The sequence below is a fragment of the Anas platyrhynchos genome, chromosome 31 (genome assembly GCF_047663525.1).
Source record: "Anas platyrhynchos isolate ZD024472 breed Pekin duck chromosome 31, IASCAAS_PekinDuck_T2T, whole genome shotgun sequence".
NCBI classification, from domain to species: Eukaryota; Metazoa; Chordata; class Aves; order Anseriformes; family Anatidae; genus Anas; species Anas platyrhynchos.
In genome coordinates, this window is record NC_092617.1 from 3,921,116 (window position 1) to 3,991,727 (window position 70,612).

At 49.7% G+C, this 70,612-nt stretch overlaps 4 protein-coding genes across 4 annotated transcripts; 1 reads left to right on the forward strand and 3 right to left on the reverse strand.

Moving 5' to 3' along the window:
• Nucleotides 1-2,423: 2,423 nt before the first annotated feature.
• Nucleotides 2,424-3,356, reverse strand: LOC119716200 (olfactory receptor 14J1-like). The gene has a single exon (XM_038175701.2). The coding sequence runs from the start codon at nt 3,354-3,356 to the stop codon at nt 2,424-2,426; it is 933 nt and encodes a 310-aa protein (XP_038031629.2).
• Nucleotides 3,357-16,601: 13,245 nt separating this feature from the next.
• LOC139999988 (olfactory receptor 14J1-like) lies at nt 16,602-17,216 on the reverse strand. The gene has a single exon (XM_072029668.1). The coding sequence runs from the start codon at nt 17,214-17,216 to the stop codon at nt 16,602-16,604; it is 615 nt and encodes a 204-aa protein (XP_071885769.1).
• Nucleotides 17,217-40,636: 23,420 nt separating this feature from the next.
• Nucleotides 40,637-51,942, forward strand: LOC119718053 (olfactory receptor 14C36-like). The gene is made up of 3 exons (XM_072029669.1): nt 40,637-41,541; nt 47,900-48,096; nt 51,818-51,942. The coding sequence occupies exons 1-3, from the start codon at nt 40,637-40,639 to the stop codon at nt 51,940-51,942; spliced, it is 1,227 nt and encodes a 408-aa protein (XP_071885770.1).
• Nucleotides 51,943-67,446: 15,504 nt separating this feature from the next.
• Nucleotides 67,447-68,382, reverse strand: LOC119718049 (olfactory receptor 14C36-like). The gene has a single exon (XM_038185134.2). The coding sequence runs from the start codon at nt 68,380-68,382 to the stop codon at nt 67,447-67,449; it is 936 nt and encodes a 311-aa protein (XP_038041062.2).
• Nucleotides 68,383-70,612: the final 2,230 nt, after the last annotated feature.

A 70,612-nucleotide genomic window follows, 5' to 3' on the forward strand; every position in this document is an offset into this window, starting at 1 on the left:
CTGGAGACCCCCTGACATCTCCTGGCAGCTCCAGATTCCTCTCCAGGTTGGCATTGGCTGTCAACCCCGCTGCAGGGGGTGTAGTCCCATGCAGATAAGTTTAAGATCAGCTGTCATGTCCTTAGGCAAGTTCTGCCATAACAGGAGCTCTGAGTGCTGCCCTTGGTTCCTCAGGGACCACCCTGGGACTTTCACCCTGTGTCCTTCACTCTATGACGAACCCCTAGAATACAGAAGAGCAGGGAGAAAACCCTTGGCTGTGTTCCTGATAGCACTTTTGGAAGAGGTGTCCAGGGTCCTGAGTTTGCCCTGAGCAAGACCCTCCTGTTACTGTGGTGCTAGCAGGGAGGCAGCTGTGACCCAGGGCTGCACAGTGCCTGCTGCTGCCTGCAGCCACAGGGATGCCACTGCAGAGACAACAGGACTGTCACCAAGGTACACGAGATATCAGGGCTTACCCAGAAAAAAAGAAGCACAATGTGGAAGCCAAAAGAGAGCAGCAGTGAAAAGGCCACGTCCTGCTGCTGGCCATGGCCATGGCTCCAGGGAAGCAGCAGCCCCAGCCCGAAGGCAGCAGAGAGGCAGAGCCCAGCGGGCAGTGGGGGGCAGCCCCAAGGACCAGTGGGGCTGCTCCTGCATGTGGCAGCTGGGCTCTTGGCCCCAAGCCCCTCCTGTGTGCTGGGGCTGCTCCCCTAAATCCAGAGGAGACGGGAAGAGGCGGCAGCTGACACCCACAAAGTTCACAGCTTCTTTATTCTATTTATCTACAGAGAACCCAGTTCTGTAGGTATATTAAATACTTGGGTGACAGATAATAATTAATCGGCAGGATGACACAAGTAGAATTCAGTCAAAATGACAAGTTTAAGAAATAATTTTAAAAATAATAGAAGAATTACAAGCTGTTGTATGCAGAGGTTTTTCAGAAAACCTGTCCGTCCTGTTTGTTTTATAGGCACATTATTGATGCCGAAGTAGCATGTGTCCAAAGAGTTTCCACAAGGCTTCCTTGAGCTCCTGGTTCCTCATGCTGTAGATGAGGGGGTTCAGTGCTATAGGCACCACCATGTACAGAAATGTCACGGAATATTCTCTGCAGGGGCTACTTGCACTGCTGCAGCTCCTTTCTCTGACCCAGCCACAGGAGCCGGAGCAGCTGCAGAAGCAGGAGCTGGAGTGGCTGCAGGGTCCATCATAGTGGTCGGAGTGGCCGTTGGGTCTGTCACAGGACTTGGAGTGGCTGCAGGGTCTGTCACTAAGTTGGTAGTAGTATCAGCTGCAGCTCGATAGGCATGGGCCAGACCCCAGCACACTCCAGTGATTTGTGTCACTTTGGAACTGCCAGAGTCATGACACCCTTTTTTCAAGCATTCTACCCATTTTTTAGGATTTTGCAGTTGTTCAGGGGAGAATTTCCAAAACACTGGAGGTGCCCACTGCTCTAGAAACCTGCCCGTATCCTCCCACACTCCCTGCCACTCACAAGTGTCCCGCCTCAGGACAGATCTCTGGATAAAATTCCTAAGTGGTTGTTTAACCTTAAACAAAACCTGAAGCACATTCAGGAGACATAACAACACGAACATGCTAGTCTGGGTGTCCCAAGGATATTCAACATCTTGGAGAACTATCGTACCAAGCTCGGAGGATAAGAGGGAGGTGAAGGAGAAAGGAAGGTTGAATGAGTAGGAAAAAATGTCTCCTTCTTCCCCCTCCACAGATTGGTTCCCTGACAACAACAAAAATAAATAAATAAATAAATAAAAATAAAGGCAATAGGTGTAATTGCTAATAGTTTCTGAGATATGGTTTCCAAAGTATAGAGTCGATGACAGTGCTGAGTACAAATACCAGGTTAGGGTCATGACCAGAAATTTCATCGTCTCATAAGCCACTGTTACACCTCACAATACCATAACAATCTTAAACCAGGGCCCAGAAAGGATAAACAGCATGACAGGGAACACATACAAAAAGTAACGTGTTATAAAACTCAGTTTGGAAAACAGGTGCAGCAGACTTGATATTAAAGCAATCAGCATTGTGACTAGCAACTATTAAGGAGGTCTAATAGTTATATTAATTTTAGCTTAACACACTCTGGTGAGATCTGTCGTTATCTCAACCCTTCGTGCCCCAAGTTGGTTGCTAAAAAGGATCGTTGTGGTTTAACCCGGCCGGCAGCTAAATACCACACAACCATTAGCTCTAATTAGCTGTAAGCACTGCTCTGCAACAAGTAAAACATCAGCATGTCATCAGCACTCTTCTCATCCTAAGCCAAAACATAACACCCTACCAGCTACTAGGAGGAAAATTAACACTCTCCGAGCTGAAACAAGGACAAATGTTATACCTAGAGGTCATATATTGCCTGATATTAACTTGAGGTAAACTAGAAAAGTGAGATAGCCAAATTATTGCTAAGTAAATATTACCACTAGAATCAGTTTCTTCAGTGTGGCTTTCAGCTCCTGGTTCCTCATGCTATAGATGAGCGGGTTCACTGCTGGAGGCAGCACTGAGTACAGAAATGAAACCATCAGGTCCAAGTAAGAAGAGGAGATTGAGGGGGGCTTCAAGTAGGCAAGTATGGCAGTGCTGACAAAGAGGGAGACCATGGCCAGGTGAGGGAGGCACGTGGAAAAGGCTTTGTGCCGGCCCTGCTCAGAAGGCATCCTCAGCACTGCCCTGAGGATCTGCACATAGGAAAGCACAATGAAAACAAAACAAACTAATGCTAAACATGCACTAACCACCAGAAGTCCAACTTCCTTTAGGTAGTCTGAACCTGAACAAGAGAGCTTGAGGATGTGGGGGATCTCACAGAAGAACTGGTCCACAGCATTGCCGTGGCAGAGGGGCAGGGAAAATGTATTAGTAGTCTGCAGAAGAGCATCAAGAAAGCCACTGCCCCAGGCAGCCGCTGCCATCTGGGCACAAGCTCTGCTGCCCAGGAGGCTCCCGTAGTGCAGGGGCTTGCAGATGGCAACATAGCGGTCGTAGGCCATGGCAGTGAGAATAAAATATTCTGCTGATATAAAGAACAGAAAGAAAAAGACCTGTGCAGCACAGCCTTGATAGGAGATGGCCCTGGTATTCCAGAGGAAATTGGCCATGGCTTTCGGCACAGTGGTGGAGATGCAGCCCAGGTCAAGGAGGGCGAGGTTGAGGAGGAAGAAGTACATGGGGGTGTGGAGGCGGTGGTCGCAGGCTATGGCGCTGAGGATGAGGCCGTTGCCCAGGAGGGCAGCCAGGTAGATGCCCAGGAAGAGCGCAAAGTGCAGGAGCTGCAGCTCGCGTGTGTCTGCAAATGCCAACACGAGGAACTCACTCACAGAGCTGTTGTTGGACATCCGTTATTTCTGTGAAGTGGTCCTGCACAAAGAGAAAGAATAGTAATAATGTACAGTGGACATATCATAGGAAAATTCAATTTTTTAAAACCATCAAAAAGATTTTCCACTTGCAGGCAGTTATTTTGAAGGTCCCTTTAATGACTTCCAGCTGATACTGAGTCTCTCTAGGAGAAGAGTGCTCTTCTGTGGGCAATGGAAGAATCAGTCCTGCACTACAGCTCAAGGTAGCAACATGGTAGGAACATGGGGCAGTCTCAGATTCACTTCAGTTCATATCAGATTTCCCCAGTTTTGCTCAAAGTTCATCACAGAGCAGACACATGGAGATTTATGTCTTTATTTGTTTATTTGTTTGATTTGTTTGATTTGTACTCTTTGTTCAGCTGCTCCACCACATCTGAGGAGTCCTAAGGCATAAATGCTGGGCATTCAGCTGCACTCCAAGCGAAACCTTGTAGATCTTCAGAGTCACAGATACTGCATTTTAGAGCAGAGTGCCCTTCAGAGAGGAGAGCCAGTCAATCCATCAGTTCTGGTCTCAGTTGCCCTGTGTTGGCCGGTCTTTGAGCTACAGGACAATTCTCCTCCTATGTTCCTGGAGCACAAGGATCATCAGATCCCACCCCTGAATCTGTACATGACCACCCAAAAATCAGTCCATATGCCTGAGGGGGTTGCCCAAATGTTTGAATTCTGACAGCCTCAGTGCTGTGACCACTTTCCTGTGATGCCTGTTCCAGTGCCTACAGAATCTGGACACTGCTGAGTTTTTCTAAAACAGAAATCCTGGGCATTCCCCCTGCACTTGAAGGGAAACTTTGTGTCTGCTCAGAGAAAAAGGGACTGTCCCTACAGTGCAGAGTGTCCTTTAGTGAGGACAGACAATCTGTCCATCAGTGCTGGTCTCAGCCACCGTGTGAGTGTTGCAGGAAAGTTGGACTTAGACATTGATCTGAGAAGAACCTGCACACTGCTGAGAGCAAAGGAATCCAGGCACAAACTGCACATCTCCACACCCCTCACCCTGTCCCCATACTCCACGTCCCACAAGCACACCGAAGGCTCACTCCATGGGCATGTGAAACCCCCATCCCCAACCAGCCTGGGAACAAGACCAGCAGCAGCATGGCCAGCTGGAGAAGCCAGGAGGAATGCCAGCGTGCTGCTGCCAGGGGAGGCAAGGCCAGGGAGGGACAGACGGACACTCAGCAGACCCTCCTGTGCTGCAGCTCTGCCTGCAGACGAGGCAGCTCCTCCTCATTGCAAATGATCTGTGATCATCTCAAACTGTCAGAGACCTCCCAAAGACAGAGCACTGGTCATTGGAGGCAGCTTCTAATGATCAGCTAGGATAAAACCTGAGAGGACCACAATGATGATGTTGGTGGAGTCTGTGGGCTGAGGTGTGGGAAGGGACTTCATGAAGTTCATTGATGAAATATCGATCCCTCACTTCAATACTCTAGCAGTCTCAGTCTGCAGTACAAACCTGACCACCTATTACCATGAAACCAGCCTCCACTCTACCACAGGTATCTGCAAGCACAGGCTACAGTAAAAGTCTTGCCTTTCAGGTATCCCCTGCCTTGGTCTTCCTTTTGAAAAATCCAGTCATATATACCATTCTTTAAAATATCTTCTACTCCTACCTGGAGAAACAGAGAGACCCACCCTGACAGATGCTATCAGCTGTCGGATGTGCCATCTGCGGAAGACCCCTCTGGCAACCCCACCTGCAGTGCCCTGCTGCCAGAGCCTCACGGTGCCAAGAGCCTGCAGATGTGTCCTGCCACACGCTGCCCTCTGTTGTTGTGCTCCTCAGTGCCTCCAAGCCCTCTCTCCTTCTGTCCTCTCTGTGTGCCAGCTGCGGTCAGAGCCCCCAGCCCTGCTGCGCTGTGCAGAGGAGCTGCTCCTGGGCACATCTGGCTCTCTGCACCAGGACCTCTTGCCACGAGCTCTCTCTGTCCCATGAGCCCAGCCCAGCTCAGCAGCACAGCATCCGACCATGGCATCGCTTGCTCTGTGCCTTTGGGCTCCCTTGAGGTGTCCCCAAGGCCTCAGGGCTGACAGCTCCCCAAGGCAGCAGGGTCTCTGCTGGGGTGTGGTGGTTGAAGCAGACTGAAGGCATCACCAACTGCTTCTCTCTGTAGATGTCCGAGACTAATTTTTTAAAGTGTGATTTGTGCTGTTGGACTGTGGTTGTCAAATATGTGTACAAATGTTTCCCTCCCTTAACCCCTATTCTGTTCCCACTGCATGGCAGGACACTTCAGCCATGACTGGCAGGGATCATTTCACCCCTCTGAATGTGTCCTAACAAGAGAGGGGGGAACTGAATGCTCTAAAAGGTTGTCCAAGAAGGGAATTGGACACTAAGACACCATTTGTTGAGTTTTCCCTGTAATCCACATGGAAGATCCTCCACCCATATACAAATCTCTTCTTCCTCTCTCACATGACCAGCATGGAGACTTGGATGTGGAACACACTCAACACTGTGCTGATGCCTGCAACCTGCAGATGCCGAGCTTCCTTCTGGGGACCATGTCCTACGGTCAGCCCTGGGCTGTATGCCATCCCTGTTCTCTGCAAGGCTCGAGAAGTGGAAGGTCTGACTCCAGAAGGCAGCTGTACCTGAACCAGGGGAATTTCTCTAAGGAACAGGAATTATATCTTCTCCTCCCAGCAATCCTTCTGTGGCCCCAGTGTCATACATAGCTTCTGTGGTTTTGTCCCATTGGTGGAGCTGTCCTGCAGTGTCAAGGTGATACTCACAGTCTTTGATTTCATAATCTAGATTTTTGGATCCAATCTTCCTCTTCACTCTCATGCAGTTTTCAGGTGTGTGTGTGTCCTGTATTGGCAGGCCAAGGCCTTATCCACCTGCTCTTCCGTCCTCACGAGTGTCACTGTTTTCTATGATACCATTTCTATGATATCATTATCTAATTGAACGAAGAGTCACTCTCCATCTTTTTATAAGCTCCCTTTAAGTACTGAAAGTCCACAAAGAGGTCACCCCGGAGCCTTCTTTTCTCCAGGCTGAACAGCCTCAGCTCTCTCAGCCTTTCTTCATAGGAGACATGCTCCAGCCCCTTGATCATCTTTGTGGCCCTCCTCTGGACCCGTTCTAACAGACCCACACCCTTCTCATGCTGGGGGCACAAGTCCTGGATGCAGGACTCCAAGTGGGACCTCACAAGGGCAGAGTACAAGGAGTAGAAGTAGAAGTGACCTCCCTCTACCTGCTGGTCACTCCTCTGCTTATGGAGCCCAGGATGCAGTTGGCCTTCTGGGTTACAAGCGCAGAATGTACTGTCTCACTGATGATCTCATTGTCTGTCATAGATAAAGATATTAAACAGTACCAGTCCCAGGACAGACCCCTGAGGTACAACACTTGTCACCAGCCTCCACTTGGACATAGAGCCATTGAGCACCACTCTCTGGGTGTGACCTTTAGGCCAACTCCTTACCCACTGAATTGTGCACCCATCAAATGCATATCTCTCCAATTTGGAGACAAAGATGTCATATGGGACAGTGTCAATGGTCTTACAGAAGTCCAAGTGGATGACATAGGTCGGTCTTCTCTTGTTGTCTGATGTGGTCACTCCATTGTAGAAAGCCAGCACATTGGTCAGGCACAATTTACCCTTTGGAGAAGCCATGCTGGCTGTCTGAGATCACCTCTTTGTCTTGCAGGGGCCTTGACATCGATTCCAGGAGGATCATTTCCATGATCTTGCCAGCCACAGAGGTGAGGCTCACTATTCGGTAGTTCCATGGATTCTCCTTTCTACCCTTTTTAAAAATGGGAGTGATGTTTCCTTTTTCCAGTCAGCAGGGACTTCACCTGACTGTCAGGACTCTTCAAATATGATGGAGAGAGGCTTGCCAACTGCATCAGGCAGTTCCCTCAGGACCCTGGGATGCAAGTCAGCAAGCCCCATAGACTTGTACTTGTTGAGTTCCATCAGGTTATCTCAAACCTCCTCTTCACTTAGAGCAGGAGGGACTTTGCTCCCCAGCCTCCATCTATGGCTTCAGGGAATGAAAGACTTGGGAAGCCTGACTGGCAGGGAAGACTGAGGCAAAGATGTTGTTGAGTCCCTCAGGCTTCTCCATGTCTGTCATTACCAGTTCACCCTTCTCATCCCTCAGAGGGGGCACACTCTCCTTGGCCTTACTTTCCTGAGCAATATACCTATAGGATCTCTTCCTATTATTCCTTGCATCCCTTGAAAAGAGCAGTTCCATCCATGCCTTGGCTTTCCTTATCCCATCCCTGCACATATGAAACTGAAACATGTGAGAGGTCCTGGGAAAAGTAACCCCGGATGCACAGAACCCACTTGGGAAAAAAAAAAACTTTGTAGGAAGCATGATTTTGTGGAAGTGCAGAGCTGATGGGCACATTGCGCAGGATGCTGCTAAAGACCTTTGTGTCCTTTTCTCTCCTGAGTACAATTCGACTTCCTTCTCAGGAATGGAGGAGCCAACAGAGGTGAGATAGATACTCTGCGATCATGGATGTCATCAGAGAGCTGATTCCAGGAAGATACGCAGAGGTCAGGAGCAGCCTGAACAAGAGACATGTGAGATTTTGGGGTGGGAAGAGGAGCATGGCCAGCAGAAATTAGTGGTTTCATAGAGGTAAAAGCATTCCTGCAATGCCCATACTGCAGTAACAATGACTTAAAAAATTCACATATGGCCCTTACCTAACTGGAAACAGTAATTTTAATCCCTAAACCTAAATGCTACTACAACACTCTGAAAGGAATCAATTTTCTCTCTTGATAACCATAATCCCTTCCCTTAAAACTAACATTAAAATGCTCTATTTAACCCTAGACTCCCTGGAAGACGTAAAACACCTGTAAACCACAGAGCTTGTCCATACCTGAAACACAGACATGACAGCACAAGCAGAACACCAAACAATCCCACTAAAACTTTGCTTACTCTAACCCAGAAAGTGAAAAAGAGATACCAAGGGGCCTAGAGAAAGCTCAGCTTTACCTCAGGATCTCCTGCCCCAGCAGGAGCAATGTGACTGTGGCAGGGACTATGAGGTCACTTCTGTCTCTGCACTTGATAGGGCAGCAGCGAGAATGTGTCACAGAAAGGGACTGTGAGGTCACTTCTGTCTGGAGGTGGCAGGTCACACTTGACTTCTCCCTGGGATGTGGACTTTTGGGCTGACATCTGGCAGTGGCCCTGCTAGGCCAGCAGAAGGCACCTGCTTGGCATGCTGACTGGGGGATACCCTCTGCCTCCAGAGCCAGGAGGACCCAGGCAGGAAGAAGATCCCAAGATGGGTCTTCATGGGCCCGCATAAGTACCTCAGCCTCTACCTTATCTCCAGACCAGCACCAGATTTTCCCAACATCTAACAAGAATGATGATTCTCCTTAATCCTCCTTTATTTAAAGTGTTTATATAAACAGTTTTTTATTGTCTTTGACAGTAATAGACAGATTTAGCACCAGCTGGGCTTTGGTCCTTCTAATTTTGACCTGCACAACCCCAGAACATTCAGGACACAGCTCCAGACAAACTGACAGCATGCATGAGAAGGAAGCAGGGAAGAGGTGGAACCTGGCAGCCTACCATCCCGTACCCTTCTGTGACTCTGTGCAGCAATTCCAATTAACTGGTTACTCCTGTGTTATCCAAAATTTCCTGCAACTCCTGATGCTGCTGTCTTGTCAGAAATAGCACAATCACACGAAAGTTGAACCATCTGCCTGCAGCCATGAATGGCTGACAGAATGGAGCATCAGTGCGGGGGGAGCTTGAGAAACTGCAGGATTTTGCCTAAAGGAACACCTTGACATTTACAAAGAGAAGAGCTTCGTCCTACACCAGAGGAAGAGGAACCCCACACATCAGGGCAGACTGGGACCCTGCTGAGTGAGCAGTGCCCAGGAGGAGGAGGGTCTGGGCCCCACGAGGGATCTCGTATGAGCTACTCAGCTAAGACCTGATGTGACATCACACAAATAGATGTCTACAGGAAACAGGGAAAGAGGTGCAGGTCTGGAAGACACTAAGATACTCTGGTCATCAGAGGAGCAAGGACATAGGCAAGGCTGAAAGTCCCAACAAACTGAGATTTTTGTGTCCATGCCTGTGGTTGTTGTCTCTGTCACTGAGGCCTATGAGGAGACAGCTCATTGCTAAAGTACCAGGGCCTCCTTATTCCCCTGAAGAACCAGGCAGGGGTCGTACCATTCTCCTGCACATCTCCTACTGCCCCAGGAAGAGCCCGGAGCAAGGTGGGAAGGGAAAGGTTCTCCCTTCCCAGGGGCTGGAGGTCAAGTCCTGGCCCTTGTGCTTGGTGCCCCAAGAACACGACACCTACGTGCTAAGGCCCTGTCTGTGCTGCTGGATGGCTGTCTGTGAGCAGCATAGTGTGAAGTGAAGCAGGAAGAGCCGAGGTCCTGCTCAGTACCCCAGAGACAAGCTGAGTTTTCTATCCAGCTGCACTTGGACTTGGGGTTCTCTGCCCTCAGATTTCTCCAGTTTCTTCTCAGGGAAAAAACGGAGTGGGATGGTCCTGCATCTCAAAGACGGGAGATACAGGGCAGCTTAGAACAAGAGTAGTGGGTAATGGCTTCTTGAACTCTGGACACAGATGAGTTGTTTCCAACAACACTGCAAATCTCATTGACCTGAGAAGTGGACTGAATTTGAATTTCCCACATGTTCCTGCTTCCTTCCTGCTGCACAGCAGGAAGGATTCATCTACAGCCCACAGCAGCCTGTGCTCCCAGTGCCACTCTCAACCAGCACCAGCCAGAGCCCAAGCAAGAGAGCTGCAGAGACGTTCTCCTGCAAAGAGAGAGGCACAGGTGGAGTGGTGCTTTAAGGCTTGTAGTAGGTTTTCCTTTGCTTTGTTGTAAATTGTTGTAAATTGTTGTAAATTTGTTCTGCCTTCTCCTCTTCAGCAGACAACTGTGTCCAGAGCCAGCAAATGCCCAACATCAGCTCTGTCAGTGAGTTCCTGCTGCTGGCATTCGCAGACACGCGCGAGCTGCAGCTCCTGCACTTCGCGCTCTTCCTGGGCATCTACCTGGCTGCCCTCCTGGGCAACGGCCTCATCCTCACCGCCGTAGCCTGCCACCACCGCCTCCACACCCCCATGTACTTCTTCCTCCTCAACCTCGCCCTCCTCGACCTGGGCTGCATCTCCACCACTCTGCCCAAAGCCATGGTCAACTCCCTGTGGGACACCAGGGCCATCTCCTATCAAGGCTGTGCTGCACAGGTCTTCTTTATAGCCTTCTTCATTGGAGCAGAGTATTCCCTTCTCACTGTCATGGCCTACGACCGCTACGTTGCCATCTGCAAGCCCCTGCACTACGGGAGCCTCCTGGGCAGCAGAGCTTGTGCCCAGATGGCAGCAGCTGCCTGGGGCAGTGGCTTTCTCAATGCTGTCCTGCACACGGCCAACACATTTTCCCTTCCCCTTTGCCAAGGCAATGCTGTGGACCAGTTCTTCTGTGAAATCCCCCACATCCTCAAGCTCTCCTGCTCAGATGCCTACCTCAGGGAAGTTTTGTCTCTTGTGTTTAGTGTTTCTTTAGGCTTTGGTTGTTTTATTTATATTGTGGTGTCCTACGTGCAGGTCTTCTGGGCCGTGCTGAGGATGCCCTCTTCTCAGGGCCGGCACAAAGCCTTTTCCACGTGCCTCCCTCACCTGGCTGTGGTCTTTCTAATGGTTGTCACTGCAACAGTTGCCTACCTAAAGCCCCCTTCCATTGCTTCCCCATCCCTGGACCTGGTGGTGTCATTTCTGTACTCAGTTCTGCCTCCAGCAGTGAACCCCCCCATTTACAGCATGAGAAACAAGGAGCTCAAGGGTGCAGTGAGTAAACTCTTTCTCTACGTGCCTCTTAAGTATCAAGAATGTCTTCAATATCTTTGATTTTGGTTTAATATTATTCTTGGCCTTCTTCCTGTTAATTCATTTACTTACTTTGACGGTGTCATCTAAACTACTTATAGAACTAGGCTTCTAGTGTACATATAGGGAATAAAGAAGCCATGAGAACTTTACTGATCTCAACTTTCCTTTCTTCCCATCACCTCTCTAGGCGGGGGAGCAGTCCCAGCTCAGGGCCAAGAACCCAGCTGCCACTGGGAGGGGCAGCCCCGGTGGCCCTCAGGGCTGCCCTCCACTGCCCGCTGGGCTCTGACCTCTCTGCTGCCTTGATAGAATCATAGAAAAAGACCTCCAAGTTCGTCCCATCCAATGACTGTCCTTCTAATCATGTCACACAAACCCACATTGCTAAACACCATGAGGTGGGTTTCCTTCTCAGCCCCTTACCTTTACACTTGTTCTCTTGATGAACCTGTTCCCTTCCCTTTACAATACCATTAATATGCTCTATTTAATCCTAGATAACTTTTTACCAATGTAAAGAAAACCCTAAAGCGCAAAGTTTGCCCATAGCCTAACCACAGACCTGACACCCCAAGCAGAACACCAAACCCTCCCACCAAGCATTTGTTTAATCTCTAACCCAAAGCCCCTGTTCTTGTGCATTAACCTCCTCATGTTAAACCCTCTCCTAAACCTTAACTCTGAGATCATGAAAGCCATCAGAAAGCTGATCCCAGTGAGATGACTGATATGGGAGGTCAGGAGAAGCATGGACAGGAGAGATGTGAGATTTGGGGGAGGGAACAGGGGCTTGACCAGCAGAAATTTGGGATTTTGTAGAGGTAAGAGGATTCAGGTTATGCTGATGCTGCTGTAATACTGACTTAAAAGAGTCATATTAGGCCCTTCCCCACTTTCAACCAGTAACCTTAATTCATAAATATAAATGCTACCCCACACCCTGAAAAGAATCTACTACTCTTATGCCTGACTTCAAAGTATGCACTGAAGCCAAAACTCAGCCCATAGCCTCTTGCCCTTACCTTTACTCTGTTGCTTACCTTGACCCCTGCCCTTAACACAAGCTTGTAATTGCTCTATTTAACCCTAGATTTCTAGGCAGACCTAAACAAAACCTTGAAACACCAAACCTACCCATCCCCTAACCACAGACCTGACACCCCAAGCAGAACATCAAACCTGCCCACAAAACAACGGATTAATCTCTGTTAATCACTCAGAAAGGTGAATCCTAGTCCCTAATCCCAAAAGTAAACATAAACCAGACAAAGCCTTCATTCCTCTGCATTAACCTCCTCACCTTCAGACCTTCTCCTAACCCTTAACTTTGGTCGTTTCGCCCCTTGGGGCAAGACAGGAATTGTGACACTTCTCTGAAGTCACATGGCATTCAAACATGGATGTGAGCAGCAGCAGGAACTGCGAGGTCACTTCTGTCTGTAGGTGGCAGGTCACCCTTGGCTTCTCCCTGGGAGCTGCACTTTTGGGCTGACATCTGGCAGTGGCCCTGCTAGGCCAGCAGAAGGCACCTGCTTGGCATGCTAACTGGGGGATCCCCTCTGCCTCCAGAGCCAGGAGAACCCAGGCAGACAGAAGGCCCCTAGATGGGTTGTCCTGTCCCTTCTGCTTGAGTCCTTGACTGGGCAGCAGCAGGCACAAGGCTTGGCTGTGTCTCCACAAGAAGCTGCAAGGCCAGCAGCAGGCCAATGGCTTGGGAGATGTTGGTGAGTATCTATGATCAGACCCTAGCTTTGTGTTTCAAGGAACAGCTGGTGAGGGCTGATGAGACACTGGTGAAATGATGGAAATGCTGGGATGAGAGCAAGGTGGTGAACAGAGATGGGTGTCTGCACACTTCTAGGAAATAGGAAAAAGCGTGGGACAGCATAGGAAAGCATGCAGAGGAAAAGACAGAGGTTGCTGGTAAAAAAGGTAGGCCCCAACAGTCCTGACGCTTTGGCTAGAGCTTATGAGAAGATGACATATAGTTATTGCAGTGCAGCCTCCTTGCTTCCTTGCAACCCTGTGCAGAGGCAGGGTGGTGTCATACTAGTGTTCTTCTCATGGCATCACACTGACCACCACATTCCTCAGACCCCCAAGAAAAGTCCTGAGCCAGACAGGGGGGTGCAGGATCTCTCCTCGCAGTGACTGGGGTCAGGCCTTGGCCCTTTTGCTTCACCAAAACCAACCAAGACTTTTCTCAGCACAGTGCTTTGCCTCTCTGTAACCATGGCCTCCAATTAGCTGCCCTAACAAGTCCCTGGGGAGGCTTTGTTAGCAACAGCCCTCAGTGGGGCCCATTAAGACTCCAAGTCACTTCAGCTTTTCCTTTTGCATTTGCTTTTTCGCACAGTTGCATCATTCTCCTCTCAGTACCCAAGTTTCATTGACTCAGCACCAAAATACTCCATGGAACTCATTAAAACACAGAAACTCCTAAGGAGCCATATCTCTCCCACCATTTTCTTCAAGTCTTCAAGACTTGATCTGCTAATTGGAGAGCTTTCATGTTGTAGTTAAGGGGGAAGATTTCAAAGAGCATCTAATAAAAGTCTTTCTTCATTTTAAAGGCTGAATTTTGTTGTGTTTCAGTTTAGAGCATCATTCTCCTGATCTAGGGTTTCTCCTTTGAAACCCTGTTTGGGTGGGAAAAGCAGGGTTTTAAACCACAGTTCAAGTTCCTTATTTTATTGCCTCCAGTGATGTTTACCTTCCCAAAAGGATGACTGTACATGATGTATTTTACAGTGATTTAAATAATTGTGTTAATATTAATCCATATCATACTAATTCAATGATAAATGATGAGGGTCTTACTAAGGAAACCATTAGAAAGACTGCTGAGAGATGGGTGAGCTTGAACTCACTGAAACTCAAAATAGCAACTGGGTTGGTGAGAGCTGTCTGAAGGATTAAACGGTAAGAGGAGGGCAAACCAGGAGAATGATGGGAAGTGCATAGGTCCAGACAGGCAGCTGGAAAGGGGACATTCAGCAGGGTCTGTGTAATCAGGATGAGTTTTGTGCCTGGAAGATGAGGGAGGGAGCACAGCATGATAGAAAAGCAATGACAATGCAACTACAGGTGAACACCAGTATTTCTTCTCCTGGGATGAATACGCATCCTGAAAAATCACATTTCTTCATGATAGAAATTACACTTCACATGAGACATTTTACAGAAAGGATTGAGTCTTTTGAGCTGATGAGTTGTTGCTTTATTATTCAAGTACTGAAAAAAATACTGGGTATTCTGGCAGAGCGTTGCTGTCTGAACATAAGCATAACCAGGGAAAACCTCCAGTGGCCCTGTTGTGTTTGAGGCACTTCCCTGGACCAGCAGATGTCAGAAAAGACCTGCAGGATGCCAGAGCCCTTTGGGAAAATCAGGTGGAGCCAGGTGGAGTTCCCAGGGCACCTCCACTGCTAGCAGTGGTCTTTGTCCCTGTAACTGCAGCCCAGCCCAGCACAGGAACACCCCTTCAAAGAAAAACCTCTTCTTCAGTGGGTTCCTTGGATTGACCTAGATTTGAAATGGCCACTGGAAATCTGAGATACTCTCCCTTACTTAAACTAGACACTTGAACATCTGTTGATGACCTTCCTGGGTCATCTTTAGCAAACTCAGGCTGATAAACTCAAGTATAGCATGCTTCAAATGGCTGAGGCAGAACCCATCAGCTTGCCCCACTTTTGAAATGGCTCCCAGCCAAGTAAGGATTTGAAAGCAACAAATACAGAATGACCCGTGAGGACAATGTGCAGAGTAAGGGAAAGTCACACATATTGTGCCTGAGTAGCAGAAGGCAAAAAGCATTGCATTGTGCCTCAGAGTAGTCAAGGAGACCTAATCCAGTTCATCCATGAGGAAAAGCAGAGAGAGAAAGACGTTGATTTTGGCCTAGCGTGAAGAAGGATGTGCATCACTGGTGAAGGAACCGGCATTCGTGCCATCACCAATGTGAATTACACAAGCACCAGCACACCTAATGGTAACCTGTCCTCCCCGGCTTGGTATTCCCACAGGGCAGGGGAAAGGGAGCGGACAGCCAAGGGACACATCTGAGTGTGAAAGTTGGGGCCCAGCAGAGCCAAGGAGTTAAACCCGGGGCCAGGCGGGTGGCAGAGCCCCATGCCCCAGAGGGCAGGCAGGGCTCATGGCCCTGGGACTCAGCCTGGCCCTGGGCTCTTTCTGACATCCCTGCAGCTCCTGGCAGGCTGCAGTGAGGTGCCCCTCAAGCCTTCCCTCCTGTGTTCCCAGGGCACATGGCTGCCTCCTGCCCAGCTCACTGCCCACCATGTCCGACAGGGCTGCTTTCAAAGCTGGGCCTTGCCTAGGGTCAGTCCCCCACAGGGGCAGAAAATGGCCCTTGTCCTGGTGGCTTTCCGTGGCCTTCCTCTCAATACATGCACTTCTCGTCCTTGAAATTGTTTCCCAAAAGTGGGCTAGTCCCCACCACTGGAGATACCAAAGCCCAACTGGAAATGGGCCTGGGCTGCCTGGTGTAGGTGTCTATGTGTGGCTAGTGGGGGTGGCTAGATGGGCTGTGGAGGTCCCCTCCAGTCTCAGTGAATCTGTCACTTTGCAATGCCTGGCAGGGATTACAAATGTCAGAAATACTTCAACCCACAGCAATATTCCCTACCCATGCTTCCCTCTCCCGCCTCTTCTTTCCTTTAGGATTAAAGTCAGAAGGGACCTCTGGAGGTTTCCAGTACCAAGATCTGCTCTGAACAGGGAGAACTTTCACATCAGATCAGGCTGCTTCCTCAGTGCTTCCTTCACCTCACTTTTGAAAGCCGTACTCCTAGGGGTGTTAGCTGGAAGGCCAGTTCTGATTCAGTGGTGCAACAAGACAGCAGTGTGGAAGAGAAGGGTGACCAGCACAAAAACAACCATGTCCTGCTGCTGCCAGTGTTTGTGGTTCCAAGAAAGTGGCGACCCTGACTCAAAGGCTGCAGGGAGGGCGTGCCTGCCAGGGCAGAAAGGGCAGACCCAAACAACACCAGGGCTTTCCACCACGTTGCAGCAGGGATCTTCATCCCACAACCACTGCTGTACCTGAGAAGAGTGTATGAGAAATGAGATGCACAGAAACTGACTACCTGCTGGTTCCTTTATTTAGTTAGTTACAAAGAGCTTAGCAGCACCTCTACATGAGGACTTTGGGTAAAAAGAAAATGTAGAAGAGGAGTAGAAATATCTTAAATTTATAAAATAAAAAGATAAAAAATAATATAGCATATTGGAATAATATTGAAAAGAATGAATAATTTTTGAAATATATGAACAAAGATGTTTCTGCCTTTTCCACATATATTTCAGGGAATCAGATGCAGAAGATGGGTTCCTCTCTGAAATACTGAATATTGCAATAACATCCTCAGTGCCTCCTTGAGATCTTTATTCCTCATGCTGTATATAAGGAGGTTCACTGATGGAGGCAGAACTGAGTACAGAAATGATACCACCAGGTCCAGGGATGGGGAGGAGATGGAGGGGGGCTTCAGGTAGGCAAACATGACAGCGCTGACAAAGAGGGAGACCACAGTGAGGTGAGGGAGGCACGTGGAAAAGGCTTTGTGCCGACCCTGCTCAGAGGGCATCCTCAGCACTGCCCTGAAGATCTGCACATAGGACAGCACAATGAAAGCAAACCAAACAAATGTTAAAGAAACACTAAACACAAGTGCCCCAACTTCCCTGTGGTAGGCATCTGAGCAGGAGAGCTTGAGGATCTGGGGGATCTCACAGAAGAACTGGTCCACAGTATTGCCATGGCAGAGGGGCAGGGAAAATGTGTTGGCCGTGTGCAGGACAGCGTTGAGAAAGCCACTGCCCCAGGCAGCTGCTGCCATCTGGGCACAAGCTCTGCTGCCCACGAGGCTCCCGTAGTGCAGGGGCTTGCAGATGGCAACGTAGCGGTCATAGGCCATGACGGTGAGAAGGGAAAACTCTGCTCCAATGAAGAATACGAAAAAGAGGACTTGTGCAACACATCCTTGATAGGAGATGGCCCTGGTGTCCCACAGGGCATTGGCCATGGCTTTGGGCAGAGTGGTGGAGATGCAGCCCACGTCGAGGAGGGCGAGGTTGAGGAGGAAGAAGTACATGGGGGTGTGGAGGCGGTGGTGGCAGGCTACGGCGGTGAGGATGAGGCCGTTACCCAGGAGGGCAGCCAGGTAGATGCCCAGGAAGAGCGCGAAGTACAGGAGCTGCAGCTCGCGCGTGTCTGCAAATGCCAGCAGGAGGAACTCACTCACAGAGCTGATGTTGGGCATTTGCTGACTCTGGACACAGTTGTCTTCTGAAGATGAGATGGCAGAGAAATGTTATAACAGACTTCTCTCAGGAAAAGCCATTGCAAGTCTTAAAACATGCCCTAGCCTGACCCTCTCTTTTTGAAGAGGAACTTCCTCCAGGTTTCTTTCTTGCTTGAGCAAGGTAGAGTTTTCTTTTGTTATCTGGTAGTTATCCCTGTTATGGTTAGCATGATGAACATGGTCAGCGCTTTCTTTGAGAAGAAAGTTGAGAGAGCTGGGAGCACAGAAGCTGCAGTAGAAGTGCAGATGGACAGAATATTCACCTTGACACTTACCTTGTCAAGGGCTGTGCACATTTCTCCTGCAGGCAGCTCTCAGCATCCTCCCACTCCCTTATGCCTCCAAGCCCCCTCTCCTTCTCCCCTCTCCCCATGCCAGCTGCAGTCACAGCCCCCTGCCTTGCGGTGCTGTGCAGAGGAGCTGCTCCTGGGCACAGCGCTCTCTCTGCTTCCTGGGACTTTCTGAAATGTGTTTTCTCTGTCTCACGAGCATGGCACAGCTCAGCAGCACAGCAACAGCCCAAGGCACTGCAATCACCCCTCTGGGGGCTTGGCTGATGAGCCCACGAACCTCAGGCCCTCAGAGACAATTGAAGACATCTCTCCAGAAGTGCAAGTCAGAGGCAAGTTTCCTGCAGTGTCCCCCTGAGGGCCAGCACTGACACAGCCTCCCTTGGAGCTCGTTAGAGCAGAACCCTGGAGGCAGTGAGGACAAGGAGAGAAAGGCTGTGTGAAGGTGACACTGATGTGTGGACAAACTGAATGTGTGTCACCAAGAACAAGGGCCAGGCCTTGACCATTGTCCTTTAGGAAGGGAGATCCTTTCCCTTGACAGGTTGCTCAGGGCTCTTTGTGGGGCAGTAGGAGATGGGGATGTGCATGGCCAAGTGCAGGAGAACCCTGCCTGGTTCATGGTTGGGGGCGAGGAGGCAATGAGGCCCTGGTGCTTTAACAGTAATCTGTCTGCTCATAGACCTCAGTGGCAGAGACAACAGCCATAGCCATAGACACAAAGACCTGGGTCCTGCTGGGTCTCTCAGTCTTGTCACAGCCCTTAATCCTTTCCACAGCAGCCTTACCTAAGGACTCTCATACCTGTACCTCTTACCCTGCTGGCTGCAGACCCTTCTGTTGGTGGTCTCTTACACAGATGAGCTGAGTCTGATAACTCATATCATCTTGGTGGCCATGCTCCTCGTAAGGCAACTCTGTAGGAAGCTGGCCTGGTTCCTAGTGAGCAGGCACCACTGCTTGTATGACATCCCTCGTGGTGCCCAGTCCCTCCTCCTCCTGGGCACTGCTCACTCAGCAGCGTCCCATGCTGTCCTGATGTGTGGGGTTACTCTTCATCAGTGCAGGACAGGGCTCTTCTTCTTGTAAAGGGCACGATGTTCCTTTAGACAAATCTTGAGGTTTCTCAAGGTTCCCGTGGACTGACTCTCCATTCTGTCAGGCGTTAAGGTCTGCAGGCAGACAGTTCTAATTCCATGTGATTGTACTATCTCTGACAAGACAGCAGCATCAGGACTTGAGGAAAGTCTTTTGTGCTTTCCTCCCATGCATGCTTTCAGTTTGTCTGGAGCTGTGTCCTGAATGTTATGGGGCTGTGCAGGTCAAAATTAGAAGGGCCAAAGCCCAGCTGGAGCTCCATCGGTATATTACTGTCAAAGAAAATAAAAACTGCTTATATAAATACTTCACATAAAGGAAGATTAGGGAGAATCATCATCATTTGTTGGATGTGAGGGGAAACTTGGTAACAAGAAAGGAGGTAAAGCAAAGGCTCTTAACATGTTCTTTGCCTCTAACTCTAGCAGACGGACCAGTTGTTCCCCTGGACATTTCTTCCTCCTCACGGCTGGTGGCAACATTCCAGGGTGCACTTTTTGGCAGTTTTTCTCTCCTGCTCTTTCATATTACAAATGTAAACTCCGTCAGGGTGGAAACCCCTCCTGAAGTAGGCATCCCAACCCAGCAGGCTATTTCTGGCCTGTCAGCAAACCAGACACAAGTCACCTCAGCAGCAGCTTCCAAGCCAGGGGCCTGCTGCTGGCCTTGCAGCTTCTTGGCTAGACAAAGCCAAGCCTTGTGCCTGCTGCTGCCTAGTCATGGACTCAAGCAGAAGGGACAGGACAACCCATCTGGGGGCCTTCTTTCTGCCTGGGTCCTCCTGGCTCTGGAGGCAGAGGGGATCCCCCAGTCAGCATGCCAAGCAGGTGCCTTCTGCTGGCCTAGCAGGGCCACTGCCAGATGTCAGCCCAAAAGTGCAGATCCCAGGTCTATGTCAAGGGTGACCTGCCACCTCCAGACACAAGTGACCTCACAGCCCCTTTCTGTGACACGTTCCTGCTGCTGCCCTATCAAGTGCAGAGACAGAAGTGACCTCACAGTCCCTGCCACAGTCACATTCCTGCTGCTGGGTCATGAGATCCTGAGGCAGAGCTGACCTCTCTAGTCATTAGAGCATCTACACAGAATAATCACAGCATTATCATAGTGTCATTGCAGAGTCGTAACAGCATAATCATAGCATCATCACAGCATCTTTGCAGTGTAATCGCAGCGTCATCACAGCATCATCACAGAATAATCACAGCATCAGCACAGAATCATCACAGTGTCATCGCAGTAATTGCAGCATTATTGCAGCGTAATACCAGCATCATCAGAACGTCATCATAGTGTCATCACAGAGCCATAACAGCATCATCATAACATCATCAGAGCGTCATAACAGTGTAAGCACAGAATCAGCACAGCGTCATCACAGCGTCATCCCAGCGTCATCACAGCATCATTAAAGCGTCATAACAGCATCATCACAGCATCACAAGAGCATCATCACAACATCATCACAGCATCATCACAGCATAATCATAATGTCATCACAGCATCATCACAGCATCGTCCCAGCGTTATCACAGCATTATCATAGCGTCACCACAGCATCCTCACAGCGTCATAACAGCGTCATCACAGTATAATCACAGCGTCATCACAGCGGCATCGCAGCGTCATCACAGAACCATAACAGCGTCATGAAAGCATCATCACAGTGTAATCATAGCATCATAACAGCATCGTCATAGTGTCATCATAGCATCATCATAGCGTCATCACAGTATCATTACAGTGTCCTAACAGCACAATCAGAGTCATCACAGCATTATCACAGCATCATAACAGCGTAATCACAGCGTCATCGCAGCGACATCACAGCATCATCACTGCATCATATCAGCATCATCATAGCATCATCATGGCATCATCACAGAGTGATCACAGCACCATCACAGCGTCATCACAGTGTCATCATTATTTCATCGCGGCTTCCTTGCTGCGTCATCGCAGCATCATAACAGTGTCATCACAGCGTCATCACAGCGTCATCATAGCATCATCAAAGTGTCATCACAGCGTAATCACAGCATCATCACAGCGTCACAAGAGCATCATCACAGCATCATCAGAGCGTCTTAGCAGCGTCATCACAACGGCATCACAGAGTAATCAAAGCATCATCACAGTGTAATTGCAGTGTCATCGCAGCTTCATTACAGCGTCATCACAGTATAATCAGTGTCATCACAGCGTCACAAGAGCATCATCACAGCATCATCACAGCGTCATCACGGCATCATCATAGCATCATCACAGTGTCATCACAGTATAATCAGTGTCATCACAGTGTCATCACAGCGTCACAAGAGCATCATCGCAGCGCCATCATAGCATCATCATAACATCATCACAGCGTCTTTGCAGTGTCAACGCAGCGTCATAACAGCATCATCATACCGTCATCACAGCATCATTACAGCATCCTAACAGCACAATCAGAGCGTTATCACAGCATTATCACAGCATCATAACAGCATCATCTCACTGTCATCACAGCATCATTATAGCATCGACACAGCATCATAACAGCTTGATCGCAGCATCATCACAGCGTCATCACAGCGTCATTGCAACGTCATTACAGGATCATCACAGCGTCATCACAGCGTCAGAACAGCATCATCACAGCGTCATCACAGCTTCATCATAGCGTCATCACAGCCTAATCACAGAATAATCACAGCATCATCACAGCATCTACACAGCGTCATAGCAGTCATTGCAGCGTCACTGCAGCATCATAACAGCATCAACACAGCATCATCACGGCATTATCACAGAGTTATCACAATGTCATCACAGAGTTATAAGAGCATCATCAAAGTATTATCAAAGCGTCATCACAGCATCATCAGAGCATCATCACAAGATAATCACAGCATCATCAGAGCGTCATCACAGCGTCATCGCAGCATCATAACAGCATCATCACACTGTCATCCCTGCGTCATCCCAGCGTTATCACAGCATCACAAGAGCTTCATCGCAGCATCATCACAGCGTCATCACAGCATAATCATAGTTTCATCAGAGCGTCATCACAGCATCACAAGAGCATCATCACAGCATCATCACAGCGTCATCACGGCATCATTTAATCATCACAGCATCATTTAATATCTTCATCAATCATCTGGACGAGGGCATTGAGTGCACCCTCAGTAAGTTTGCAGATGACACAAAGCTATGCGCATGTGTCAATCTGCTCGAGGGTAGGAAAGCTCTGCAGGAGGATCTGGATAGGCTGCACCAATGGGCTGAGGTCAACTGTATGAAGTTTAACAAGGCCAAGTGCCGGATCCTGCACCTGGGGCGCAATAACCCCAAGCAGAGCTACAGGCTGGGAGATGAGTGGTTGGAGAGCTGCCAGGCAGAGAAGGACCTGGGAGTGATGGTGGACAGTCGGCTGAATATGAGCCAGCAGTGTGCTCAGGTGGCCAAGAAGGCCAAGGGCATCCTGGCTTGGATCAGAAACAGTGTGACCAGCAGGGCTAGGGAGGTGATCGTCCCCCTGGACTCGGCTCTGGTGAGGCCGCACCTCGAGTACTGTGTTCAGTTTTGGGCCCCTCGCTACAAGAAGGACATCGAGGTGCTTGAGCGGGTCCAGAGAAGGGCGACAAAGCTGGTGAGGGGCCTGGACAACAAGTCCTACGAAGAGCGGCTGAGGGAGCTGGGCTTGTTCAGCCTGGAGAAGAGGAGGCTCAGGGGCAACCTTATTGCTCTTTTTCAGATACATTAAATGAGGCTTTAGCGAGGTGGGGGTTGGCCTGTTCTCCCAAGTGCCTGGTGACAGGACGAGGGGGAATGGCCTTAAGTTGCGCCAAGGGAGCTTTAGGTTGGATGTTAGGAAGAATTTCTTTACTGAAAGGGTTGTTAGACACTGGAACAGGCTGCCCAGGGAGGTGGTGGAGTCACCATCCCTGGAAGTCTTCAAAAGACGTTTAGATGTAGAGCTTAGGGATATGGTTTAGTGGGGACTGTTAGCGTTAGGTCAGAGGTTGGACTCGATGATCTTGAGGTCTCTTCCAACCTAGAACTTCTGTGATTCTGTGATTCTGTGAAATAATATAAGCATCGGAAACCAAGTGGTCTCTATCCCATGGTAAGATACGAGGTATTGGAAATGATTTCAGCCATCGTCTCAGTGAGCACATTGTCATCTGGCTGCTCCAGTGGTGGGAGAACAGGGCCAATAGCCTGGAATTAGAAGGCAGGGAAGCCAAGCAGCTGGGACCCTCCAGTAGGTGATTGACAAAGCCGTTGCAAATGCGCACAAGGAAACTTCATCCTGTCAGGCATCAAGGAAAGGTCTCCCTTGAAGGAAGATCTTGTATGTCAACCAGGAAAGTGGACCACCATGCGGAGGGGTATCCGGTACCTGAGGGAATTAGACATGCTGAAGGCGATTTGTAGAAACCTAGATAACAAACAGCTCTCCAAAGATCCAGATGAAGTCAAGTGCACATGACCCATGGGGCAGGAGTTTGTACAGAGCACACCATCATCGTATGCCAACCCATGGGCAGTAGTGACCTGGAAAGACCAAGAGGAACCCATGGTGGATGAATTGGCTAGCCAACTATGGCATTACAAAGAAAGTCTCTCTTCTTCCCTATGGGCCTGTGTCTAGTCCAGAAAGAAACTTTCCCAAGAGGTCCAACAACTACAAGAGAATACGGCTTCCTCCCCACCTGCACGAACCAATAGCTCAACTATCAGATGTAAGCATCCCTCTGCTTAAGAAAGGTGACATAGTGGGTACATACCAGGTTCCATCCTGTGCTTTTGACTGTGTGACCATGGAGAGGCCATGAGAAAATGGGATGCAAAAATCGACCTCCACCTTAGAGGCATGGACACATGAAGTGCAAGGAAAAAAGATTGTCAAAACGGGGTTCTTCTGAGACACTTGCTACTCAAATTCCTAGTGGGAAATCCTCCAAACAGAGTAAAGAATACCATGAGCAGGACTAGAGGGGCCCAGCCTCCACCCTGGGGGAGGGAGAGGACAATCAGGTACATTGGACTTTGAGGATTATTGGCCTGGCACATCAAACCCAAGAGTTAACTATACAGGAGGCTGAAGTGAGTCTAACGGGGAAGGAGTGGCAAATGCAATGCATTGGGACTGGCCTGGAGGCTCTGTGTAACATTGGCATAGAGTACTTCAGGAGATCCACAAGGGTATTGGTGGGCTTTTGGCATAGCTGCCTTGGAGGTGGAGGACACCAAGCAGTTGTCTACCTTGCCCACTCTTTCACAGGACCCTTCTGCTGTGGAGGTGCTGATGGCCAATGGGCAGCAGGTGCCAATCGCTACCACAACAGTGTGCCCGAGGCAATATTGCACTAACAGAGACTCCCTGATTCCCATCCATGAGCTGGTTCATCGACTGGAGAGCCACGGAGTGATCAGCAACACTTGCTCACCCTATAATAGTCCCATATGGACAGTACAAAATTCTGACGGTGAGTGGAAGATAACGGTGCACTTCTGTGGCTTGAACGAAGTTCCACCACCACTGAGTGCTGCTGTGCCAGGCATGCTAGAACTTCATTCAGTACGAACTGGAGTCAAAGGCAGCCAAGTGCTATGCCACAATTAATATTGCTATATATTGCTAATGCATTTTTCTCCATTCTTTTGACAGCAATACGAAGGCCACACTTTGCTTTCACATGGAGGGGTGTCCTGTCCACCTGGAATTGACTGCCCCAGGGCTGGAAGCACAGCCCTACCATTTGCCATGGGCTGATCCAGACTGCTCTAGAGTAGGGGGAAGCTCCTGAAAAACTTCAATACCTTGATAACATCACTACATGGAAGTAGCACAGCAGAAGTATTTGAGAAGGGAAGCAAATGTTGCAAATCCTTCTGAAAACTTGTATTGCCCTAAAACAAAGTAAGGTCAAGGTAAGGTAAAGAGCTGAATGCAAGCTGTCCAGGTTCTGTGGGACCCCTGCTTCGGGAAAGATTGGGAGTTGGTCAGTGTGTGATGAGCAATTGCACTGTGCATCACTTGCTTTATACATATAACAATAATAAAAATAAGGTTTATAATTATTTATTATTAGTATTGTTACTGTTATTACTGTCTCTTCATTTTCTGTCCTTTTAAATACCTTTGTTTCAACCAATTATATTTTGGGTGTTGGGTGTGAGCTAACATCTGTGTGGTGCTGAGGTTCCTGACAAGTTAAAGCACAACGTGTTTAACAACCACAGTCCAACAGCACAAATCACACTTTAAACAATCAGTCTCTGGCATCTACAGAGAGAAGAAGTTGGTGATGACTTCAGGCTGCTTCAACCACCACACCCCAGCAGAGACCCTGCTGCTCTCAGGAGCTGTCAGCCCTGAGGCCTTGGGGACACCTCGAGGGAGCCCAAGGGCACAGAGCAAGCGATGCCATGGTCGGGTGCTGTGCTGCTGAGCTGGGCCGGGCTCCTGGGCCCAAGGGGAGCTCCTGGCAAGCGCTGCAGAGAGCCAGCTGTGCCCAGGAGCAGCTCCTCTGCACAGCGCAGCAGGGCTGGGGACTCTGACCGCAGCTGGCACGGGGAGAGGAGAGAAGGAGAAAGGGCTTGGTGTCGCGTTAAAGGGGTGTAGCTGATTAACCGTCACGGGCCCGTTTAGATTCAGAGTACTGAACCAGTCGGACATTCACCAAAACTGGGGGTCCGTTCGGACATTCACCAAAAACGTAATAACCGCCTGGGGGTCCACTCAGACATTCACCAAAAACGTATTAACCACCTGGGGGTCCGTTCAGACATTCACCAACAATGCATTAACCGTCTGGGGGTCTGGTTAGATTCAGAACACTGAACTATCACGGATAACCACCCTCACCCTAGTCGCATTAATGAGAGCTATCACAATGCAATCAAGTATGGTTTATTACAGCAACAGATAATCAGGTTCTTTTGGATTGCCGGTGATAGTGACTATCTGCAAAAGCAAGCTAGTATGCATGAAATACACAGGTGTTATAGGTGTTACAGATGTTATACAGGTGTTACAGATGTTACAGATGTTACAGATGTTACAGATGTTATAGATGTTATAAGTGTTACAGATGTTATAGGTGTTATAGGTGTTACAGGTGTTACAGGTGTGCAGCCTAGAAATAAACGTGTTAAAAGGATCAAAGACTCTATAGAGATTTATAAGCAAATATTCAGATCTCACCCAAAGGCGTCCCAATGGGGGGGGAAGAGAGGCTCAGCCCGTCGACTGATCCCAGGAGTCAGGAGGTCCTAAGGATGTTGTATGTCCTCGGGATGGTATCTCCCCTGACGATGGTATCTTCCCCTAACATCCCCTCTCTCTTGGGCCAATTTATATTATTTTCTATCTTTTAGGTGGAGCTTGAGTGGCTCTAGTCAAGCATATCTTAGTTATGATTGGTGTAAAGTTTTCCCGTCTCCGTTTAAAGTAATAGGCTCCGAGAAATTCAGAGCGCATGCTCAGTGAGGGGTGGTCGCACCTTGGAGGCGGGTAGCTTTTGGGATGGATGTGTGTTTTGGTATTATAATGATATTATAATGAGCAAAAAGTACACTAGGGTACAGCATTTGTCAAAACATGACAGGTCTTTGGCTTAGGGTGGCAAAAAGTGCAGCTTTGTGCACAAGAACAATCGAGGCCCCACCTGATTACAGAGCCTAGCCGTGGTGTCTCCACTCCACTCTACGCTCCGTGGTGTTCCTTAGAGCTAGCACACCAAGTTTCCCCAGCGCGATAGCATCTAAGGTTGGGAGCCTAGGGAACGCTCAGATAATGCAGTTATGCCCTACCCTGAAAGCCTCTTCAATGCTGTACCTTTTCCTTAAAAATGTGAATGTTAGTTTTATTTTCCTAGTTACTTCAGGCATTTACACCACACTTGGAGGCACTGAGGAGCACAACAACAGAGGGTAGCGTGTGGCAGGACACATCTGCAGGCTCTTGACACCGTGAGGCTCTGGCAGCAGGGTACTGCAGGTGGGGTTGCCAGAGGGGTCTTGTACAGCTGGCACATCTGATGGCTGTTAGCATCGGTAAGGATGGTTCAATCTGTTTCTCCAGTGACAAGTAGAAGATGATTTAGAAAATGGCATTTATACGGGGTCATTTCCAGAAGAAGATTGAGGCTCGGTTTTTGTGACAGAGAAGGTTTATTTTGGTTCTGTGCTTTCCAATTCCTGAATTGCAGGGGAGGCAGGTCTGATCGCAATGTGTTCTCAAGATTGTAGAAGAGACTGAGAATCCCAGAGCATTGCACAGAGAGATCTGAATGGAAAAAATGAGATTCTTACAGGTTCTAGTGCAATGAGAGAGGATCATTTGGGGGATGAGCTAAGACATGGAATAGGTTTTCCTTATTGAAGTCTGTTCTAACTTCTGCATTCTCCTCTTCAACAGGCAGCTGTGTTTAATGTCAGCAAATGCCCAACAGCAGCTCTGTGAGTGAGTTCCTCCTGCTGGCATTCGCAGACACGCGCGAGCTGCAGCTCCTGCACTTCGCGCTCTTCCTGGGCATCTACCTGGCTGCCCTCCTGGGCAACGGCCTCATCCTCACCGCCATAGTCTGCGACCACCGCCTCCACACCCCCATGTACTTCTTCTTCCTCAAACTCGCCCTCCTTGACCTGGGCTGCATCTCCACCACTCTGCCCAAAGCCATGGCCAATGCCCTCTGGGACACCAAGACCATCTCCTATCAAGGCTGTGCTGCACAGGTCTTTCTCTTTGCCTTCCTGGCAGGTGTGGAGTTTTCTATCCTCACCATCATGGCCTACGACCGCTACGTTGCCATCTGCAAGCCCCTGCACTATGGGAGCCTCCTGGGCAGCAGAGCTTGTGCCCAGATGGCAGCAGCTGCCTGGGGCAGTGGCTTTCTCAATGCTGTCCTGCACACGGCCAACACATTTTCCCTTCCCCTTTGCCAAGGCAATGCTGTGGACCAGTTCTTCTGTGAAATCCCCCACATCCTCAAGCTCTCCTGCTCAGATGCCTACCTCAGGGAAGTTTTGTCTCTTGTGTTTAGTGTTTCTTTAGGCTTTGGTTGTTTTATTTATATTGTGGTGTCCTACGTGCAGGTCTTCTGGGCCGTGCTGAGGATGCCCTCTTCTCAGGGCCGGCACAAAGCCTTTTCCACGTGCCTCCCTCACCTGGCTGTGGTCTTTCTAATGGTTGTCACTGCAACAGTTGCCTACCTAAAGCCCCCTTCCATTGCTTCCCCATCCCTGGACCTGGTGGTGTCATTTCTGTACTCAGTTCTGCCTCCAGCAGTGAACCCCCCCATTTACAGCATGAGAAACAAGGAGCTCAAGGGTGCAGTGAGTAAACTCTTTCTCTACGTGCCTCTTAAGTATCAAGAATGTCTTCAATATCTTTGATTTTGGTTTAATATTATTCTTGGCCTTCTTCCTGTTAATTCATTTACTTACTTTGACGGTGTCATCTAAACTACTTATAGAACTAGGCTTCTAGTGTACATATAGGGAATAAAGAAGCCATGAGAACTTTACTGATCTCAACTTTCCTTTCTTCCCATCACCTCTCTAGGCGGGGGAGCAGTCCCAGCTCAGGGCCAAGAACCCAGCTGCCACTGGGAGGGGCAGCCCCGGTGGCCCTCAGGGCTGCCCTCCACTGCCCGCTGGGCTCTGACCTCTCTGCTGCCTTGATAGAATCATAGAAAAAGACCTCCAAGTTCGTCCCATCCAATGACTGTCCTTCTAATCATGTCACACAAACCCACATTGCTAAACACCATGAGGTGGGTTTCCTTCTCAGCCCCTTACCTTTACACTTGTTCTCTTGATGAACCTGTTCCCTTCCCTTTACAATACCATTAATATGCTCTATTTAATCCTAGATAACTTTTTACCAATGTAAAGAAAACCCTAAAGCGCAAAGTTTGCCCATAGCCTAACCACAGACCTGACACCCCAAGCAGAACACCAAACCCTCCCACCAAGCATTTGTTTAATCTCTAACCCAAAGCCCCTGTTCTTGTGCATTAACCTCCTCATGTTAAACCCTCTCCTAAACCTTAACTCTGAGATCATGAAAGCCATCAGAAAGCTGATCCCAGTGAGATGACTGATATGGGAGGTCAGGAGAAGCATGGACAGGAGAGATGTGAGATTTGGGGGAGGGAACAGGGGCTTGACCAGCAGAAATTTGGGATTTTGTAGAGGTAAGAGGATTCAGGTTATGCTGATGCTGCTGTAATACTGACTTAAAAGAGTCATATTAGGCCCTTCCCCACTTTCAACCAGTAACCTTAATTCATAAATATAAATGCTACCCCACACCCTGAAAAGAATCTACTACTCTTATGCCTGACTTCAAAGTATGCACTGAAGCCAAAACTCAGCCCATAGCCTCTTGCCCTTACCTTTACTCTGTTGCTTACCTTGACCCCTGCCCTTAACACAAGCTTGTAATTGCTCTATTTAACCCTAGATTTCTAGGCAGACCTAAACAAAACCTTGAAACACCAAACCTACCCATCCCCTAACCACAGACCTGACACCCCAAGCAGAACATCAAACCTGCCCACAAAACAACGGATTAATCTCTGTTAATCACTCAGAAAGGTGAATCCTAGTCCCTAATCCCAAAAGTAAACATAAACCAGACAAAGCCTTCATTCCTCTGCATTAACCTCCTCACCTTCAGACCTTCTCCTAACCCTTAACTTTGGTCGTTTCGCCCCTTGGGGCAAGACAGGAATTGTGACACTTCTCTGAAGTCACATGGCATTCAAACATGGATGTGAGCAGCAGCAGGAACTGCGAGGTCACTTCTGTCTGTAGGTGGCAGGTCACCCTTGGCTTCTCCCTGGGAGCTGCACTTTTGGGCTGACATCTGGCAGTGGCCCTGCTAGGCCAGCAGAAGGCACCTGCTTGGCATGCTAACTGGGGGATCCCCTCTGCCTCCAGAGCCAGGAGAACCCAGGCAGACAGAAGGCCCCTAGATGGGTTGTCCTGTCCCTTCTGCTTGAGTCCTTGACTGGGCAGCAGCAGGCACAAGGCTTGGCTGTGTCTCCACAAGAAGCTGCAAGGCCAGCAGCAGGCCAATGGCTTGGGAGATGTTGGTGAGTATCTATGATCAGACCCTAGCTTTGTGTTTCAAGGAACAGCTGGTGAGGGCTGATGAGACACTGGTGAAATGATGGAAATGCTGGGATGAGAGCAAGGTGGTGAACAGAGATGGGTGTCTGCACACTTCTAGGAAATAGGAAAAAGCGTGGGACAGCATAGGAAAGCATGCAGAGGAAAAGACAGAGGTTGCTGGTAAAAAAGGTAGGCCCCAACAGTCCTGACGCTTTGGCTAGAGCTTATGAGAAGATGACATATAGTTATTGCAGTGCAGCCTCCTTGCTTCCTTGCAACCCTGTGCAGAGGCAGGGTGGTGTCATACTAGTGTTCTTCTCATGGCATCACACTGACCACCACATTCCTCAGACCCCCAAGAAAAGTCCTGAGGCAGACAGGGGGGTGCAGGATCTCTCCTCGCAGTGACTGGGGTCAGGCCTTGGCCCTTTTGCTTCACCAAAACCAACCAAGACTTTTCTCAGCACAGTGCTTTGCCTCTCTGTAACCATGGCCTCCAATTAGCTGCCCTAACAAGTCCCTGGGGAGGCTTTGTTAGCAACAGCCCTCAGTGGGGCCCATTAAGACTCCAAGTCACTTCAGCTTTTCCTTTTGCATTTGCTTTTTCGCACAGTTGCATCATTCTCCTCTCAGTACCCAAGTTTCATTGACTCAGCACCAAAATACTCCATGGAACTCATTAAAACACAGAAACTCCTAAGGAGCCATATCTCTCCCACCATTTTCTTCAAGTCTTCAAGACTTGATCTGCTAATTGGAGAGCTTTCATGTTGTAGTTAAGGGGGAAGATTTCAAAGAGCATCTAATAAAAGTCTTTCTTCATTTTAAAGGCTGAATTTTGTTGTGTTTCAGTTTAGAGCATCATTCTCCTGATCTAGGGTTTCTCCTTTGAAACCCTGTTTGGGTGGGAAAAGCAGGGTTTTAAACCACAGTTCAAGTTCCTTATTTTATTGCCTCCAGTGATGTTTACCTTCCCAAAAGGATGACTGTACATGATGTATTTTACAGTGATTTAAATAATTGTGTTAATATTAATCCATATCATACTAATTCAATGATAAATGATGAGGGTCTTACTAAGGAAACCATTAGAAAGACTGCTGAGAGATGGGTGAGCTTGAACTCACTGAAACTCAAAATAGCAACTGGGTTGGTGAGAGCTGTCTGAAGGATTAAACGGTAAGAGGAGGGCAAACCAGGAGAATGATGGGAAGTGCATAGGTCCAGACAGGCAGCTGGAAAGGGGACATTCAGCAGGGTCTGTGTAATCAGGATGAGTTTTGTGCCTGGAAGATGAGGGAGGGAGCACAGCATGATAGAAAAGCAATGACAATGCAACTACAGGTGAACACCAGTATTTCTTCTCCTGGGATGAATACGCATCCTGAAAAATCACATTTCTTCATGATAGAAATTACACTTCACATGAGACATTTTACAGAAAGGATTGAGTCTTTTGAGCTGATGAGTTGTTGCTTTATTATTCAAGTACTGAAAAAAATACTGGGTATTCTGGCAGAGCTTTGCTGTCTGACCATAAGCATAACCAGGGAAAACCTCCAGTGGCCCTGTTGTGTTTGAGGCACTTCCCTGGACAACCAGATGTCAGAAAAGACCTGCAGGAGGCCGGAGCCCTTTGGGAAAATCAGGTGGAGCCAGGTGGAGTTCCCAGGGCACCTCCACTGCCAGCAGTGCTCTTTGTCCCTGTAACTGCAGCCCAGTCCAGCACAGGAACACCCCTTCAAAGACAAACCTCTTCTTCAGTGGGTTCCTTGGATTGACCTAGATTTGAAATGGCCACTGGAAACCTGAGATACTCTCCCTTACTTAAACTAGACACTTGAACATCTGTTGATGACGTTCCTGGGTCATCTTTAGCAAACTCAGGCTGAAAAACTCAAGTATAGCATGCTTCAAATGGCTGAGGCAGAACACATCAGCTTGCCCCACTTTGCAAATGGCCCCCGTCCAACTAAGGATTTGAAAGCAACAAATACGGAATGACCCATGAGGTCAATGTGCAGAGTAAGGGAAGGTCATACATACTGTACTGGAGTTGCAGAATGCAAAAAGCATTGCATTGTGCCTCAGAGTAGTCAAGGAGACCTAATGCCATCCATGAGGAAAAGCAGAGAGAAGGACGTTGAGTTTGGCCTAACATGAAGAAGGATGTGCATCACTGGTGAAGGAACCGGCATTTGTGCCATCACCCATGTGAATTACACAACCACCACTGCACCTAATGGTAACCTGTCCTCCCCGGCTTGGTATTCCCACAGGGCAGAAGAAAGGGAGCCGACAGCCAAGGGACACATCTGAGTGTGGAAGGTGGGGCCCAGCAGAGAAAAGGAGTCAAGGCAGTGGGTGGGGGAGGCCAAGAGAAGCAGCCCAAGGGGTGGTGTTGCTTGTGAGGACACGTTTGTGGCAGCAGCCTCAGTGGGCAGCAGCTGTGCGCAGGCAAGGGGAGGCCAGGAAGCGCATGGCAAGAGCGCTCCTGCCAGTAGAGTCAAGGCCGGGGCCGAGCCCAAGGGAAGAGGCAAGTGTCTGCAAGGGCCATGCTGAGCTCCATGCCCCTGCAGCAGCCACCCTGGCCCTCAGCAGATATGCTGGCAGGCTGCGGGGAGGGGACGAATGCCCTGGGCCCCCGTCCTGCTCTGTCCAGGCCAGCAAGGGCCCAGAGCAGCCTCCTCTCCCCTGCCCCTGCAGCTCCGGGCTCCCTTCGTGCAGCCCTGGCTCTGCAGCACCAAGCCCTGCTGGGAGCCCTCCCCTGCATGCTGCCACCACTCCCAGAAAATGCTGGAATTTCTAATTATATCTATATTATTATAGGTTAATATGCTGAAGATGTGTGTATTCAAGCAGAGTCCTCACTGAATCCCTTAGTTCCTTGTGCCTCATGCTGTAGATGAGAGGGTTCACTGCTGAAGGTACCACTGAGTACAGAAATGACACCACCACGTCCAGGGATGGGAAAGAGATGTAGGGGGGCTTCAGGTAGGCAAAAATGCCAGTGCTGACCATCAGGGAGACAACAGCCAAGTGAGGGAGGCACGTGGAAAAGGCTTTGTGTTGCCCCTGCTTAGAGGGCATCCTCAGCACTGCCCTGAAGATCTGAATATAAGAAATAACAATGAAAATGGAACAAGCAAATAATACAGAAATACTTATTACAAGTGCACCAAATTCCCTTTGATAGGCACACCGAGGACTCATCCTATGGGCATGTGAAACCCCCATCCCCAGCCAGCCTGGGAACAAGACCAGCAGCAGCACGGCCAGCTGGAGAAGCCAGGAGGAATGCCAGCATGCTGCTGCCAGGGGAGGCAAGGCCAGGGAGGGACAGACGGACACTCAGCAGACCCTCCTGTGCTGCAGCTCTGCCTGTAGAGGCGGCAGCTTCTTTGCAAATAATCTGTGCTCAGTTCAAGCCAGCAGAGACCTCCCAATGACAGGGCACTGGAGGGTTTCCAACTCCAAAGATCAGCTTGGATAAAACCTGAGAGGACCACAATATGATGTTGGTGCAGTCTGTGAGATGAGGTTTGGGAAGGTAGTTTTCAAATTTCATTACTGATATATTAATTTCTCAGTACAATACTCCAGGAGTCTCAGTCTCCTGTACAACCCTGAAAATTCATTACCATGAAACCTTCGTCCACTCCACTGCAGGAATATGAATACACTGACTAAAAAAAAATCTTGCTTTTCAGGTAGTCCCTGCCCTGGTCTTTCTCTTGAAAAATCCAATTTTAAATGCCATTCTCTAAAGCATCTTCTACTCCTCACTGGAGAAACAGAGAGAAACACCCTGACATATACTATCAGCCATCAGATGTGCCAGGTGTAGAAGACCCCTCTGGCAACCCCACCTGCAGTGCCCTGCTGCCAGAGCCTCACGGTGTCAAGAGCCTGCAGATGTGTCCTGCCACACGCTGCCCTCTGTTGTTGTGCTCCTCAGTGCCTCCAAGCCCTCTCTCCTTCTCTCCTCTCTGTGTGCCAGCTGCGGTCAGAGCCCCCAGCCCTACTGTGCTGTGCAGAGGAGCTGCTCCTGGGCACAGCTGTCTCTCTGTAGCGCTTACCAGGAGCTGCCCTTGGGCCCAGGAGCCCGGCCCAGCTCAGCAGCACAGCAGCCGACCATGGCATCGCTTGCTCTGTGCCCTTGGGCTCCCTCGAGGTGTCCCCAAGGCCTCAGGGCTGACAGATCCCCAAGGCAGCAGGGTCTCTGCTGGGGTGTGCTGATTGAGGCAGACTGAACTGATCATCTACTGCTCCTCTCTGAACACAAGGTTTTTAGAAGTTTGATTTGCGCTGTTGGACTGTGGTTGTCAAACATGATGTGCTTTAACCTGGCAGGCAGCTCAGCAGCACACAGCTGTTAGCTCACACCAATCCCCCCACATGCTTATCGGTTGAGGTCAGGGCAGCTGAAAGGACTGAAATGGTAGAGAAAGAATTATAATAGCAATTATTTTTAGTACTATTGTTGTTATGTACAAAGCAAGCTATGCACAGTGCAATTACTCATTACTGACTGATGTCCAGCCTGTCCCCATAAGGTTTCATAGATCAACATTCTTCTCCCTCCTTTCTTTTCTGGACAGTAGTTCTTTTCCATTCTCAGGAGCCTGATTTTCACACCCACTGTTTTCTCCTGCATGTAGAAGCAGTTGAACCTGGCACAGGTTGGTGCTCTGGCCTAGCAAGAGTAGACCTGTTGCGTCTGGTCTAGGCCCCAGACTAGACCTGGGGTCTGTCACAGGGGCTGGAGTGGCTGCAGGACATGTCAGAGGTGTTGGAGTAGCTTCAGGGCCCATCACAGGGGTTGGAGTGACACTGACTGAGGCTCCCTTTGGAATTCCCTTTGGAATTGCCAAGGTGATAACCCCTCCTTTTCAAGCACTTCTGCAGTTTTTAAGGATTCTGCACGTGCTCAGGGAGGAAGTTCCAAAGCACTGGAGGTGCCCACTGCTCTAGGTGCTTGCCCAGATCCTCCCATGCTCCCTGCCACTCCTAACTCTCCGGCCTTGGGGCAGGTCTCTGGAGGGCATTCTTCAAGAGTTGTTTATCCTTAAACACCAGTTGAAACACATTCAGGAAACATCACAGTAGGACCATCCCATGGATGTTCTAAGCTTTGTAGAGCTAGTGTAATTAGCCTGGAGGAGAAGGGGGAGATGAAGGAGATAGTGAAGTGGAGAAGTGTCGCTCCTGTTTCTCCCCCTAGATTGGCTCCTTAAAGCAAAAAAGTCAAGAGTATAATTCTTAAGTTTCTGAGTGATGGTTCCTGAGGTATGGAGGTAATGGCAGTGCTCAGTACAAAGAACAGATTTGTCACATGACCAATAATTTTATAGAATCAAAAGCCAGTGCTACACAACATAGCAAAATATCTTTAAACCAGACCCAGAAATGACAAACAGCACAATGGGAACACAGGCAGCAAGTAATGTGCTATACAACACATTTCTGAAAACAAGCCCAACAGACCTGAGATCCAAAACATTGACCTTGTGAACAGCAACTATTAAACTGGTCTAATGCTTATAACAATTTAACTTTAGCACTCTGTGGTAAGATCTGTCTTTATCTCAACCCTTTGTGCCCCACACTGGGTGCCAAAAAGACTTCTGTGGTTTAACACGGTAGTTTGAGTACATGGAATTATTTGAAGAGGTCCAGAGGAGGGCCACAAAGGCAATCAAGGGGCTGGAGCACTTCTGCTATGAAGGCACACTGAGAGAACTGGCACTACTCAGCAGCGGAGAAACCTTAGAGCAACCTTCCAGTGCTTAGAGAGGACTTACAGGAAAGCTGGGGAGACAGTCTTTGTCTGGGAGTGTAGTGATGGGACAAGGAGAAATGCTATTAAACTAACAGAGTGTAGGTTTCAATTGGATACATGGAAGAAGCTTTTTCGTCTGAGGATGGTGAGGCATTGGAACAGGTTTCCTGGAAAAGCTGTAAATGTCCCATCCCTGGAAGTGTTCAAGGACAGGAGTTTTGAGCAACCAAGTCTAGTAAGAGTATGGTTGGAATAAGAGGATCTTTAAGGTCCCTTCCAACCCAAAACATTCTATGATTCTATGATCCCATGTTTCTATGATTATCTATGACACTGCTACCATTGTCCTTGTGAAACCCGTAAAGGCTCTCCTCAGAGGTTTTAACCAAGATTTTTGGTTAGTGCAGCTGACATCCTGTTACAAGTGGTGTCCCCCAGGGGTCAGTACTGGGACCTATCTTGTTTCATGTCTTTATTGATGACCTAGATGAGGGGATCGAGTGTACCCTCAGTAAGTCTGCAGATGACACCAAGTTGGGAGGTAGTGACGATCCGCATGAGGGTAGTGTGGCCTTTCAGAGGGACCTGGATAGGCTGGATTGCTGGGTTGAGGTGAATGGGATGAGGCTCAATAAGGCCAAGTGCAGGGTCCTACAATTTAGCCACAATAACTCCATGCAATGCTATAGACTTGGGGCAGAGTGCCTAGAAGACTGTGAAAAGGAAAAGAACCTGGGAGTGTTGATGGATGCTCGGCTAAACAAGAGCAAGCCATGTGCCCAGGTGGCCAAGAAGGCCAAGGGCATCCTGGCTTGTATTAGAATCCTGACTGTACTCAGTTCTGGTGAGGCCACATCTCGAGTACTGCCTTCAGTTTTGGGCCTCTCATTACAGGAAGGACACTGAGGCCCTGCAACATGTCCAGAGAAAGGCAACCAAACTGTTGAGGGTTCTGGAGCACAGGTGTTATGAAGAGTGGCTGAGGGAACTGGGATTATTTAGTCTGGAGAAGAGGCTCAGGGGAGACCTCATTGCACTCTACAACTTCCTGAAGAGAGGTTGATGTAAGGCAGGGGTCAGCCCCTTCTCTCAGATAACTAATGATAGGACTTGAGGAAAAGGCTGCAAGTTGTGCCTGGGGATGTTTAGATTAGATATCACAAAAACCTTTTTCTCTCACAGAATAGTCAGGCACCGGAATGGTCTGCCCAAGGAGGTGCTGGAGTCACCAACCCTCGCACTGTTCAAGAAGCACCAGGACAAGGTGCTAGGAGATATGACTTTGTAACTTAGCGTGTAGAATTAGTGATAGTTGGACTAAATGATCCTGTAGGTCCTTTCCAACGTTGTGTTTCTATGATTTCTGATTTTATGGTAGGACAAGGGGAGTGGTTTTAAACTTAAAGAGGGTACATTTAGAGTAGATAGTCAGATGAAATTCTTGACTTAAAGGTGAGGCACTGGAACTGGTGCTGTGGGTCCAGAGATCACCCAGGGGGAGTTTGGATCAGCCCATGCCCTTGTGTTTGAAGGAACAGCTGGTGAGAGTGGAGAGGCAGCAGTGAAATCATGGGAACAGCAGAGTGAGAGCAAGGTGGGGAAGAGAAGTGGTTGTCTGCAGCCTTCAGGGAAGTGTGGGACAGCACAAGAAAGCATGCAGAGGAGAAGGCAGAGGGCTCTGACAAGAATGGAAGGCTGCAGCAGCACTCACATCTTTGTCCCCTTGGCCATGGCTTAGGAGGAGACGTGTTATACCCATGGCATTGGGACCATGAATTCTCCTTTCAACCCTGTGCAAATGCTGGAAGGTGTCATACCATTGCCCTTCACATATGGTATTGTGGGCATCTCCCCCTACCCCACAAACCCCAGGAAGAGCCCTGAGTGAGACATAGGGGTGCTGGGGTTGTAGAATCTCCCCTCCCAGTGGCTGGGGTCAGGCCTTGGCCCTTCTGCTTCAATAAAATAAACTGAGATTTTCTCAGTACACTGCCTTTGCCAATCTGAAATCATGGCCTCCAATTATCTGCCCTAACAATTCCCATGGGAGGCTTTGTGAGGAACAGAATAGAATAGGCAACAGAGTATAGAGTATTCTAATACTACAAAATAGAGTAGCCAACAGAGGTGAGACAGGTGCTCTGATATAATGACAACCATCAGAAAGCTGATCCCAGTTAGAGGACTGCTATGGAGAGGTCAGGAGTAGCCTGGCCAGGAGAGATGTCAGATAGGGGTACGGGAAGAAGAAGTGAAGAGGAGTTTGGAACCTTACCTTTGTAGAGGTAAGATGGTTCATGCAATGTTGATGCTGCTGTAAAACTGACTTCAGACATTCATGTACGGCCTGTAAACTATTTAAAAAAAAAAAAAAAAACAATAATCCTTAAACCTAAACATTAGTGCAACTTCCTGACAGGAATCCACTATTGTAAAACAGAACTCAAAATACCACCTGAAGAAAAACTCAGCCCATAGCCCCCTTTCCTTCCCTTTAGTCTCTTGCTCACCCTAATCCCTGCCCTTAGCACTAACTTTAAAATGTCATGTTTATCCATAGTCTTTTCACACACCAAAACAAAACCCTAAACCTTAATGCTTGCCCATACCGTAACCAGAAACCTGACACCACAAACGGAACACTAAATCTTCCAACATAAACTTTGCTTAATCTCTAACCCAGAATGGTAAAATCTACTCCCTACGATACAAGAGAGATGTGAGCTCTGCGTCAGGATCTCCTGCCCCAGCAGGAGGAATGTGACTGTGGCAGGGACTGTGAGGTCACTTCTGTCTCTGCACTTGATAGGGCAGCAGCAGGAATGTGTCACAGAAAGGGACTGGGAGGTCACTTGTGTCTGGAGGGGGCAGGTCACCCTTGACATAGACCTGGGATTTGCACTTTTGGGCTGACATCTGGCAGTGGCCCTGCTAGGCCAGCAGAAGGCACCTGCTTGGCATGCTGACTGGGGGATCCCCTCTGCCTCCAGAGCCAGGAGGACCCAGGCAGAAAGAAGGCCCCAACATGGGTTGTCCTGTCCCTTCTGCTTGAGTCCATGACTGCACAGCAGCAGGCACAAGGCTTGGCTGTGTCTAGCCAAGAAGCTGCAAAGCCAGCAGCAGGCCCCTGGCTTGGAAGCTGCTGCTGAGGTGACTTTTGTCTGGTTAACTGAGAGGCCGCAAGGAGCCTGCTGGGTTGGGATGCCTACTTCAGGAGTGGTTTCCACTACAAGAATGCCATACGAGCAGTTGTGCCTTATCACCAGGAACCAGGCCAGCTTCCTACAGATTTGCCTTATGAGATATTTGGGTCCATGGCTATGGCTATTGTCTCTGCCACTAAAGCTTTTGATGAGACAGATAATCATTAAAGCACCAGATCCTAATTGGCTTCTCGTGGGCTCATCAGCAAAGCCACCAGAGTGGTGTTTATAATACCTTGGGATAGGCCTCTGGTGCTGAGCTGGGCCGGACTCCTGGGACATGAGAAAACACATTTTAAAAAGTTCCATGAAGCAGAGAGACAGCTGTGCCCAGGAGCAACTCCTCTGCATAGCGCAGCAGGAAAGAGACACAGAGGCACAGACACAGAGAGAAGAAAAGGAGAGAGGGGCTGAAGGCAGTTGGCAGCGGGAGGATGCTGAGAGCTGCCTGCAGGAGAAACATGCACAGCCCTTGACAAGGTAAGGGTCTGGCTGCAGGGCCATGCAGCTGCAGGTCCTGGAAGGGTCTCCTGCTGGGTCTTGTTTCTGGGAGGGCAGTGGGCAATGCAGTAGGCTTTGAGAGTCCTGCTGGGTTGCCTTGCGAGGTGAGGAAGTCTGGCAGAAGCCCCTTGGAGTGTCATAACCTAGCTACCCTTGGTCAGATAAGACAGGGGTGGCTAGAACACTGCAGGAGATGCAGCTAGGATACTGGCACACACAAGCTTGCAGATATCCAGCTCTGTCATTGGGGCATCCTCCTGGGCTGCAGGCTGCTCTCTAGCAGGATGCAGCTCTCTCGTGGCATCGTTGTGTTATCCAGGTGCCCCAAGGAGAAGACACCTCCTTGCTAAGGCCATGTACATGCTGCTGGATGGCTGTCTGTGGGCAGCTGGTTTGAGGCTTCTGCACTCCTAACTAGGAGGGAAGAGCTGAGATCCTGATCACACACCTGGAGATAAGGTGAGGATTCTGTCCATCTGCCTTTTGAGTAGGGCTTCTCTGCTCTCAGCTGTCTCCAGTTTCTTCTCATGCCCAAGCTCACTGCTGGGCAGGTCTGCTCTGCTCAGTCTTCACCAAGGGACAGCCCCTTTGCCTCCTGGCATCTGCACGATTTCACCAGGAGCACACATATCAAGTCACAGAGTTCAACCATCCAATAATTCACCTAAGCGTTACAGGGGCAACCGAATAACATTAAAGCAAGCAAAACACCGCAGCTCTGCTCTGCATTCAGATGAGTTGTTTGCAAGAAAATTCTGCAAACTTATTGACTTGACAAGTGGACTGAACTCGAGTTTCCCCCATGTTCCTGATTCCCTCCTGCTGCAGGTAAGACTCCTCTGCAGCACATAGAGGCCCCTGTGCCCAGTGCCAGTCTCAGCCAGCACCAGCCACAACTCGAGCAGGAGAGCTGCAGAAAGGTTCTGCTGCAAAGAGAGAGGCTCTGTTTGGGGGTTCTCTATGACTTGTAATAAGTTTTCCTCATCCAAATCAGTTCTAACTTTGTTCTACCTTTTTCTCTCCAACAGAGAATGTCAGAAAATGCCCAACATCAGCTCTGTGAGCGAGTTCCTGCTGCTGGCATTCGCAGAGACGCGCGAGCTGCAGCTCCTGCACTTCGCGCTCTTCCTGGGCATCTACCTGGCTGCCCTCCTGGGCAACGGCCTCATCCTCAGTGCCGTAGCCTGCAACCACCGCCTCCACACCCCCATGTACTTCTTCCTGCTCAACCTCGCCCTCCTCGACCTGGGCTGCATCTCCACCACTCTGCCCAAAGCCATGGCCATATCCCTCTGGGACACTAGGGCCATCTCCTATCAAGGCTGTGCTGCACAGGTCTTCTTTATAGCCTTCTTCATTGGAGCAGAGTATTCCCTTCTCACTGTCATGGCCTACGACCGCTACGTTGCCATCTGCAAGCCCCTGCACTACGGGAGCCTCGTGGGCAGCAGAGCTTGTGCCCAGATGGCAGCAGCTGCCTGGGGCAGTGGCTTTTTCCATGGTGTCCTGCACACGGCCAACACATTTTCCCTGCCCCTCTGCCACGGCAATGCTGTGGACCAGTTCTTCTGTGAAATCCCCCACATCCTCAAGCTCTCCTGCTCAGATGCTTATCTCAGGGAAGCTGGTCTTCTAGTCGTTAGTGCATGTTTAGCATTTGGTTGTTTTGCATTCATTGTGCTGTCCTATGTTCAGATCTTCAGGGCAGTGCTGAGGATGCCCTTTGAACAGGGCCGGCACAAAGCCTTTTCCACGTGCCTCCCTCACCTGGCTGTGGTCTCGCTTTTTCTCAGCACTGGCATTTTTGCCTACCTGAAGCCTAAATCAATCTCTTCCCCATCCCTGGATCTGCTGGTGTCACTTCTGTACTCAGTGGTACCTCCAGCAGTGAACCCCCTCATTTACAGCATGAGGAACCAGGAGCTCAAACAGGCAGTGAGGAAACTGTTTTTGTATGTGCTTATTAAACATCAATATTGTTAATATTATTGTGATTTTTATCATATTATTTTTATCCTTAGTATTATTATCATATTGTAAACATTAATAATAATCCTGTCAGGACTAGTATTGAATTTGAGAAACGAACATGACAGATTTTCTTATCTTTTTTTTTCTTTTTTTTTTTTTATTATTATTATTATTATTATTTTCATAACTTCTGATTTTGGTTTAATTTATTTAGTAATTTTTTACTTTGAGTACATCTTCTAATCAACCTATTGAACTAGGTATCCTCTCTAGGTATAGACAATAAAGCAGACAGCATAAATTCACTGGTCTGAGCTGCCATCTCTTCCAATCCCCTCTGGAGCTGGGAGAGCAGCCCCAGCATGCAGGAGGGGCTCGGGGCCAAGAGCCCAGCTGCCACATGGAAGAACAGCCCCGGTGGCCCTCGGGGCTGCCCCTCACTGCCCGCTGGGCTCTGCCTCTCTGCTGCCTTTGGATTGGGGCTGCTGCTTCCCTGGAGCCATGGCCATGGCCGGCAGCAGGACGTGGCCTTGTCACTGCTGCTCTCTTTTGGCTTCCACATTGTGCTTCTTTTTTTCTGGGTAAGCCCTGATATCTCGTGTACCTTGGCGACAGTCCTGTTGTCTCTGCAGTGCCATACATGTGACTGCAGGCAGCAGCAGGCACTGTGCAGCCCTGGGTCACTGTACAGCCCTGCCTCCCTGCTAGCACCACAGTAACAAATGGGGTTTTAGTTGGGGCTTCCGGGAATGAAGAACATAGACTTAAATTCCAAGGACAGTCTGTGAGGGACCAAAGGCTTGACCAAGAGCTTTATGGCAGCACCTGACAACAACTGGACTCATCTGCATGGCACTGCCCCCCTGCAGTGGGGCTCATGGCCACTGTCAGCCTGGAGAGGAATCTGGAGCTGCCAGGAGATGTCAGGGGATCTGCAGGGAGAACATGCAACGTTCAGTTGGTAGGGATTAGAACCTCATAATATTAATGGCCATCCAAAGAAGAGTTTGGTAAAGAAAAAGGGGAATCTGAGGAGTCCATGGGCTAAGGACAGCTCTGCCATGGCAGGAGTGGTACTGAAGAGCCAGCAGACAAAGGCCCCTAAGAGTGTAGAGTAATTGAGGATAACCTTCTTGAGGCCTCATGGACCAGGTCTGGTGCAGCACTCGCCTGCCCTTTGTGCCCTCAGAGACACCCCATGGCCCTGCCCAGCACTGCCCTGTGCTGCTGAGCCATCAGGGCAGATGGAAAGGGGCTCAGCAGCAGAGATCCCCAGGGAGTTGAGTCTACTGTCCACCCTGAGCAGCACAGGCAGGGCGAAGACCCGCGGGGTCCTGGGTCACCACAGCCCCTGGCTCTCACAGCAGAACCGCCAGCTTGGGGCCCTGCAGGGAGCACAGGGAGGGAAGCAGCAATGGTCGTCCAGGCCAGCATGGACACATTACCCTGGGCCTTCTCTGGGAGCAGGGATGGCCCTGGGGAAGAGCAGGGCAGCATTGCTGGGCCTGCACTGATGGGGAAAGGGCAAAGGGAAAGCTCTTTGTGCAGGCCCCTGCTCGGGGCAGGCTGCACTGTGGCTGGGCCAGGCCTCTTGTGCTGGCCTGGGGAGCGGGGCTGGCCCTGCAGGGCACAGGCACTGTGTGCTGGGGATCTGCCAGGCAGGAGAGCAGGGCTCCTGCAGCTTCACGGACCTCCATTTCCTGGCACCATAGCCAGCCTCCTCCTTGCTCACCCCAACCAGACACTACACCTGTACGAGCTGCCTGCTTCCTCCTCCTCTAGAGGGCAGAGGGGAGGGAACAGTATAAGTAATGAAACTCACAATTTGAAAGACACATAAGGATAGGAAAGGAAAAGAAAAAAGAAAGAAATAAAAATCAAAAGCCAAACATGATGAACATTTTGTAACTCATCAGTTCCCACTAGCAGACCATTGTGCACACAGTCTCTGAGAGAGTGCCACCTTGCCTTGGAAAGATGATCCCAATATGTATTGCTGAGCACTATGTTATGTGCCATGGAACATCCATTTGGTCAGGCTGGGTCAGCTGTCACAGCAGGTTCCCTTCCTAGACTTTTGCCCACCCTCAACCACCTTGCTGGTCGGGCAGAGTGAGAAGCAGAGAAGGCCTTGATGTTGTGCAAGCAATGTTCAGGAACAAGGTCCAGAGCCATGGGTGACCAACACTGCCCTAGACACATCAAAAACACAGAACCACAGGAGATGATCTGCACAGAGTAACTCCATCCCAGCCACAGCCAGTGCAGGGCCCTGTGCTGGACTAGAAGGCTCCCTCTGAGCTCTGGAAGGAGCCAAGGAGGTGCTAATAAGCACCAGGACAATTGAGGAAGCCCAAAGGCCCTTCTGAAGGGTCACAGAGAGGCAGTGCTGGGCAGTGGGGAGGGCCAGGAGACTTGGCCCTCCCCACCTGGGACTTGGGTGAAAGCTGTGAGAAACAGAGACACTCAGAGCTTTAGCAGCAGTCTGTGCATGGAGTAGGAGGACGAGGTCAGTCCTGGGACTGGGGCAGGGCTGAAGGTCCCTGCGTGAAGCTGGGCTGATGGAGAAGTGTCCACCTTGCATGTGTGCCTCAGCCTGGGAGCAGGGGCCTGCCCATGGTGCGGGATGGCTGGGCTGTGCTCAGCCATGCCCCAGGAGATGACCTTGCTCTCTTCCTCCCCACCACTCCCCACACGGGGCTGGCCCTCAGCAAACACCCCTGAGCCTGGAGATGCACCAACCTGCTGCAGTGAGGTGCCACTACTGCAGGGGAAGAGGGGAGGCTTGGAGAGACACGTGGGGCCTGCGGACAAGAGTGGTGTGGCCTGGGGAAGTGAGTGCCTGGGAAAAGTTACCCTGGAGCCATAGGAGCCATTCTGGAAAGAAAACTTGTAGGCAGGAATCGCACTTTTGTGGCACTGCAGAGCTGCTGGGCACATTGTGCAGGGTGCTCTGATGGACTTTGGTGTCCTTTTCCATCGTGTATTAAGTGACGCTTTTCTCAGGAATAGAGTAGCCAACAGAGCACTGACAGTCTAAGATCATGCAAGGCATCATAAGCATGCCCCTAAAAAGATAACTGATATGGGGAAATCAAGAGAAGCCTGGTCAGGAAAAATGTGAGATAGAGAGGAGGAAATAGGGGCTTGGCCAGCCAAAATTAAGGATTTTGTAGAGGTAAGGGGGTTCAGGTTATGCTGATGCTGCTGTAACTGTGAATTTAAATAGTCATACGTGGCTATTCCCCAGCTTCGACCTATAAACTAAATTCCTAAACCTATATGCTACTCAGCACCCTGACAGGAATCCACTACTCTAATGAGTGACCTCAACGTATCCCTAAAAGACAAAACTCAGCCCATAGCTGATTCCCCTAGCTCTTACTCTCTTAATTACTCTGATCTCTGCACTTAATACTAGCATTAAAATGATACATTTTACACCAGAAAACTGCTTAAGAGACCTAAATAAAACCCTTACCCCAAATGAATGTGAGGGGCCATGGATCTGATCAGCTTGTGGGTCACAAGGAGGAGATGGGTGGGAATGCTCTGAGGAGCTAAACTCTGCCTCAGGATCTCCTGCCCCAGCAGCAGGAATGTGACTGTGGCAGGGACTGTGAGGTCACTTCTGTCTCTGCACGTGATAGGGCAGCAGCAGGAACGTGTCACACAAAGGGACTGTGAGGTCACTTGTGCCTGTAGGTGGCAGGTCACCCTTGACTTCTCCCTGGGAGCTGCACTTTTGGGCTGACATCTGGCAGTGGCCCTGCTAGGCCAGCAGAAGGCACCTGCTTGGCATGCTGACTGGGGGATCCCTTCTGCCTACACACCCAGGAGGACCCAGGCAGAAAGAAGGCCCCAACATGGGTTGTCCTTTCCCTTCTGCTTGAGTCCATGACTGGGCACCAGGAGGCACAAGGCTTGTCTGTGTCTAGCCAAGAAGCTGCAAGTCCAGCAGCAGGCCCCTGGCTTGGAAGCTTCTGCTGAGGTGACTTGTGTCTGGTTGGCTGAGAGGCCGCAAGGAGCCTGCTGGGTTGGGATGCCTACTTTAGGAGTGGTTTCCACCCTGATGGAGTTTCCTTTGGCAGTAGAAAAGAGCAGGAAAGAAAAAACTGCTACATAGTGTTCCATGGAAGGCTGGCACTGGTTACAAGGAGGGAGAAATGTCCCTCAGAGGGTCATGCTGTGGTGCAAAAGGTCACCCTCTGATCAGACCCTTGCTTTGTGTTTCAATAAATAGCTGGTGAGGGTTGACAAGAGGTCAGTGAAAGCTAGGGATGAGAACAAGATGGTGAACTGAGATGGTTGTCTGCAGACTTCAAGAAAATAGGGCAATGTGTGGGACAGCATAGGAAAGCCTGTGGAGGAGAAGGCAGAGTGTGCTGGTAAAAAGGGAATGCCCCAACTGCCGTGAAGGTTTTGTCCCCTTGGTTAGAGCTTATGAGTAGATATGTTATATTCATTGTGATGGGGCCTCATAGATTCCTTTCAACACATGCAACAGCTCAGAGGTTTCATACCACTCTTCTTATCACGGCATCACACTGCCCACCCCATCCCACAGATCCCCAGGAAAAGCCTTGAGGCAGACATGGGGGTACAGGATCTCCCCTCCCAGTTCCAGGGGTCAGGCCTTGCCAATTCTGCTTCACTAAAACCAACTAAGACTTTTCTCAGCACAGTGCTTTGCCTGTCTGTAACCATGGACTCCAATTATCTGCCCTAACAAGGCCCTGGGGATCCTTTGTTAGTAACAGCCCTCAGTGGGGCCCATTAATACTCCAAGTCACTTCAACTTTTCCTCCTGACTTTACTTGCTCAAGCGGTTGCATCACTCTCTTCTCAGTACCTGAACTTCATAGACTGAGCATCAAAATACACCATGGAACTCATTAAAATGAAGAAAATCCTAACATCTCTTCCATTTTAATCTTCAAGCCTTCACGCCTTGTGCAGCTTGCAAGATGTAATTAAGGAAGAAGATTTCACAAAGCACATAATAAAAACATTTTATTGTTTCAAAGGCTGAATTTTGTTGCATTTCAGTTTGGAGAATCATTCTCCTCTTGCTATTCATCCAGGGTGACTTCTTTGGAGAACTCCATCGGGAGGAAAATCAGAGTCTGGAGGTGTGACACCTCCACTGCCAACAGTGGTCTTCGTCCCTGTAACTGTTGCCCAGCCCAGCACATGAAACCCTTTCTAAGAGAAGTCAGGGGTTCCTTGGGAAAGAAATAAAGTATAAATAAAATAAAATTAAAATAAAATAAAATAAAATAAAATAAAATAAATAAAATAAAATAAAATAAAATAAAATAAAATAAAATAAAATAAAATAAAATAAATTTGAAATGACCATTGGATCCTGAGAAATTTAGCCTGAATCTCAGTAGACACCTGGGCATCCATGGTCTCTCTTGGTTCTTCTGTGGAAAACTCAGGGTGAAAAATAAAGAAAATATATCTTTATTGGCTGTGTCCAGTAGAGCCTGATACATTTGTGGGTCTGATATGCTAGGACATTAAATATACCCAGCCCAGTAAACTTGATTGTCCCTTTCCTCCCTGCCTCCCCCTGGCTGGAAACAAGACCCCTCTAGTTCTGCTCATAGTATTCATTACAATGTCTGGTAGATGGCCCAATGGAAATATAGAATCATAGAATCATAGAATATCCTGAGTTGGAAGGGACCCTTAAGGATCATCAAGTCCAACTCTTGACACCGCACAGGTCTACCCAAAAGTTCAGACCATGTGACTAAGTGCACAGTCCAATCTCTTCTGAAATTCAGACAGGCTCGGTGCAGTGACCACTTCCCTGGGGAGCCTGTTCCAGTGTGCAACCACCCTCTCTGTGAAGAACCCCCTCCTGATGTCAAGCCTAAATTTCCCCTGCCTCAGCTTAACCCCGTTCCCGCGGGTCCTGTCGCTGGTGTTAATGGAGAAAAGGTCTCCTGCCTCTCGACACCCCCTTACGAGGAAGTTGTAGACTGCGATGAGGTCTCCCCTCAGCCTCCTCTTCTCCAGGCTGAACAGGCCCAGTGCCCTCAGCCGTTCCTCGTACGTCTTCCCCTCCAGGCCTTTCACCATCTTTGTAGCCCTCCTCTGGACACTCTCCAACAGTTTCATGTCCTTTTTATACTGTGGTGCCCAGAACTGCACACAGTACTCGAGGTGAGGCCGCACCAGCGCAGAGTAGAGCGGGACAATCACCTCCCTTGACCTACTAGTGATGCCGTGCTTGATGCACCCCAGGACACGGTTGGCCCTCCTGGCTGCCAGGGCACACTGCCGGCTCATATTCAACTTGCTGTCTACCACCACCCCCAGATCCCTCTCTTCTAGGCTGCTCTCCAGCGTCTCATCGCCCAGTCTGTACGTGCAGCCAGGGTTTCCCCGTCCCAGGTGCAGGACTCGGCACTTGCTCTTATTGAACTTCATGCGGTTGGTGATCGCCCAGCTCTCCAACCTATCCAGATCCCTCTGCAAGGCCTTTCCACCCTCAACAGAGTCCACAACTCCTCCAAGTTTGGTGTCATCAGCAAACTTGCTCAAAATACCTTCTATTCCTACATCCAGATCGTTAATAAAAATATTGAAAAGGACCGGCCCTAAAATGGAGCCTTGAGGGACCCCACTGGTGACCGCCCGCCAGCCTGACGCAGCGCCATTCACCATAACCTTTTGGGCCCTGCCCGTTAGCCAATTGCTCACCCATCGTATGATGTTTTTATTTAGCTGTATGGTGGACATTTTGTCCAGTAGGATCCTATGGGAAACCGTGTCAAAAGCCTTGCTGAAGTCCAAAAAAATCACATCAGCTGGTTTCCCTTGGTCCACCATACGGGTGATCTTATCCTTAAAGGAAATCAGGTTAGTTAGGCAGGACCTACCCTTCACAAACCCATGCTGGCTGGGACCAATGACTGCTTTGTCCCCCAGGTGCGCCTCAATACGTTCGAGAACCATCTTCTCCATGATTTTACCAGGCACTGACGTGAGACTGACAGGCCTGTAATTGCTAGGCTCTTCTTTCTGACCCTTCTTGAAAATCGGCACAACATTTGCCAGTTTCCAGTCTACCGGGACCTCTCCAGATTCCCAGGATCATTGAAAAATATTTGAGAGAGGTTCCGCGATGACGTCCGCCAGCTCCTTCAGCACCCGGGGATGAATCCCATCCGGACCCATGGACTTGTAGGGATCCAGGTGGAGTAGCATATCCCGCACACTTTCAGGGTCGGTTGGGAGTTTGTCATCCCCACCGTCCCAGTCCTCCAGCTCAGGGCACCCTGGGTCCCGAAGCCCATCATCGGCATTGAAGACAGAGGCAAAGAAGGCGTTAAGTGTCTCTGCTTTGCCTATGTCATTGTCAGTGAGAAGACCTTCCCTATCAAGGAGCGGCCCTATGTATTCTTTAGTTCTCCTTTTTCCATTCACATATCTAAAAAAAAAAAATTTATTTTCTCTCACAGACACAGCCAGCTTCAACTCTAGGTGTGCTTTGGCCACACGAATTTTCTTCCTACAAACACGAACAGCATCCCTGTATTCTTTCCATGACACCTGGCCCTCCTTCCAGTAGCGAAACACTCTCTGTTTCCGTCTAATCTCCATCAGAATGATTCTGGTCAGCCACGCCGGCCTCCTGCCGCGCCTGCCTGACTTGCGATATTTAGGAATTGCCTGATCTTGTGCTTCTACGAGGCATCGCTTAAAGAATGACCAGCACTGGTGGACATCGAGGCCTTCAAGAGCAGTTTCCCAGGGGACCTTGCTGACTAGTTCCCTGAGCAGCCTGAAGTCCGCTTTCCCCATATCTAGGGATGAGGTTTTGGTGGCACTTTTCCTTCTGTCACCATAAATTTTGAACTCAACCACTTCATGGTCGCTATGACCGAGGCGGCCACCAATCACCACATCTCCCACCAGACCCTCTCTGTTTTCCAGCAACAGGTCAAGGAGGGCACCTTTCCTAGTTGGCTCCGTTAGCACCTGCACCAAGAAGTTATCATCTAGGTGCTTCATGAACCTCCTGGACTTGCTCGTGTCAGCCGTGTGGCACTCCCAGTTAACGTCTGGCAAGTTGAAGTCCCCCATAAGGACAAGGGGAGTTAATCTCAAGGCCTCTCTTAGTTCTGTAAAGAATAATTTATCGGCGCTATCGTCCTGGCCAGGCGGTCTGTAATAGACTCCCACAACGACATCCCCTTTATTCGTTTGTCCCTTGATCCTTACCCAGAGGCTCTCAACTTTGCCATCGCCGACCTGGAGTTCCACACAGTCCAGCCCCTGCTTCACATACATCGCCACCCCACCACCTCGCCTACCCTGCCTGTCCCTCCTGAAGAGCCTGTAACCGTCTATCGCAACACCCCAGTCACAGGACTCATCCCACCAGGTTTCGCTTATGCCGATGATGTCATAGTTGAGGGACTGGGCCAGGACTTCTAGCTCATCCATTTTATTCCTCATACTGCGTGCGTTCATGTAGAAGCATTTCAGGTGCGTCTCCTTACACTCAGCACCTTGTGGATCTAACCGAAGGACCCCACTGGCACACAGCCCCTCTGATTCTAGCGTACTTAGGTCTTCACCGGCGTGCCTGGTTTTAGCCCCTTCCCCTTCCCCTTCTGCAGAGACAGAAGTGACCTCACAGTCCCTGCCACAGTCACATTGCTCCTGCTGGGGCAGGAGATCCTGAGGCAGAGCTGACCTCTCTCGCACCCCCTAGGTACCTGTTTTTCTCTTTCTTTGTTAGAGACTATGCAAAGTTTTACTGGGAATGTGTGTTGTTCTGCTTGTAGTGTCAGGTCTGTGGTTAAGGCATAGACAAGCTCTATGGTTTAGGGTTTTTTAGGTCTACCAAGGAGTCTAGGGTTAAATAGAGCATTTTCATGTTAGTGTTAAGGGAAGGCATTAGGTTAGGAAGAGAAAAAAAAAAAACAAAAAAAAACAAAAAAAAAGATAAAAGGATTCCTCTCAGAGTACTGTAGTAGCATTTAGGTTTAGAGATTAAAATGACTTTTTCAAGTAAGGAAAGGGCCATAGGTGACTGTTTTAAGTCAGTGTTACTGCAGCATCTACATTACATAAACCGTCTTACTTCTATGAAAGCATAAGTTTCTGCTGGCCAAGCTCTTTTTCCCACAGAATCACAGAATCGTCTAGGTTGGACGTGACCTCAGGATCATCAAGTCCAACCTCTGACCTAACACTAACCAGTCCTCCACTAGACCATTTCCCTAAGCTCTACATCTAAACGTCTTTTAAAGACTTCCAGGGATGGTGACTCCACCACTTCCCTGGGCAGCCCATTCCAATGCCTCACAACCCTTTCGGTAAAGAAGTTTTTCCTAATAGCTAACCTAAAACACCCCTGGTGCAACTTTAGCCCATTCCCCCTCGTCCTGTCACCAGGCAGATGGGAGAATAGACCAACCCGCACCTCACTACAGCCTCCTTTAATGTACTTATAAAGAGGAGGTCCGTGAAGCTGCAGGAGCCCTGCTCTCTTGCCTGGCAGATCCCCAGCACACAGTGCCTGTGCCCCGCAGGGCCAGCCCCGCTCCCCAGGCCAGCACAAGAGGCCTGGCCCAGCCACAGTGCAGCCTGCCCCGAGCAGGGGCCTGCACAAAGAGCTTTCCCTTTGCCCTTTCCTCATCAGTGCAGGCCCAGCAATGCGGTTCTACTCTTCCCCAGGGCCATCCCTGCTCCCAGAGAGCCTTGCCCAGGGCAATGTGTCCATGCTGGCCTGGCTGGCCATTGCTGCTTCCCTCCCTGTGCTCCCTGCAGGGCCCCGAGCTGGCGGTGCTGCTGTGAGAGCCAGGGGCTGTGGTGCTCTGGGATACCCGCGGGTCTTCCATATGTGCATGTTGCTCAGAGTGGGCAGCAGACCTACGTCCATGGGGACCTCTGCTGCTGAGCCCCATTCCATGTGTGCTGATGGCTCAGCAGCACAGGGCAGTGCTGGGCAGGGCCATGGGGTGTCTCTGAGGGCACAAAGGGCAGGCGAGTGTTGCACAGACCTGGTCCATGAGGCCTCAAGAAGGTTATCCTCAATTACTCTACACTCTTAGGGGCCTTTGTCTGCTGGCTCTTCAGCACCACTCCTGCCATGGCAGAGCTGTCCTTACCCCATGGATTCCTCAGATTCCCCTTTTTCTTTACCAAACTCTTCTTTGGATGGCCATTAATTTTATGAGGTTCTAATCCCTACCAACTCAGCGTTGCATGTTCTCCCTGCAGATCCCCTGACATCTCCTGGCAGCTCCAGATTCCTCTCCAGGCTGGCAGTGGCCATGAGCCCCACTGCAGGGGGGCAGTGCCATGCAGATGAGTCCAAGACCAGTTATTGTCAGGTGCTGCCATAAAGCTCTTGGTCAAGCCCTTGGTCCCTCACGGACTGTCCTTGCACTTCAAGTCTATGTCCTTCACACCAGGAAGTCCCAAATAAAATCCCATTTGTAACTGCAGTGCTACCAGGGAGGAAGCTGTGACCCAGGGCTGCGCAGTGCCTGCTGCTGCCTGCAGCCACAGGGATGTCACTGCAGAGACAACAGGACTGTAACCAAGGTACACAAGATATCAGGGCTTACCCAGAGAAAAAGACAAGCCTTGTGCCTGCTGCTGCCCAGTCATGGACTCAAGCAGAAGGGACAGGACAACCCATCTGGGGGCCTTCTTTCTGCCTGGGTCCTCCTGGCTCTGGAGGCAGAGGGGATCCCCCAGTCAGCATGCCAAGCAGGTGCCTTCTGCTGGCCTAGCAGGGCCACTGCCAGATGTCAGCCCAAAAGTGCAGCTCCCAGGGAGAAGGCAAGGGTGGCCTGCCACCTCCAGACACAAGTGACCTCACAGTCCCTTTCTGTGACACATTCCTGCTGCTGGCCTATCAAGTGCAGAGACAGAAGTGACCTCACAGTCCCTGCCACAGTCACATTCCTGCTGCTGGGGCAGGAGATCCTGAGGCAGAGTGCAACTCTCCCTAGTCTCTTACGGACTAGGGCTCACTTTTCTGGGTTAGAGAATAAACAGAGGTTTATTGGGAATGTTTGGTGTTCTTCTGTGGTTAGGGTATGGGCAAGCTCTGTGGTTTATGGTTTTATTGAGGTCTGCCAAGAAATCTAAGGATCAATAGAGCATTTTAATCCTAGTGTCTAGGGAAGGCGTTTGGGTGAGTAAGAGAATAAAGGCAAGGGAAAGGGGCTATGGGCCGAGTTTTGCTTGAAGGGATCCTTTGAATTCAAGCATTAGAGTAAGGGATTCCCATCAGAGTGTTGCAGTAGCATTTAGGTTTTGGGATTTAAATTACTGTCTAAATAAGGTAAGGGCCATACATGATTCTTTTAAGTCAGCGTTACTACAGCATCAACATTACATGCACCCTCTTACCTCTATGAAATCATTAATTTCTGTTGGCCATGCTCCTTTTCTCACCCCAAATCTCACATCTCTCTTGTCCAGGCTTCTCCTAACCTCCCCATGTCTTACTGGTGTCAACTTTCTGATGACATTCATGATCACAGAGTATCTTTTTCACCTCTGTTGGCTCCTCCATTACTGGGAAGGAAGTAGCATTGTAGTCAGGAGGGAAAAGGACACATGGGTCTTTAGGAAAATCCTGCACAATGTGCCCATCAGCTCTGCACCTCCACAAAACTGTGCTTCCTACCTACAAGTTTTGTTTCCCAAATGGCTTCTGTGGATCCAGGGCTCCTTTTCCCAGGCCCTCTCACATGTTTCAGTTTTGGATGTGCAGGGATGGGATAAGGAAAGCCAAGGCACGGATGGAACTGAGCTTGGCAAGCGATGCAAGGGATAACAGGAAGAGATTCTAGAGATACATGGCTCAGAAAAGAAAGGCCAGGGAGAGTGTACCACCTCTGATGGATGAGAAAGGTGAACTGGTAATGACAGGCATGGAGAAGGCTGAGGGATTCAACAACATCTTTGCCTCAGTCTTCTCTGCCAGTCAGGCTTCACAAGTTTTTCATTTTCCTGAAGCCATAGATGGAGGCTGGGGGTGCAAAGTCCCACCCACTCTAAGTGAAGAGCAGGTTTGAGACCACCTGATGGAACTCAACAAGTACAAGTCTATGGGGCTTGCTGACTTGCATCCCAGGGTCCTGAGGGAACTGCCTGATGCAGTTGGCAAGCCTCTCTCCATCATATTTGAAGAGTCCTGGCAGTTGGATGAAGTCCCTGGTGACTGGAAAAAGGAAAACATCATTCCCATTTTTAAAAAAGGGTAGAAAAGAGGACCCAGGAAACCACTGAATGCTGAGCCTCACCTCTGTGCCTCAAAAGATCATGGAAAAGATCCTCCTGGAATCAGAGTCAAGGCACATGCAAGACAAAGAGGTGATTCGAGAAAATGAGAATGGCTTCACCAAAGGGTAAATGGTGCCTGGCCAATCTGGTGGCTTTCTACAATGGAGTGACCACATCAGACAAAAAGGGAAGATCGACCTATGTCATCTACTTGGACTTCTGTAAGACCATTGCCATGGTCCCACATGACATCCTGGTCTCCAAATTAGAGAGATACGCATTTGATGGGAGCACCATTCTGTGGATAAAGGAGTTGGCTTGAAGGTCACACCCAGAGCGTGGTGCTCAATGGCTCTATGTCCAAGTTGAGGCTGGTGACAAGTGTTGTACCTCAGGGGGCTGTCCTGGGACTGGTGCTGTTTAGTATCTTTATCTATGACAGACAGTGAGATCAACAGTGAGACAGTGAGACAGTACATTCTGTGCTTGTAGCCCAGAAGGCCAACTGCATCCTGGGCTCCATAAGCAGAGGAGTGGCCAGCAGGTGGAGGGAGGTCACTTCTACTTCTACTCTTTGTTCTCTGCCCTTGTGAGGCCCCACTTGGAGTCCTGCATCCAGGACTCAGCCCCCAGCATGAGAAGGTTGTGGGTCTGTTAGAACAAGTCCAGAGGATGGCCACGAAGATGATCAAGGGGCTGGAGCATGTCTCCTATGAAAAAAGGCTGAGAGAGCTGCAGCTGTTCAGCCTGGAGAAGAAAAGGTTCCAGGGTGACCTCATTGCAGCCTTTCAGTACTTAAAGGGGGCTTATAAAAAAGATGGAGAGTGACTCTTTGCTCAGTCAGATAATGAGAAGGCAAAGGGGAATGGTTTTAAGCTAAATGAGGGGAGATTTAGATTAGAAGTTAGGAGGAAATTCTTCACTCAGAAGGAGGTGAGGCACTGGAACAGGTTGCCCAGAGAAGCTGTGGATGCCCCATCCCTGGAGCTGATCAAGAGCAGGTTAGACGAGTCTCTGGGCAACCCGAACTCATGGGGGGCATCCATGTCCATGGCCAGGGGCTTGGAACTAGATGACCTTTAAGGTCCCTTCCAACAGGAGCCATTCTCTGATTCTATGGTCTCACAAACTATACCTCAAGCATGACTCCCATCCCATCAGCCTTCCTTTGGTCTCTCATCCGACCAGAACAGAAGGTGCCTCACCATCATTTTCAATGCCTTGTGCATGCTTCTGCCCTTTACGGTCCCTGTCTGTGCCACATTCCTCCTGGAGGTCTGTCAGCTCCAGAGGCAGAAGTGACCTCCCAGCCTCCTTCCCAGCCATGTGCCTCCTGCAGGCCCAGCAGATCCTGAGGCACACCTGACCTCATCCCAGCATTCCCAGGCAGCTCCTCCTTGTGGCCTCTGATCTGATCACATACCTGTCACCTCACATGACTCTTCCAACGCCATGGGACTGCTGCAGGACCTCAAAGTCCCTGCCCTGCCCCTATGGGACAAGAAGCTGAAGAAAGGGATAGGAGTGGGTTTGAAGATGAGATGTGCTGTGTTTGTGGTGGAGGGCTTTGGGGGTCAGATGATCAAGTTAATGTTTAGGAATTAGAATTCACCCTCCAGCGTTAAGGGAATGGCAACTGTATCAAGGGAGGGATTGGTATTCTGCTCAAGGTGTCTGCTCAAGATCTGGGATAAGGATAAATTTTGAGGTTTTTAATTTAGATTTGATCTGAGGTGTAGATTCAATAATAGCATTTTAATACTTAGTTAGTCTTAATCATCCTTCTGTTTACCTTTCTTGTAGAAGATGCCTTTTACCTCTGCCTTTTCAAAATCCCGAGCAACGTCTCTCCTTTATCTGGCCTTTCCAAGGTCTTGAGAGAGGTCTTATGATGACATCTGCAGATCCACTAGAACCTGTCTCACCCTTCCCACACCACCTCTAAGCAACCTGAGGACTGACTGGGAGGATGATGATGGTTTGGGAAAGGGCTTGGTTAAAATCTCTGAGGAGGAAGACCAAAAGTTCTTCTCTCTACTAGAGAAACATTTTTTCATGCCTATGAGTATGTCCTGTACCTGTGTGCAAAGACTAATGTTATGATTTCTGTAAACAAATTGTTGTACCAAAAGTTAGAAGGGCATAAGATACTGATTTCTTTTTTTTTTTTTTCTTTTTTTTTTTTTCAATTGGCGATTGTATTAGTAGCTTATGTTATGCGTTGTTCTGCGCTTCACATGGGAGAGATGATGGTGTCATAGAAGACAGTGACACTTGTGAGGACAGGAGAGCAGGTGGATAAGGCTTTGAGTCTGCCAACACAGGACACATGCACATGAAAACTGCATGAGAGGGAAGAGGAAGACTGGATCCAAAATGTAGATTATGAAATCAAAGACCATGAGTATCACTGTGGCACTGCAGGACAGCTCCAGCAATGGGGCAAAACCGTACAAGAGGTTTCTGTGACACTGGGGCCACAGAACAGTAGCTGGGAGGAGGAGAAAGAATTCTTGTACATGAGAGAAATTCCCCAGGTTCAGGTCTTCTGGACCTGAGGTCTTCTGGAGTCAGGCCTTCCACTTCCCAAGCCTTGCAGAGAACAGGGATGGCATACAGCCCAGGGCTGACCGTAGGGCATGGTCCCCAGCAGGAAGCACGGCATCTGCAGGTGTTTGGTGGCAGGCACCAGCATAGTGTTGAGGGTGTTCCACATCCCAGTCACCGTGCTGGTCTCGTGAGAGAGGAAGAAGAGATTTGTGTATGGGTAGAGGATCTTCCAAGTGGATTACTGGGAAAACTCAACAAATGCTGTCTTAGTGTCCAATTCCCTTCTTGGAAAACTTTTTAGAGCATTCAGTTCCCCCTCTCTTGTTAGGACACATTCAGAGGGGTGAAATGATCCCTGGCAGTCGTGGCTGAGGTGTCCTGCCATGCAGTGGGAACAGAATAGGGGTTAAGGGAGGGAAACATTTGTACTCATATTTGACAACCACAGTCCAACAGCACAAATCACACTTTAAACAATCAGTCTCTGACATCTACAGAGAGAAGCAGTCAGTGATGCCTTCAGTCTGCTTTGAACACCACACCCCAGCAGAGACCCTGCTGCCTTGGGGAGCTGTCAGCCCTGAGGCCTTGGGGACACATCCAGGGAGACCAAGGGCACAGAGCAAGCGTTGCCATGGTCGGCTGCTGTGCTGCTGAGCTGGGCTGGGCTCCTGGGTCCAAGGGGAGCTCCTGGTAAGCACTGCAGAGAGACAGCTGTGCCCAGGAGCAGCTCCTCTGCACAGCGCAGCAGGGCTGGGGGCTCTGACCGCAGCTGGCACACAGAGAGGACAGAAGGAGAGAGGGCTTGGAGGCACTGAGGAGCGCAACAACAGAGGGCAGCGTGTGGCAGGACACATCTGCAGGCTCTTGGCACCGTGAGGCTCTGGCAGCAGGGCAATGCAGGTGGGGTTGCCAGAGGGGTCTTGTACAGATGGCACATTTGATGGCTGGTAGCATCTGTCAGGGTGGGTCTCTCTTTTTCTCCAGAAATGAGTAGAAAACACTTCAGAGAATGGCATGTATGATTGGATTTTTCAAAAGGAAGAACAAGGCAGGGGCTACCTGAAAGGCAAGATATTTTCTGTAGCCTGTGCTTGCAGATTCCTGCAGTGGAGGGGAGGCTGGTTTCATGGTAATAGGTGGTCAGGTTTGTACTGGAGACTGAGACTCCAAGACAACTGCAGTGAGAGATCAGTTTGTCAGCAATGAAGTTTATAAAGTTCCTTCACACACCTCAGCCCAGAAACTGCACCAACATCATTTTGTGGTCCTCTCAGGTTTTATCCAAGCTGATCTTTAAGAGCTGCAAAGCCCCTGATGTCCAGTGCTGAGAGACATCCCTGTCTTTGGGAGGTCTCTGCCGTCTTGAAGTGGGCACAGATTATTTGCAATGAGGAGGAGCTGCCTCGTCTGCAGGCAGAGCTGAAGCACAGGAGGGTCTGCTGAGTGTCTGTCTGTCCCTCCCTGGCCTTGCCTCCCCTGGCAGCAGCACGCTGGCATTCCTCCTGGCTTCTCCAGCTGGCCGTGCTGCTGCTGGTCTTGTTTCCAGGCTGGCTGGGGATGGGGGTTGCAGAAGCATTGTTGTGCCGTCAGGGTTTTTGGGGAAAGGGGAGTACGGGGACAGGTTTAGGGTTGTGGAGATGGGCGCTTTGAGCCTAGATTCCTCTGCTTTCAGCAGTGTTCAGGTTCTTTTCAGATGAACAACTGAGTACAACTTCCCTGCAGCTCTCACAGGGCAGCTGAGACCAGCACTGATGGAGAGACTGGCTGTCCTCTCTGAGGGACACTCCGCACTGAAGGGACAGTCTCTTTGCCTCTGACGATCCACAAGGTTTTACTTGGAGTGCAGCAGAACGCGCAGGATTTATGCCTTAGAAACGGTTCTCTGGTGTGGTGGGGCAGCTAGAACCAAAACCACAAAACAAATAATTACATATCTAAACCTCCACACCTCTGCTCTGCAGTTGGGTAAACTAGGAGTAAAACTGGGGATATCTCTTTGATATCAGCAGTAAAGTTAATCTGAGACTACCCCATGTTCCTACCATGTTACTACCATGTTGCTACCATGCTGCTTCCTCTGGCAGTAGTGCAGGACTGATTCTTCTATTGCCCACAGAGGAGTCCCCTGCTCCCAGAGGCACTCTCAGGCAGAATCAATGAAAGAGAGCTTCAAAATAACTGCCTAGAAATGGGCAATCTTTTGGTGATTTTAAATGAGAAAATGGAAAAGGTTTTCCTCAGTTATGTCTGTGGTACATTATCACTGCATTTGTCTTCCTTGTACAGGACCTCATGACCAGAAATAACAGATGTCCAACGCCAGCTCCATCACGGAGTTCCTCCTGCTGGCATTCGCAGACACACGCGAGCTGCAGCTCCTGCACTTCGCGCTCTTTCTGGCCATCTACCTGGCTGCCCTCCTGGGCAACGGCCTCATCCTCAGCGCCGTAGCCTGCCACCACCGCCTCCACACCCCCATGTACTTCTTCCTCCTCAACCTTGCCCTCCTCAACCTGGGCTGCATCTCCACCACTCTGCCCAAAGCCATGGCCAATGCCCTCTGGGACACCAGGGCCATCTCCTATCAAGGATGTGCTGCACAGGTCTTTTTTTTATTCTTCTTGGTTGGAGCAGAATATTTCCTCCTCACCGTGATGGCCTACGACCGCTACGTTGCCATCTGCAAGCCCCTGCACTACGGGAGCCTCGTGGGCAGCAGAGCTTGTGCCCAGATGGCAGCAGCTGCCTGGGGCAGTGGCTTTGTCATTGCTGTCCTGCACACAGCCACTACATTTTCCCTGCCCCTCTGTCAAGGCAATGCTGTGGACCAGTTCTTCTGTGAAATCCCCTGGATCCTGAAGCTCTCCTGCTCAGATGCCTACCTCAGGGAAGTCAGGTTTCTTCTGGTTAGTGCCTTTTTAGGTGCTGTTTTTTTTGTTTTCATTTTGGTGTCCTATGTGGAGATCTTCAGGGCTGTGCTGAGGATGCCCTCTGAGCACGGACGGCACAAAGCCTTTTCCACGTGCCTTCCTCACCTGGCCGTGGTCTTCCTGTATCTCAGCACTGCCACGTTTGCCTACCTGAAGCCCCCCTCCACCTCTTCCTCATCCCTGGACCTGGTGGTGTCATTTCTGTACTCAGTGGTGCCTCCAGCAGTGAACCCCCTCATCTATAGCATGAGGAATAAAGAGCTCAAGGAGGCACTGAGGATCTTATCGCAATATTCAGTATTTCAGAGAGGAACCCATCTTTTGCATCTGATTCCCTGAAATGTATGTGGACAAGGCAGAAACATCTTTGTTCATATATTTCAAAAATTGTTCATTCTTTTCAATATTATTCCAATATGCTAAATAATTTTTTATCTCTTTATTTTATAAATTTAAGATATTTCTATTCCTCGTCTACCTTTTCTTCTAACCCAAAGTCCTCATGTAGAGGTGCTTCTAAGCTCTTTCTAGCTAACTAAATAAAGGAACCAGCAGGTAGGCAGTTTCTGTGGATCTCATTTCTCATAAATTCTTCTCAGGTACAGCAGTGGTTGTGGGATGAAGATCCCTGCTCCAACGTGCTGGAAAGCCCTGGTGTTATTTTTGGCTGCCCTTTCTGCCCTGGCAGGCACTCCCTCCCTGCAACCTTTGGAGGGGACCTCCAAAGCCCATCTAGCCACCACCACTAGACACGCATGGACACCTACACCAGGCAGCCCAGGCCCATTTCCACTTGGGTTTGGGGTATCTCCAGTTGAGGAGGACTCCCCCACTTTGGGGGAAACCTGATCGAGTGCTTGGTATTGGAAACATGATCCAGTTCTTGATATTGCTCACAGTAAAAGTGTTTTCCTGTGTGCAATTCCCATGTCTTGTCCAATCACCGGGCATTGCTGAGACTGTCAGAGGAAAAGATCTGATAGCAAATCCATGTCTCACAGACAGCTCATAGCAGCAGACAGAGATGAAGTAGACATGTTTTCTTGGTATTAGTCAGAACCAAAATGCTCCCCTAGGCCTCTGTATTCAATAAAAAGTGTTCAAGGATGAGAAGAGCATGTATTGATAGGAAGACCATGAAAAGCCACCAGGACAAGGGCCATTTTCTGCCCCTGCAGGAGACTGACCCTGGGCAAGGCCCAGCTTGGGAAGCAGCTGTGTTGGACATTCATGGTGGTCAGTGAGCTGGGCAGGAGGCAGCCCTGTGCCCTGGGAGCACAGGAGGGAAGGCTGAGGGACACCTCACTGCAGCCTGCCAGGAGCTGCAGGGATGTCAGGAAGAGCCCCTGCGGGGCCAGGCTGTGCCCTGTGATGTGCAGGGAGCCCTCCTCTTGCCATGCTACGTGCGCTGGCTGCAGCAGACGGGACCCCCAGCCAGCCCCTGCATGGGGCATGGGGCTCTGCCACCCGCCTGGCCCCGGATTTGACTCCTTGTCTCTGCTGGGCCCCACCTTCCACACTCAAATGTGTCCCTTGGCTGTCGGCTCCCTTTCCCCCGCCCTGTGGGAATACCAAGCCGGGGCGGACAGGTTACCATTCGGTGTGCTGGTGCTTGTGTAATTCACATGGGTGATGGCACGAATGACATTTCCTTCACCAGTGATGCACATCCTTCTTCATGTTAGGCCAAACTCAACGTCTTTCTCTCTCTGCTTTTCCTCGTGGATGAACTGGATTAGGTCTCCTTGTTTATTCTGAGGCACAATGCAATGTTTTTTGCCTTCTGCTACTCAGGCACAATATGTGTGACTTTCCCTTACTCTGCACATTGACCTGCATAGTCATTCCACACTTTTTGTTTTCAAACCTTAATTGGAGCACCATTTCCAAATTGGGGCAAGCTGATGGGTTCTGCCTCAGCCATTTCAAGCATTCTATACTTGAGTTTTTCAGCCTGAGTTTGCTAAAGATGACCCAGGAAGATTAACGGATGTTCACAAGTCTATTAGGAATAAAGGAGAGTATCTCAGGTTTCCAGTAGCCATTTCAAATCCAGGTCAGTACCAGGAACCCACTGAAGAAGAGGTTTGTCTTTGAAGGGGTTTCCTGTACTGGGCTGCAGTTACAGGGACAAAGAGCACTGCTGGCAGTGGAGGTGCCCTGGGAACTCCACCTGGCTCCACCTGATTTTCCCAAAGGGCTCCAGCCTCCTGCAGGTCTTTAATGACATCTGCCAGTCCAAGGAAGTGCCTCAAACACAACGGGGCCACTGGAGGTTTTCCCTGGTTGCTTACGGTCAGACAGGTTAATGTCCCCTTTCCCAGCTGCCTGTCTGGACCTTTGCATTTCCCATGGTTCTCCTGGTTTGCCCTCTCTTTTCTCTTTAATCATTCAGACCACTCTCACCAACCCAGTTGATTACAGAATCACAGAATCACAGAATCTCTAGGTTGGAAGAGACCTCAAGATCATCGAGTCCAACGTCTAACCTAACACTAACAGTCCCCACTAAACCATATCCTTAAGCTCTATATCTAAACATCTTTTGAAGACTTCCAGGGATGGTGACTTTACCACCTCCCTGGGCAGCCTGTTCCAATGTCTAACAACCCTTTCAGTAAAGAAGTTCTTCCTAACATCTAACCTAAAACTTCCCTGGCGCAACTTTAGCCCGTTCCCCCTCGTCCTGTCACCAGGCACGTGGGAGAACAGTCCAACCCCCACCTCTCTACAGCCTCCTTTAAGGTATCTGTAGAGAGCGATAAGGTCGCCCCTGAGCCTCCTCTTCTCCAGGCTGAACAAGCCCAGCTCCCTCAGACGCTCCTCGTAGGACTTGCTCTCCAGGCCCCTCACCAGCTTCGTCGCCCTTCTTTGGACCCGCTCAAGCACCTCCATGTCCTTCTTGTAGCGAGGGGCCCAAAACTGAACACAGTACTCGAGGTGCGGCCTCACCAGAGCCGAGTCCAGGGGGACGATCACCTCCCTAGCCCTGCTGGTCACGCTGTTTCTTATCCAAGCCAGGATGCCGTTGGCCTTCTTGGCCACCTGAGCACACTGCTGGCTCATATTCAGCCGACTGTCCACCATCACTCCCAGGTCCTTCTCTGCCTGGCAGCTCTCCAACCACTCATCTCCCAGCCTGTAGCTCTGCTTGGGGTTATTGCGCCCCAGGTGCAGGACCCGGCACTTGGCCTTGTTAAACTTCATGCAGTTGACCTCAGCCCATCGGTGCAGCCTATCCAGATCCTCCTGCAGAGCCTTCCTACCCTCGAGCAGATCGACACACGCACCTAACTTGGTGTCATCTGCAAACTTACTGAGGGTGCACTCAATGCCCTCGTCCAGATCATTGATGAAGATATTAAAGAGGACCGGCCCCAGCACCGAGCCCTGGGGGACGCCACTAGTGACCGGCCTCCAATTGGACTTGACTCCATTTACCACAACTCTTTGGTCCCGGCTTTCCAGCCAGTTTTTAACCCAACGAAGCGTGCACCAGTCCAAGCCAAGAGCAGCCAGTTTCTTGAGGAGAATGCTGTGGGAGACGGTGTCAAAAGCCTTGCTGAAGTCAAGGTAGACCACATCCACGGCCTTTCCCTCGTCCACCCAGCGCGTCACTTTGTCATAGAAGGAGATCAGGTTCGTCAAGCAAGGTCGTGATTCTTTGAGTTTCAGTGAGTTCAAGCTCACCCATCTATCAGCAGTCTTTCTAATGGTTTCCTTAGTAAGACCCTCATCATTTATCATTGAATTAGTATGATATGGATTAATATTAACACAATTATCGTAAATTTCCTATTACTCACTGAAGAATACATCATGTAGAGTCATTCTTTTGGGAAGGTAAACATCACTGGAGGCAACAAAATTAGGAACTTGAGTTTTGTTTTGTTTTTTTGAAAATTGCAGCATGATTTCCTGTTGTTTGTTTTGAAATAGGAAAACCCCTGTTCTTCCCACCTAAGCAAGGCTTCAAAGGAGAAACCCTAGACCAATATAACCAGGAGAATGATGCTCTAAACTGAAACAGCCTTTGAAATGAGGAAAGATTTTTATTAGATGCTCTTAGAAATCTTCCCCCTTAACTAGAAAATGAAAGCTCTACAATTATCTGAACTTCAGCTTTTTTTTTTTTTTTTTTTAAATTGCAGCATGATTTCTGTTGTTTATTTTGAAATAGGAAAAACCCTGTTCTTCCCACCTAAACAGGGCTTCAAAAGAGAAACCCTACACCAATATAACCAGGAGAATGATGCTCTAAACTGAAACACAACAAAATTCAGCCTTTAAAATGAAGAAAGACTTTTATTAGATGCTCCTTGAAATCTTCCCCCTTAACTAGAACATGAAAGCTCTACAATTAGCTGAACAAGTCTTGAAGACTTGAAGAAAATGGTAGGAGAGATATGGCTGCTTAGGAGTTTCTGTGTTTTAATGAGTTCCATGGAGTATTTTGGTGCTGAGTCAATGAAACTTGGGTACTGAGCAGAGAATGATGCAACTGTGTGAAAAAGCAAATGCAAAAGGAAAAGCTGAAGTGACTTGGAGTCTTAATGGGCCCCACTGAGGGCTGTTACTAACAAGGCCTCCCCAGGGACTTGTTAGGACAGATTATTGGAGACCATGATTAGACAGGCAAAGCACTTTGCTGAGAAAAGTCTTGTTTGATTTTGGTGAAGACAAGGCCCAAGGCCTGAACCAGTCACTGCGAGGAGAGATCCTGCACCCCCCTGTCTGCCTCAGGACTTTTCTTGGGGGTCTGAGGAATGTGGTGGGCAGTGTGATGCCACGAGAGGAAAACTGGTATGACACCACCCTGCCTCTGCACAAGGTTGCAGGGAAGCAAAGAGGCTGCACTGCAATGACTATATCTCTTTTTCTCAAAAGCTCTAGCCAAAGCATTAGGACTGTTGGGGCCTTCCCTTTTTACCAGCAACCTCTGTCTTTTCCTCTGCACGCTTAAATATGCTGTCCCATGCTTCGTCCTATTTCCTGGAAGTCTGCAGACAGCCATCTCTGTTCACCACCTTGCTCTCATCCCAGTATTTCCATCATTTCACAAATGTCTCATCAACCCTCACCAGCTGTTCCTTGAAAAACGAAGCTAGGGTCTGATCATAGATACTCACCAGCATCTTCCAAGCCAGGGGCCTGCTGCTGGCCTTGCAGCTTCTTGGCTAGACACAGCCAAGCCTTGTGCCTGCTGCTGTGCAGTCATGGACTCAAGCAGAAGGGAAAGGACAACCCGTATGGGGGCCTTCTTTCTGCCTGGGTCCTCCTGGCTCTGGAGGCAGAGGGGATCCCCCAGTCAGCATGCCAAGCAGGTGCCTTCTGTTGGCCTAGCAGGGCCACTGCCAGATGTCAGCCCAAAAGTCCAGATCCCAGGTCTATGTCAAGACACAGAACTGTAACCTGACACCTGCAGACAGAAGTGACCTCCCAGTCCCTTTGCGTGACACGTTCCTGCTGCTGCCCTATCAAGTGCAGAGACAGAAGTGACCTCACAGTCCCTGTCACAGTCACATTCCTGCTGCTGGGCAGGAGATGCTGAGGCAGAGCTGAGCTCTTTAGAGAATTCCCGTCTATCTCCTCTTTGTGGCCCACAGGCTGATCAGATCCATGGCCCCTCACTATCAGCTTTGTATGCCATGTGACTGCAGAGCAACCTCATCGTTCCTACCCTGCATCATGGGCCAAGCACCTCAAGTGCTTCAGATAAGGGCCAAGCACCTTAAGTGCTTAAGATAAGGGTTAGGAAAAGGGTTGGATGTGAAGAAGTGAATGCAAAGGAATCAGGGCTTTGATTGTTAGCCATCCATGTATGAGGTTAGGGACTAGGGCTCAGCTTTCTGTGATAGAGATTAATCAAATATTTAGTGGAAGGGTTTGGTGTTTGGCTTGTGGTGTCAGGTCTGTGGTTAGGGTACGTGCAAGTTCTTTGGTTTTGTTTAGGTCTGCAAGAAGTCTAGGGCTAAATAGAGTGTGTTAATCATAGTGTTAAGGGCAGGGGTCACGGTGAAGAAGAGAGTAAGGGTGATGTAATGATGCTATGGAGTAGTTTTGGCTTCAAGGGATCTTGTGGTCAAATATTAGAGCAAAGGATTCCTGTCAGGGTGTGGAGTAGCATTTAGCTTTATGGATTAACGTTACAGGTTAAAATAGGACAAGGGCCTCACATGACTGCTTTAAATCAGCTTTATGGTGGGATTAACATTACCTGAACATTCTTACCTCTGCAAAATCATCACCTTCTGCTGTCCACGCTCCTTTGCCCTCCCACAAATCTCACATCTCTGTTGGCCAGGCTTCTCCTGACTTCCCCATATCAATCATCTTCTTAGGGGAAGTTTAGAGAACCAGCATGGAGAAGGAGAGAAACAACTGTAGGAGCACCGTGCACAATGTGCCCAGCAGTTCTGCAACACCACAAAAGCAGGCCTGAAGGATGAGTTTAGGCAAAAGCTGATACCTCTGATATGACAACACCTATTCAAGACCTCTTCCTCTATGCGGCCTACCAGGTACTTAGAAAGAGGGGATCTCACAAACTGCGTGCAGAGCAGCTGCATCTGCTGGCCTGTCATGGAGACTAGTAGATGTGGGCCTAAAGGCACAGACCCCAGCCAGAAGTCAAGGGTTGAGCTTCGGCTACTTCAGAAAGAAGTCAACTCCCAGCCACTTAACAACCATTAGCTTCCTACTGGGCTTACAGCTTCTGAGGCATCTCTGCCATCATAATACCAGACCTACAAAAAAAAACCCTTTTTGGGCTAGGACCTGCCCAGGTAGAAATGATCTGTTTTTTGTCCTTCGAGCCTGCTGAGCTCCCAGCCTCTCTGACACTCAGGAGCCAGTTCCGTGCCAGTCCTGTGAGGTGCTAGGGCAGGAGGGACCTTGCAGGCAATGTTCCAGCCCTGTGCCTGTTGGCGGTCTCTCAGCTCCCTGTGCACACTGAAGATCATGTTTGTATCCAGAAGCCATGATCCTGAAGCTGGCCTAGCAGACATTCAGGGGAAGCACCCTCCCATCCCCAGCCTGAACCCCAGCCCCAGCCCCAGCTGGCAGTGTTGCTCTGCAGAGCGAGGGGGCTGTGGTGCCAGGGGCAAGGAGGCACTCTGCAGTGCCGTGCTGGGCAGGCTGGGAGGCAGACCCATCTGATGGGGTCACTGCCATTGCCCCAGGGCTGCAAGGAATCACTCGCCAGGCTCCTTTGCTGGGGCTGCTGCGTGCCCTGGGGCTGCAGAGCTCTCCTCTGCCTGCTCACACCAGACCGAGCACTTGAGCTCTGCTCATTCCACCTTGGAGGAGATCCCCCCTTAGGAGGGAAGTGCTGCAGTGGAGGCCAGCTGTGCCACTGCCATGTCCACTGCCTGTTCCTGCCTGCAGTCCCAGCGCAGCCCCACAGCAGCACTGACACCAAGCTCCAGGAGCAGCCGGGCCTGACCCCACCAGCAGCACTCAGCAGGAGAGGCACGTGCTTTGCTGGAGGCACCGAGTACAAAACTGCCACCAACTGGTCCAGGGATGGGGAGGAGACTGAGGGGGGCTTCAGGCAGGCAACCATGACAGGCCTGAGGGAGACGGACACTATGGTCAGGTGAGGGAGGAACGTGGAAAAGGCTTTTTGCCAGCCTTGCTATAGAGACGACAGGACTGTCACCTAGATCCACAAGGTCTAATCCAAATACACTGCTCCTAACCGTGGCAGCTGGGCTCTTGGTCCTGAGCCCCTCCTGTATGCTGGGGCTGCTCCCCCAGCTCCAGAGTAGATGGGAAGAAAAGGAAACTGAGACCAATGAATTTTTGATAACATCTTTATTGTCTTTCTCTACCAAGGAAGCCTGGTTCTGTATGTACATTAGATGATGTGGTCAAACCTAACACAAGAAGTAACATTCAGAATGCTAAGAATGAGATTATTAAAACCAAAATGAAATATTGTTCAAATACTAACAGAGAAAAATAATTTTAAAAATGTTGTGTCATTTTCCCAAATATCCTTTGATTTCTGTTGGGATTCTTATTAATGACAATGTTATGATAACACTAGTAACGATAAAAATGATATGATATAATGTGAATCAAAATATTTGCATATTATTAAGAATACATCTTCTGAAAGCATCATGGATGCTTAAGAAGCATGTATGGAAAGAGTTCCCTCACTGCATCCTTGAGATCCTTGTTCCTCATGCTGTAGATGAGGGGGTTCACTGCTGGCGGCACCACCGAGTACAGAAGTGCAACGACCAGGTCCAGGGATGGAGAGGAAATGGAGGGGGGCCTCAGGTAGGAAAATATGCCAGTGCTAAGAAACAGGGAGACCACAGCCAAGTGAGGGAGGCATGTGGAAAAGGCTTTGTGCCGAGCCTGCTCAGATGGCATCCTCAGCACTGCCCTGAAGATCTGCATGTAGGAGAAAACAATGAAAACAAAACAACCAAGGACTAAAGAAACACTAAACAGAACTGCCCCAACTTCCCTGAGGTAGGCATCTGAGCAGGAGAGCTTGAGGATGTGGGGGATTTCACAGAAGAACTGGCCCACAGCATTGCCTTGGCAGAGGGGCAGGGAAAATGTGTTGTCTGTGTGCAGGGCAGCATTGAGAAAGCCACTGCCCCAGGCAGCTGCTGCCATCTGGGCACAAGCTCTGCTGCCCACGAGGCTCCCGTAGTGCAGGGGCTTGCAGATGGCAACATAGCGGTCGTAGGCCATGATAGTAAGGTTATAATACTCTGCTGATATGAAGAAGAGAAAGAAAAAGACCTGTGCAGCACAGCCTTGATAGGAGATGGCCCTGGTGTCCCAGAGGGCATTGGCCATGGCTTTGGGCAGAGTGGTGGAGATGGATCCCACATCGAGGAGGGCGAGGTTGAGGAAGAAGAAGTACATGGGGGTGTGGAGGCGGTGGTGGCAGGCTACGGCGGTGAGGATGAGGCCGTTGCCCAGGAGGGCAGCCAGGTAGATGCCCAGGAAGAGCGCGAAGTGCAGGAGCTGCAGCTCGCGTGTGTCTGCGAATGCCAGCAGAAGGAACTCACTCACAGAGCTGCTGTTGGGCATTTCCTGCTTCTGGGCATGGGGTTCTGCCCAAGGAAAAGAAAAACACTGAGTGTTTATCAGAGTTATCTTAACAGTTATCTTACAAAATAATAATAAAAAAAATCTATTTGTCTTTTATGCCTTCATTTCTCAGTTCAGAGGAAAAATCATTCAATTTTTCATTTAATCCCTCCCAAATGATTCTTCACTTCCATTCAGACTTTTGGCAGGTCCCTTTCGTGAGTTCTGGCTACTGCTGCTAGAGGGTGTCACTGAGAGCAGGGGACTTTCTGTGGGCAATGTGGGAGTCAGTCCTGCCCAAAGTAAGTGGTAAAGATCATGTAGTGATTTTTCTTTTTTCTCTTTTGTGCTAGCAGACGCACTGTACTCAAAGTAAATCCTTGTGTGTCATCAAAGTGGCGATATCTTCAGTGCAGTGTCCTTCAGAGAGCACATCATGTCTGTGTGTTAGTCCTAGTGTCAACTGCCCTGTGCTGGTGTCTCTTTGACCTACGGGACAATTGCACTCCTATGTTTGCCTGAAACAAACCAGGACACTGCTGAGAGCAGAGACATCCAGGCTCAAAGTGCCCATCTCCACACCCCTAAACCAGTCCCCGTACTCCCCTTCCTCCAAGCACACCGAGGGCTCACTCCATGGGCATCTAAACCCCCATCCTCAGCCAGCCTGGGAACAAGACCAGCAGCAGCACGGCCAGCTGGAGAAGCCAGGAGGAATGCCAGCGTGCTGCTGCCAGGGGAGGCAAGGCCAGGGAGGGACAGACGGACACTCAGCAGACCCTCCTGTGCTGCAGCTCTGCCTGAAGATGAGGCAGCTCCTGCTCATTACAGGTGATCTGTGCTCATCTCAAGCAAGGAGGGAGTTCTCAAAGACAGGGCTCTGGGCATCATAGGGTTTGCAGCTCCTTAATATCAGCTAGAATAAAACATGTGAGGACCACAAGGATGATGTTGGTGCAGTCTGTGGGCTGAGGTGTGGGAAGGGACTTTATGAAGTTCATTGATGAAATATTGATCCCTCACTGCAATGCTCTAGCAGTCTCAGCCTGCAGTAGAAGTCTGACCACCTATTACCATGAAACTGGCATCCACTCTAACACAAGCACAGGCTACAGAAAATGTCTTGCCTTTCGGATAGTCCCTGCCTTAGTCTTACTGTTGAAAAATCCAATCATAAATGCAATTCTCTAAAGCGTTTTCTACTCCTTTCTGGAGAAACAAAGAGACCCATCCTGACAGATGCTATCAGCCATCGGATGTGCCAGCTGTACAAGACCCCTCTGGCAACCCCACCTGCATGGCCCTGCTGCCAGAGCCTCATGGTGTCAGGAGCCTGCAGATGTGTCCTGCCACACGCTGCCCTCTGTTGTTGCGCTCCTCAGTGCCTCCAAGCCCTCTCTCCTTGTCTCCTCTCTGCGTGCCAGCTGCGGTCAGAGCCCCCAGCCCTGCTGCGCTGTGCAGAGGAGCTGCTCCTGGGCACAGCTGTCTCTCTGCTGCGCTGCCCGCTTGCCAGGAGCTCCCCTTGGGCCCAGGAGCCCGGCCCAGCTCAGCAGCACAGCACCCGACCATGGCATCGCTTGCTCTGTGCCCTTGGGCTCCCTCGAGGTGTCCCCAAGGCCTCAAGGCTGACAGCTCCCGAAGTCAGCAGGGTCTCTGCTGGGGTGTGCTGATTGAGGCAGACTGAATTCATCACTGTCTTCTCCTTGATGAATTTGGGAGAGACTGATTTTGTGCTATTATAGTTTGATTGTCAAACATGAGTACAAATGTTTCCCTCCCTTAACTCCTATTGTGGAGGAATGAAATGCCAGCCTTAAAGCTAGCTCTCTAACCAAACTTAAACGAAAAGCCTCAAAACTTGTCCTTATCCCAGAACCTGAGCAGGCATCTTGAGCAGAACACTAATCCTTCACTCAGCGCCTTTGCCATTCCCTTAACCCTGGATGGTGACCTCTAATTCCTAAACATTAACCTGATCATCTAACCCTCAAAGCCCCCCGACATGCACACAGCACATCTCAGCTTCAACCCCACTCCTACCCCTAACTTCAGCTGCTTGTCCCCTTGCGGCAGGGCAGGGACTGTGAGGTCCTGCAGCAGTCATGCAGCATTGGAACAGGCATGTGAGGTGACAGGTATCTGATGAGATCAGAGGCCACAAGGAGAAGCTAGCTGGGAATGCTGGGATGAGGTCAGGTGTGCCTCAGGATCTGCTGGGCCTGCAGGAGGC

Coding starts and splice junctions, on each gene's coding strand:
- LOC119718049 (XM_038185134.2), bottom strand. CDS start 68,382: ATGCCCAACAGCAGCTCTGTGAGTGAGTTCCTTCTGCTGGCATTCGCA.
- LOC119718053 (XM_072029669.1), top strand. CDS start 40,637: ATGCCCAACATCAGCTCTGTGAGCGAGTTCCTGCTGCTGGCATTCGCA. Junction 41,542..47,899: donor AAACAGGCAGTGAGGAAACT/GTTTTTGTATGT, acceptor CACCACCCCCAG/ATCCCTCTCTTCTAGGCTGC. Junction 48,097..51,817: donor AGAGTCCACAACTCCTCCAA/GTTTGGTGTCAT, acceptor TTCTCCCTGCAG/ATCCCCTGACATCTCCTGGC.
- LOC139999988 (XM_072029668.1), bottom strand. CDS start 17,216: ATGGCCTATGACCGCTACGTTGCCATCTGCAAGCCCCTGCACTACGGG.
- LOC119716200 (XM_038175701.2), bottom strand. CDS start 3,356: ATGTCCAACAACAGCTCTGTGAGTGAGTTCCTCGTGTTGGCATTTGCA.